The following is a 65,266-nucleotide window of genomic DNA, read 5'->3' as shown; positions in this document are numbered from 1 at the left end:
ATATATTTATATTCTATCACTTTAAATGTTTTATATCGAAATTGCTTATCTTTTATCTAGAAGAATGTATTTACTGATTTAGTGACTAATAGTTAGTAATACTTACATTCCAACCGAAACATGAAACATGGCTCTTGACTTTGGATTGGCAAGGACATTAATTTTTATAAAACATTATCCAATCTTGCAATTAATGTATATTGGGTGGTGTAGATTTGGACATTGCATGGAGTATTAGGTAAAAAAAATTATAAAAAGGAATCTGAAAAAAATTAATTGATTATAATAGAAGCAATGGGGATCGACATCAAAAACCACCAAGTGAATGAAGGGGTTGACTTGAACGTTGAAGAGGACCTTTTTCGGGTTTTATATTAGACCAAGTCTAACTTCTACTGGTACCCTAAAGTTGGGCGGCCACAAAATACATGTTTTCATTTTTCACTAATTTCTAACCACTCATCTTCTCAAACACCTGCATACAAAATACCAAATACAACTTATAAATCTATCCTCTATTATGGGTTCCACTTATAAATTACACATTATTTATTTAAATAATTAGAGTGGAGTTAAATAAGTTTAGTGTAAACTATACAACTCTCCTACATTTTTAATAAAAATATATTAAAAATAAAATATTATACCAAGCAAGTTAACTTTTTATGTAGAATAACAACAATTAAATTGGTATTAAAAAACTTCATGCAAACAATGTCATTTTTTAATACTATATCGACGGTAGTTTACTAGTTAAACTAAAGTAGTCTCTTATAAGTTAATGTATACTTTGCTATTAAAATGCATAATGGTTGAGTATACTTAGCATATGACAATAAAGGATACGTCTATTTATGTTTAAAAATATTGGAAAATAGAGAATGATTTTTTTTTTAAATAGTTCTAAGTTGCTTTTTTCTCCTACCATCAATATAGTTTCACATCATTCAAGAGTCGAGATCAAAGACAATTTATATACTTATTCATCCATCAATTCATCGACGTCTTTTAAGGACAAAATTGTGACAGAGATCAAAAATTCTAAAGCGGACAATATCTCAAATGCAATGATTAATTCTAACGATACTATCTCAATAGACTTGAGGTCGAAACATTGACGACGTCCTCCAACCCATTACGTGACGAAGCTCAAAAACTCAAAAGATAACAATATTTTTCGATGTGATAATTGATCCTATCAATCTTAATGAACTTGGGGATGAGTTTACAACCTTTCACTACAATTATTTTTAAAGATAAAATAGTTTTGAATAAAAACTTATTTTTTTCCTTCTACTTTTAGCACTTGTAGCAGGAATGAATCTTGAGTTGGACTGTGAAACAGACGTGGGACAGAGAGAAAAAAATTGTTAAAGATGGTAGCAATAGCCGTCCCATATTTTTGTTTGCAGTTGAGATTCTTCTTCTTTGTGTCTAAGTACAACATTCGAACTGTATTCATTGGTTGGGTGCCCACAAAAATCACGTTGTAATTGTCTTATCCTTGTCTTCTATTACTTACTACTACTTTAATTAACCTTTTCTTTCTTTTGGTCAAATCTCAGTCTATATTATTATATATTATTATTATTATTAAATGGAATGCATAGTTTACTCAGGTTCGCTAAGCCGGCAAAGAACACACCATTTCAGTTGAAATAAATTTTCCGGCGGCTTTTTTTTCAACCACTGTACACCACTTTTCTTTTCAAAGCTTATTAATTCTCCAATCAGGTAATAATATAATTAACCACTCACCATTTGGTTTTCAAAAATTAACCTAATCTTATAAGTCGTAATAAAGTTAGTAATTTCAAACAAATAATTTCGACACTAATAAAAGAGTATAACTCGCAGAAATTTTTTAAGATATTTTTATAAAATAGGATAATTTTATTGATTAATTATAAAAAAATTAATAAGATTGGTAAGTCTTGTAAGTGATATAATTTCTGTGTAATTAGTATTTAATTGAAGTATTGTACTGTCACGATTTTAGTATTAATTAAAATTTAATTATACTTTTAAATTATATCAAGATGACACAATTTATTGATAATTTATTGATTTTTTTTAATAATTAATATATAAATTATTTTAATTATTTAAAAAAAACAATATTCCACATGTCTCACTGCTAGATCTGTGAAGAGGGAAAATATTGCACAATTTTTTTCCTGTTATATATTTATTCTTCAAATAATTTATTAAGAATACAACTAATATCTTTTAAATTATATCTTTTTTTTTACTCGTGAATATTAGCGCTTTAGAGAAAAAAATGTCAACTATATAGAAAAATATTTTAATACAAATTATACTATCTTCAAGTCTTTTTAAAATAATTAAATTAAAAATATTACTTAAATCTTATTGTAGAAGCTAAATATGACAAAACAACATGTTGGAGACCAATTACTTCTGCTTCGCCTTCATAATAAAGGGATATAAATTTAAAATTTATATTTGTTCTTATTAAATATTAGTGAAAGGTTTTTAAGAAAATAAAATAAATAAGAATGAAATTAGATTATGTCAAGAAAGAGAAATATTTTAATCCAATATGAGAGAATAAAAAAATATTTATTATTATAATAGGCCAATATCAGTACAAATATTAACATCTTATATATTATGAATAAAGTTGATGTTAATTATTCAGCATATATTAAATTTTAAAAAATATGTTTAATTATTAGATATTTTTTATAATTTATATTTTTATAAATAAAATATTTATTAAATAATAAATTGTATCAATTACATTTAGTATAAAAAATATATAAAATAATAGATAATAAATTAAAAATCAAGATCAAGAATTATGTATGATTTTAGTTAAATGTATAACTTTATAACTTTTAAGTTTCTTATTTATTTAATTTTAATTTCAATTATTTAACTATTGAAATAATTAATTTCATTTCTAAAAGTTATAAAAAAATATTTAATATATATAGTATATATACTATTATAAGAAAAAAAAATATAAAATGTACCTAATTATAGTGATTGTTATTTTTTTTGTCAAAAGCGGTTTAGCAAGTTCGAAATTTGGTTGCTACGGTCATCGTCACCGCTATTTCGTTTTCGCACTAAACGCTATGGATAACACCGTCTTGCCATTCTTTCGTTCGCATTTTTCCTCCGAGATAGCTGTATCCATTGATAATGCTGAAAAAAATATCACATAGCTTCCGAATATAGAAATTCATAAGTCAAAAAATATACTTCTGCATGTCCACATCCGGAACATAGTTAACTATTCCAAATATGTATATCCGAAATTCAACACCCAATTCCGTATATGTACATCCGGAATACAAAACTCAATTCCAGATAATGATATCCGTAACGCATTTGTCTGTAAGGACATAATGGGATTTTAAAAATTTTGTCAGGTGCAGAAAACAATTAATTGGGTGTAGGAAGTAATTGACGCGCTCAAAAAGTTAACTAATATTGTCTAAATGCTTATTAGGACTTGTCAAATCCGACCTATTTTATCATTCCTAATTACATCTTATTAATGTACGAATAATTATGAATTTATGACAAAATTTGTTATTTCATTAAATAATAATTTTAATTCCAATGAATTAGTTAATTGAATCTTATAAAAAAAATTAAAAAGTAGTACACTTCTTCCTAATGTGTATTTAACTTTCAGGATGAATAGTGAAGACGAAAAAGAAATAATACTTAGAGGAGTTGAGAGTATATAATGAGATGTATTGTGATTCTTATATTGCCCATAATTATGATAGGTTGTCTGTATAATTTTTAGGGGTATTTATGATCTATCCATTCCATTAATTAAGTGTGTCATAAAATAAAATGTAAAATGAATTGTGAAGTGGATGCGATTATTATAAGGTAACGCGTTGACGGATAAAAGAAGGTATTTGGGTTATTTACGGCATGATACAGGTGTGTACCACTATATCATGCCTCTCTTATCTTTTACGTCAACCACTATCCCTCAAATATTACTCTTATCTTATGTTGGCTAAATCGCAACAACCCTTTGTCGGCAAAATCAATAATCCTAATTTATGCTAACTCACTTTCTTCCTATCTAAACTCACTACAAATTCTCATCATTTTTCAATTGGCTTCCAAATTATTACTACATTTTTTTATCACGTGTGAATCCAACACTTTGTTGAAAAAATGACTTCCCAAATTAAAAGAAAAAGTTAAATAAATAAGGAATAAAAGCACACGTAAAGAACCAAACAAAAGATACCTTAACAAATAAGGAGTCGATAACGAAGCATAGGAAGTAAGTGAAATGAATTTTTGGAGTGAGTATGATAACAAGTTGATTGGGCCCTTATTGGGCAAGTTTGTATTTGACTCTTATCCAAGCCACATAGTCTATACCAAAACCATCTGGTAATCGATCATTCGACTAAGCAAAATTAAACAAATTTAAATCAATTGACATCTCGGTCTAACATATTAAATTTGCGATGATGGTGATCATTAACGGTGGAGGAAGCTTAATTCTTTTTTAAAAGTGGAATTATGAGCCTATATGGATTTAGTATGATCTATGATCTTCTTTAATTCTTATAAGATAACATCTGACCTTCTTTTAAACATTATGGACTAAGCCCGATCTTAAAAGATATCTTAAAAGATATGTAGGTTTAGGGTTTATGCATAAGGGTTTAGGGTTGTGTTTAGAGATATATGGGAGTATGTTTAATGGATGGAGTTAAAGGTTGTGTTTATGTATAAGGGTTGAACCACTCCTCAAATGGTTCATATTTAATTTATTTTTTTATTGTCGATTTTAAAAAAAGATATGTAGGTTGATTGGAAATTGTGAGAGTAAATTTGGCCTTTAGCCTCATTAGCTTATACCTAAGGCTAGGGGGTTGTAGCATCATGGGCCGAGCCCAATATTGGATATGAATAGGTCATCTACCGTTATTCGTATTTAAGGACATTAATGTCATATCAATACAAATCAAGGGATCTCAATAAATTAGCTTTAATCGCCCAATTAAGACAGAATCATGACTGAAGGCGGAGAGTTACAATTCAGTCTATACATACCAAATTATGCTCTGCAGAAAAGGTCATCTAATACCAACACCAACACAGTAAGTACTCTCAACTCTTTTATACTATAATCATTATATTTTATGCTCTTACTGACTCGAGTGTCGTCAGAGTGTCATCACAGGACGAGCAACTCTATGAAGGTTGAATCACTAAAGCTTGAAGGGAGACCCCTAGGAGCTCATCCAGATTCCGACCGACCTCGAGCCAACGAGAACATTTGGCGCCCACCATGGGGTAGGTAAAACCTTTCCTACCTCCACAATATATATGTAAAATTTTCCTTATTTCACAGGGTAGCACACACACCACCCATAAAGGGACCATTCTACCATAGTTGATATAGTTTGTAACCGTTTGATCACCTTGAGCACAAAAATCAAATCGTAATGGAAAAATATGTCAATAGATTGAATAGAGTAAAACAATTATAAGTTCATCGTCACATATACTATTTATTGATTTGGTGTTCATGCTCTGCAAGATAAATTTACTTGGAAATTTTCTAGATAAAAAGATAATTAAAACTATAAAGAAATATCATTATAAATAACGTAAAATTGAATTAAATTTGTAATATGCATAGTTTGGTATGTATCAAATAAATTAAAATGGGTGCATGTACTTACAACACTCTATAATAAGTTATTATTTTTATTTTATAAATTAGTAATATTGCCTCTTTGTGTTATCATAAAATATAATAAAGTGTTTATGTGGGTAATGAAGTTAACTTTTTATAAATGTTAATATACCGGGGAACCTATCTTTTATTTATTTCTAAGATATTGTGTCCTATTGGTATGAGAATATGTTAAGGAATATATGTATGTTCTAGCCAACTCGAGGTCGATGAGCATGGACTCTTAGTGGGATGAGCATGAGTTCCTACTGGTCTCTTTCCCTTCAAGCTTTAGTGATTCAACCTTCGGAAAATGAGGGGGACTCCTCCTCACGCTCAAATCAGTAAGGTCACAAAATATAATATAATGAGTATAGGATAAAATAGGAGTTGAGACTTATTGATTGAGATCTATTGACTTGTCTTGTACTCCCTCATAACGTTAGATACACAGGTCAGAAAAACAACTCATATATATAGGAAATCGTGCCAGGCCCATAACCTTGCAATTTCTATATAGGAAATCATGTTTGAGTGATTCGGTGTCTGAATTCATTAATTATTTTAAAATATATTTGGTAAGAATTGGGTAAATAAAATTTTGGATCTCAATCAATTAGCTTTAATTGCCCAATTAAGACAAAATCATGACTAAAGGCGAAGATAATCTAATAGACGACACAAGGAGTACTCTCAACTCATATTTTATAATATACTCATTATATTTTATGCTCTTACCGACTTTTACCCCCTGTTTGCTTTTTTGGATGTATTGTTCACAGGCAAAAAAGTAGTGAGGGGATATCAACTATTTGGATCTGTGGTTGTGTGGGGAAGAGAGGGAGATGATATACCTGTGAATAGTAAATATCCTCTCCTCTCGAAATGAAGAGATGTAGAGGGAAAGCCATGTCAATATCCTTTATTTCCAAATTTACCCTCATTTAAATGTGTCACAGTGCTTTATTTGAATGCATTAGTATTTAAAAAAATTTATTGTACAATGTTTAAAATATATATATATATATATATATATATATATATGTAATATTTAAAATGAAGAAACAAATCATCATAAATTTTAAGAAAATTTTAAGTTTGTTTATTATTTTATAAAATATAAATTATGTAAATAATGATAAATCAATGTAAAAAAAATATAGTTAAATAAAATCTTTCAGTTATATATTAGTTATTAGAGTAAATCAGGTTATACCTATTTTTCAAGTTATAATAAGATATTTTATTAAATGTGGTTGAATTTAGTTTTGTTTAAAGAAAAGAATATATTATATCTAATTAACATTGAAAATATTATCTCGGTTGGATCATGGGCATCACCAATACTAAATATTTTTTATTTATTTTATACTTATTTTTTATTATAATTTTTTATGAAATCCTTTTCTATGGTTAATTAAGTTATATTTTGGTGGCAGTAGTATTTTTTAGATTGCTTGTTTTTTAATATTAAAAAATAATAATTTTCTATTTATATAAAATGTGATTTATTTTCTAATTTTATAGTATATGTTTAATATTTAAAGAAATTATTTGAAGTTATGTTTTTATTTAATTTGTTGTTGTGTTTATATTAATATATTTCTATGTATATTTATTATGTTTATGAGTTATAATTTATTTATTATAATTTTTATGATTTTTTTTCTATTGTTAATTACGTTAATTTTTTTTAGTATTTTTTATTTTTCATTACTATAAAGTTTTTAATATTAAAAAATAATATTTTTTTATATAAGATTTGATTTATTTTTCAATTTTATAGCACATGTTTAATATTTTAAAGAAATTACTTGAAGTTCTATTTTTATTTAATTTGTTAAATACATTTTTTTTCTAATTGTAATTTTTATATTATACATATTTACATTTAACATATATATTTTTTTATAATTTTTAAATCTACGGAATATGGAAAGTTGTTCATTTTTAAATAAAAAAAACTCATTTTATTATTACTTTTTTTAAAAGGCTAGGGTAAATTTGTAAAGTAACATTTCACACCTTTAAAAAAAATTATAATTTTTTCATAAAATCACATCACTCACAAATTTTCATAAACTTTATTCACACATTCATCCTAACATACCACAATCCAAACACATTCACTTTCTTCACACTTTCCTCACACATCCACTCTCTCAAATCCCCACACATCCCCTTCCTAATCCAAACAAAGTCTTAGTATTAGAATGTCGTCGTAAAAGAAGTCTCTCATTCCTAAAAAGTTGAATCACAAGAATTTTGAAATGAGATTACTAAAAATTTATTTAGATTTCGAACTAAAGTGAGTGACAGAGACACACAAACCAAAAGAATTTAAAACGTTAAAGACTTTGAAACAGATTGAAAACAGGTGTAGGGAACATCCAATCTAGTAAAAACAAAAGTCCTTAACAAAATTTGAAATATTCATTTCATTATATTTTTTCATCACATTACTCGTCTGAATTTGAAGTTTTGTCTTTCTGAACTTGTAAAGAGAAAAAGGTGAATTTAAATATTGTGTACATCGAAATACCTGACTAATCTAAAGATGTTTGGAATGGTACACGTAGCTGAAAGAGTGAGTAGAGTCAAACACAAAGTTCACCCTTAATTAAAACGCGCATCCCACACTGCTCATCAAACGTCTTATCCCCCGTAAAGTCAATTACCATTCAAAACAATTTCTCACGCCTTTCCTTTCCCATTGTTTTTTCCGCGGATTCTCAATTCCCATAGAATCATTGTTTTAAGTCTGTGCTCCAAGATCTTTATGTTTACTCATAAAAAAAAATTATTAAATAAAAATTAATTTTAAAAATAAAAAATAATTAATTATTATATTTATTAAATTAAAATTCTTAGATCTTTATTTTATTAAAAAATTATTAAATAAAATTAATTTTAAAAATAAAAAATAATTAATTATTATATTAATTATTATTTTTTTATTTTTTAAATTAATTTATATTATTGATAAATAATTTATAAATTGATATCTAATTAGTTATTAAAGTTTTTATTATCAAATTTAAAATATAAATAATTGATAATTAAAATCTTAATAATTAATTAGATATTAATTTAAAAATTACTTATCAAAATTAATTTAAAAATAATAATTTTTTTTTAATTTTTAAATAATTTTGAATTGAATCATTATAATAATTAATTATTTCTAATCTCTAAATATAATTACTATTTAGTAATCTACCTACCTGCCAAGGTGATTAAAAAGTGGCATTCCTCTGATGCGGATTTCTCACGTTGTTCATGTTCCTCTTCACTCGCATCAGACGATGTGAGTTCTTTGGCTCTGTAGACGTCACCCTTCCAGTTGGTGCCAGCCAACACAAACAACATGCTGTTCCCACAAGAGGCTTTCAAATCAGCAGCTAAATTATTTTTTAGAAAATATTTTAACTTTTTTAACACGTCTTTTAAATAAAGATAAAAGTAATTTATTTATTATTTAGATACAGGAAATTAAAATTGAAATATTATTAATATTTGAAATTCTGCTATATTTTGTTATACATGAATAAAATAACTACAAAAGTAATTGCCATGGAATAGGATGTCAAATGGATAGTTACTCCAGTTAACTGGAATTAAATAACCATTTAATTCATGCATTTGTTGGCTTTTATTTAACTTGTGTGACTACCTCCAGTGTAACCTCATATGGTTTTATATTAAATTCATGAAGTGGCAAATAGCATGAAGGGAGTTTTAGGATTTGACTCATCTGAACCCATCAGAAAAGATTGAGTTTTGATTTTTTTTTTTTACTGTTTCTTTTTGCAACTCCATATGTTTTTCTCTCATATCCATAAATTTTTGTATTTCAAAAAATATCCTTTTGTAATATTTCAGATTACATAATTCAGAAGTTTTTTTCCAAATTTGTAATTAGTTATTGATTACATAATTCAGAAGTTTTTTTTAAAAGGATGATTAGTTTCGGATTACATAATCCATACGTCTTTTTTAATATGAGATTAGCTTCCAGATTATGTAATCTATAAGCCTTTTTCAAATGCGTATCTGAATTACATATAATCTGAAAGCTACTCTCAAATCCAAATTTTTGGATTATATACCATTTTTAAAAAATATATTCAGGATTACATAATCCGTAAGTTATTTCTAAATTTAAGAGTAACTTCTATATTGTATGATCCAGAATAAGGGAGTGGTGTAAAATGGATAAAAAGATATTTTCTTATTTTGTATGGGGTGACAGAAGAACATGTGGAGGTGCAGGAAGAAAATCCTGTTTTTTCTTTGGTGTTTCTTCTTGGACCTTAACAAATTTCTCTCTACTCCCCCATCTTTTTGAAAAAGTTGTTTTAAATGACTTCCAAATTTCAGTCTGAAATGTTTTTTAAACATACTTTTCATAATACATTCTATTGAATTATCAGATTTACCATTTTAGAAGTTCTGAAAAAGACTAATTTAAATAATTAATTTTCTTTTCGGATTTTCTATTCCACGAACACATTTTACTAACATCTTATATTTTATAATCACTCAAAACTGTTAAGAGTAATTTAGATATTTTAAAAAATAAGAGTTTCAGGAAAAAAATATAAGGTGCAGAAAGAAACACCTTTGTATTTTATGGGTGTTGAACCTACCTTCAAAAAACGGACAGTTTGACTCAGATCTTAAAAGTTGAGATTTTGGGGTCTTTTATCTTTAAAACTTGTGTGAACTAAATTATGTTTATATTTGAGTAAGATATATTTTATCATAAAAAATTGAGTATGACATGTTTAAATATGCGGCATTAGATTTCTCTTCATAACCAAGTAATATTATTTTTATTTTTTACTTATAAAGAAACCATCAAGAGTACTCCAAACTTTTATTTATATTTATTGGTTAAATTACTCTATAAGTTCTTCAACCATGTATTAATTCTTAATTATATTTATGATTTTTCTAAATTACATTTTATTCTTTTGATTTTGAATTGAGTATTTGTGTATAATTGTCAAGTATGAATTTGCTATAACGTTGTTATGAGTTGTAAAATTTAGAGAAACTTCTGAAAGACTACTAGAGTTAGTGAATCTCTATAACTAAGAATATAGATAGAAGAGCCCGTTGAAAAGGTCAAATTGAAAACAATAAAAAAATAAAGAATATTGTTATCGAGATGCAAGAAAACTCGATAAAAAACAGCAAACTTAACCATACCACATTCATAAACAAATAAGATATCTGTGGTTACTTTTTTAAAATTAATTAAACAAAAAAACAGTCCAAATAAACTAATAAAAAAATAGTTTTAACAATATTAAATCTTTTAAATAATTTGAAAATGCACACACTACTTTAAACTTTTTTTTATATTTCTTTTAAAACATATTAAAAAATTATCAAAAACAGTTTTGAATATAAAACTTTTTTTAATTTTATTTTTTGAAATATATCTCTATTTCTTCCATTTTCACGGAGGATTCTAATTTAATTTTTGAAAATTTGGGATTTTATCACCGGTTTTTCTTTATTCGATCTTTCTCACTTTATCTCTTTTCTTTCTCAAATCTCTTAATTCAATAACATAACTCTCATGCTCTCTCTGTCTCTTATACATATGGATACACATAAATCTATATTTTATTTAAATAAATATAAATATACATATAATAATAGTAAAAATAAAAAATGTGAATGCATACGAGAAAGCATGTGTTTCCGCTAGTGTTAATAAGTTAAATTTATTTACTAATGAAAATATATGCGTGGAATATTATGTTAATAAATTAAATCTAATCTCTACTAGCAAAAATATATGCATTTACATATTTATATATATGATTTTATTTTATTTATAAATTATTGATTAAAAATAGAAAAAAAAACAATTTAAAAATATATGACTATAATTTTATAAAAATAGTATTATATGTAGCCGCTATTTTAAAAGAGAACTTATTTAATAGTTTTAAAATAAATTATTTGATTATTTATTTTATTAAATAAATAAATAAAATTTATTTATCAAAGAATAAATTTTTCAATTAAAATATAATATCAAAAGAACTTACCAAAATGGTGTATTTTTTATATAATGATAGAAATATTAACTTTAGTTTTATATATTTATTTAAATAATATATATTGTTTGTAATATTTAATTTATATTATTTATAATTTGAATGAAAATACGATAATAAAAAAGTATGCATTTTATCCTTACCTGAGGAAAAAGAGTGTAACTGTATTGTAAAATTAGTAAAAGGGTACAATGTTATTTTTAGTGCACAAGTAATTTATATTTTCTAAATTTTTTTCTTCAATGTTAGATGTGTAAGGTAATTATAAAACTTGAGATGTTGAAATTTGAAAGATATTATTAAGAATAAAGTATATACTTCCATAAAAAATTTAAACACAAATAAATATAGTTTGCAATGACAATTTAAAAATTGAATCTGATTTTTGATATGGTTGTTAAAAGTGAAATTATAAATTGGTAATTCCTGAGGTCATATGGAATTTGACATTGAACCTTATGGCTTGAAATGAAGTAGCAATGGAATGAATACTCTATGGTCCCTGTTCTGCAAAACTATAAAATTTAGATGAATATCATAGAGGGTATCCAAGAAATCTTACGTGGCAAATTGTGATTGGGTAGAAGAGGTATTCCATGATATGTTTGTAGATATGTGATCTGAGTTGGTGAGGAAGGAAATGAAAGAAAGAATTGGAAAGAGAAGAGTGGGGCAAGGGAAGAAGCAATTAGTGGACACAAATCATTCTCCAAATCCAAACCAATAGAAATTGAAATAGAGATCTCATGTGATATTTAGATAAGAACCCTCTTCTCAATTAACCTATATATACTTCTCCTCTAGGCTACCACTACAGCAACCACCATTCATAACCCTTCTCTCCACTTTCACTTTCAAACCTTTTCATTATTTTCCAATGGCTGCTTCAACAATGGCTCTCTCTTCATCATCATTGGCTGGCCAAGCAATCAAGCTTTCCCCCTCCACCCCTGACCTTTCCACTGGAAGGATTTCCATGAGGAAAACAGCTTCTAAGTCTGTTTCCTCTGGAAGCCCATGGTACGGCCCAGACCGTGTCAAGTATTTGGGCCCATTTTCCGGTGAGGCACCATCTTACCTCACTGGTGAATTCCCAGGTGATTATGGTTGGGACACTGCTGGGCTTTCTGCTGACCCTGAGACTTTTGCTAAAAACCGTGAACTTGAAGTCATCCACTCCAGATGGGCTATGTTGGGAGCTTTGGGCTGTGTTTTCCCCGAACTCTTGTCCCGTAACGGTGTGAAGTTTGGCGAGGCTGTGTGGTTTAAGGCTGGATCTCAGATATTCAGTGAGGGTGGACTTGACTACTTGGGCAACCCAAGCCTGGTCCATGCACAGAGCATTCTTGCTATCTGGGCCACCCAAGTTCTCTTAATGGGTGCCGTTGAGGGTTACCGTATTGCCGGTGGGCCTCTTGGTGAGGTGACTGACCCAATCTACCCAGGTGGAAGCTTCGACCCATTGGGCCTTGCTGATGACCCAGAAGCTTTTGCTGAGTTGAAGGTGAAAGAGCTCAAAAACGGTAGATTAGCCATGTTCTCCATGTTTGGTTTCTTTGTTCAAGCCATTGTCACCGGAAAGGGACCTTTGGAAAACCTTGCAGACCACCTTGCTGACCCAGTCAACAACAATGCCTGGGCATATGCCACAAACTTTGTCCCCGGAAAGTGAGAAAACTGTGAATTTCAAGTTTTTATGTAATGAAATATATGAATGAGTTATGCCTTTTTGGTACCTTTTGATCATTTTTCAGTTTTGTTTTCTCTCTGCACTTTTTTATTCTGCAAGCCAATTAATAATCACCAAATGCATACTAATCATTGAAGCGTCCCCACAACATTTACCAAATTAATAACATAGGAAACAAATAGCAAATTTTCTTAGTTCATACTAATGTTCCTATGACAATTCAGCCATGATAGTCATTGTTGTGAGAAACAATGCCAAAGGAAGACCAGATCAAAAGACTTCGAAGCAAGAAAACAAAACAATGGAATCACTAAGTTGTACCTGATCTTGTAAACATGCCCGATATGGCTACGAAAGCAGACGATAAGCAGGTTTAATTTAATCATGAAGCCTAAAAGATGCAAGGTGTATAACAATAAAACAAATTTCAACCAATAAATATTAAATATAATTTGGATCAAGCATGACAACCTTCTGTGACTAGACTTTAGAGAACATATGTTGGCCAAGAAAAACTCGCAGATTCATTAGAACTTTTCCCCAATTTCTTAGTACCAAGAAATAGTCATGTATCGGAGAATATTTGTTTCGAAGATCGTTTAGGCTCATTCTAATTCACATACTTTAAATGTAAAGAAAAAGAAAAAAAAGTTGTAGCTAATGTGACCTGTCATGCCAGTTTGTATTAGTGAAACAGAGATGGAAGAAGTTCAAGCTTAAAAGCATACAAAATTACAAACTTTCAAAAACATTAACTATTCATTAAAAATATTACAAAGTTGAAGAAACACTTTTATAACAACAATCAAGCCTAATCCCGTTACATGGAGTTTGATACATGAATAAAAGAAGAAATTTTAAAATGTCTATAGTTAATATATTTACAGCTACCGTTTTAAGCATCTTTTTTAGACAAGAAATTCATTGTGAAGATTAACTTAATAACAACAACAATAGCAATAGCAAAAGAACAAGTAGCCAGTTGAAATTAGATTTTGCCTTGCACTGTACCAAAACGATGTCACGTAATATATAAAATGACGAACGAGTCCGTACAAAGGTTATCAATTAAGGAGGTGCAAGAAGTTAGTTAAGGATGGACTCTCCACATTGAGTCCACTGGGTACTTCATACTTTTGGCCCACCAGGTAACATAGCTTAGTTTTACCAGTGATTTATAAACATCCATATAGATTTAATATGAATTAAATAAATTCGGAAAAAGTTAAATTTATTTCATAAGGATGAAAATTTATCTTAATAAATAAATAATTAAAAATAGTTTGGTGTGGCATAAATTTTTAAAAGTTGAATGTGAAAAAATCGTGTTATAATGATATAATTTTAGTTAAAAGTCTTATTATGACATTATTTTAGTGTTGGAGTGAAACAGAAATTGGGACAAAGTGATATAACTTTAGTGTTGGAGTTGTACAAAGATCATGTTAAGATGATGATTTCTCTTTCATTTAACACTAAAGTCGTATCATTTAACACTAAAGTCGTATCACATTGAGACAACTGCACTTTTTTTTTTATCAAAGTCGTGTCATCATAACATGACTTCTTTAAAACAAAATCATATCATGTTAATCAGACTTATTTATTTTATTAATTTTAAAAAGATATGTTCATTTTAATAAAATAAAAATCTTTTAAAATTATTTTATTTTGTTAAAAAAACCAAAAATATACCCTAACTAAATATGTAATTTTCTTCATATGTTCTTAACATAAAGTATAAGTGAAAAGTCTTATAATCAAACTAGTTTTAAGTGTGAAATTAAATTTAACTCATTCTCATAAAATCTATTTTGTAAAGGAAAAATGTTTTGTTAACACACTCTTACACACATTTGATGTTGCCAATATGAAAAAAAATGATGACGTGACAAAGACAGTTTTGTAACAATAATGTTTTCAGAAGCATGTCGGAGACCGCTTCTCGTAACTCTTGTCCACCACCGAGGACTCCTCCGATGACACTCTTGCCCATATATTGGCTCCATCGCCTCCTCTACGAGTTCCTATGTTGCGAGACCGAGTTGAAAGTCGTCGTTCTCATGGTTGCGACCCCTCCAGATCACCAAGCCGCTGCTCGATAAGCTCCTTCCGAAGCTCCTCGATTGCGTCCTCAAATCACTCGACGTATGCAACATCGTCGCTCTCGTCGAGATCGTCGTTGTCGCGCTCGACGTGACGACGCACCAGGAACAACTCCGCCCACTAACAGTAAGGACCGTGTGCGGTTGCTGTCGTAGACGATAGCGCGGAACTGGTCAACGTCGAAACAGATCCACACAACTCTTAAAACGCTGCCATTTGATGATTCGAGACCGTCGGAAACGTCGATGTAAGGTCCTTCGTCGCGAGGATTGAAGGCGAAACTCTCCAGTCCAACACCACTGTCAATCGGAACAACCTTCCACGTGTGAATATGAGCTATATTACATCGGTTAGATAGTTTAACCGGTGTAATATGAGTCATTTTTTGTAAAAAAAATATATTACAACGGTTGTTATTAACAACCGATGTAATATATTCTTTTTTACCCTATTTTGAAGCTCGAGTTACTCATTCACACGCAATCTTATTCTGCTACGTCATTGTCACGTCTACAACGTCAAATGTGTGTTACTGTCAAAGAGTATCAATATATCATGACTCTTTGTAAAGTGAGACTTATATCCAAATTAATTATTTTAGTTCAGTTGACCTCTAACACAATCTATCACAAAAAAAAATTATATCTTGGAAAGTAAAAAGAGCTTATTGAATATGGAAAAGAAATATGAGTAATTGGTATCATAATGAAGGGTGTACATAGGTTTGTATTTCAGCATAAATACATATATCTGAGCACATCTTTAAAGTAATAGGTGGGTTGGGTTGGGAAAAGAGAGCATGAGGGGGACGACATGTCGAAATATGTGGAACATGCCTTATAATATATGAAGGTTTTTGGAATTAAAATATTGATGACACCAAAACAAAACACATTATTGTAAATCCTGGCCTATTAATTCCACTATTTTGGACTATTCTTTCACACTTTGGACTTTCTACTGTTCCGACCTACCCCTAGCTAGATCCAACATCTCTCATTTATTTTGGTCGGTTCAGCTACTTAACTTATGTAATCAACCCAAATGTTAACTAATTAATTAATGCCTCACAAATTTTAAAATTAGTAACAACTTTTAATATACCTTCATTTTTAATACATGTATCTTAACAATTTTTTATTAATGATATATTTTATTGTTGATTCTTTTAACTGATGGATAATTGCCTAATAATATATTATTACGTTGGTTGCGGGAACGTAATTCAAAGGATATTGAAAATAGGTTTAAACCTCTTAATCAATTTGGTTTAGTACGGATTTGACTCAAAATGAGTTAGAAAAATATAGTTTTCATTTAAACGTGTCTACGAAATTGACTTAATTTGGGTTAAATGAATTTTAATTAGACTGCATATTTTTTTCATTATTATAAATGTTATTCTTTTAAGCGACTAAATAATTCACTTTTTCGTTTTGATCGGTCGGTACGTGTTTTTTCTTTTATTTATTGGACTTGTTCGACTAACTCTTCCTCAGTTCTTGTTCTTTTTTTTCAGTCAAGTTTTTCTTCTTTGTTCGGTCAGAGAATACCTGTTGTAAGATACCTGCAAAAGATGCATCAACTCTCAAATGAGTATTCGGTGTAATAAATGTATAATAATGATGTACCTTTTCTTGAAAGTTGTATTTATTTATATGTTGGTGTTGGATCAGGATTAACGTATGAATCATAATTAAATGGGTATTACATAGTTTTCCGTATGGGTTAACCTTATTAATCATCTATTAATCCTAATGTATTTTGAATATGTTAATTGATCAAAACCGGATATCGAAACTTGTGAGACTCGTTCGATTCCAATCGGTACAATTATTATTTTTATTACTTGGATTCAAACTTTAAATTATTTTAAAAAATTTGAATACTTTGATTCTAGGATTATAAATAAATGAATAAAACTATTCCATATTGACTGCACTACAATAATATATGAAATAAGTTGTAAAAATATAATATATTTAAATAAATCAATTCGCTTAACTTACCATTCTATACTGAGTTATATCAAAGTACAAAAATTTGAGGGTTGAATGAATGGCTTTATGAGGTTGTTTAATGTAATTTGCAATGTGCTTATTATACTCTACCAACATCACCCAGCTTATATTATGATGAACAGGATTAGTAGGTGAAGAAATGATAAAAGAAAGTCATGAAAAAAGAAAATAACGTTCATATGATGCATGAGTTATTACGTAGAAAAATGAAGAATGTTAGAGAAATGAAATGGGTGATGTGCACTTGGTTTGTATATATGATATTTTGATTATTTCGCAAGGAATGGAACTTTTATTCTGTCTCGGAACTTTACATATGTGAAGTGGCGGAGTGGGTCTTGTGTTTATTCTCTACAATTTACGATTCTTAACTCATGCATGACCTCATTTCTTGCTTCTTTTTTTCTTCTTTTTTTTCATTCTCAAAACATAACATTATCAAATTTATCATGGAGTGCGGAAGGGTTAATTCACACCACAAATTAATTATCATGTTGCTTCTCCCTCTTCCATAAACTAAACGTACATATTTATTTTATTATTTTGTCTTAGTGTTATTTTAAGAAGGTACTTTTTCTTAATAAAAAATTATTAAAGTATTTTGTACTACATAAGACCCAGATGTTATAGGCATGGTCAACAACATCTAGAACATGTAAAGCATAAATCAGTTAAACATGAATTTAGTAGACATTTTGTACTTTTTTATAAAAATACTTTTATGTTAAGTATTATTATGCAACTTGATATCTCAGTTAGGTTGATACTTCAAATAATAACAATCATCTGTCATCACATGAAAACAAATATTATTAAAAAAAAAAATACAAAAATATGGAAGACTAGGTCAAAACCCATATGTTAACAAAAACGATATATAGGTAGATTAAAGAAGCTTATTATACCAATGAAATGATTCTCTATGAATAAATCCTAAATTAGCTAACTTATCAAGACACACTTTCCCTTCACGAAAAATATGAGTAACCATAAATCTGATTTTTCCACAACAATTAAGACAAATATTTCATCGATTACAAAACATTCATGGAACATTAGTCCTAGCAATAAATGCAACACTAACCAAGGCAGAATTACATTCAAGTCAGACATTACTTGATGTAGAAAATAATACGAGAATTAATTGTGGTATTCGTGTTAATCTAAGCCCACCATCACAAAAATTCAATACATATCTGTAAATAGATTGATCAATCAATATTAGATTAAAATACATATTTAATAATGTTTATCATCCTCAACTATCAGAATACCAAGTACCGACTTAAACGTAAAAAAACCTTCTACAGCTATTTTTCATTTTGATAAAAACCGACAATAAAAACCTATTAGGTACCGACATAAAAAGTATGAAAGATAAAAAAAAAACTGAATAATAAAACTTTATGTTTAAAAAAAAGAAACATGTTTATTCATTTATTTAGCAAAATAATTAATTTGGGAGATATAAAATAGTCAGGAGTATAATAATGCACTGTATTCATTGATTGAAAGGTTTAACTAAATATAACATTACATTAATCGTAGATTACTCTTAATCCAAGTATGTGCTCCATTATAAGACCTAAATCTTAATTAGAACTCTTTCGTGGATAAACTGGCATATTAAATTCGCCAATTGTGAGGTTAACCATTATTAAGCAGTTTATGCAAACGTGTCCAACATGTTCTCCACAGAGCAAAAGTGCAACAATTATTTGATTCATGAATCATCAACACACTCCACTTGGACAAATGGAATTAAACATACCAATTAGCTATAAATTAAATGATCTAATTTGCTGTAGTTATTTCACTATTTAATAATATATTAACAAATATTTAAAGCCTTTCGTAATATTTAAAGAAATTTAATTTTCTACACAGCATTTACACTTTGCATTGCATATTTTAATTAACTCCCTTTCTGTCCAATTTATATCAAACAAATTATTTATATCAAACTAGAGATTCACGAGCATATTATTAACTTGATTTTAAGCTCTAAAATTCATGTTTTTTCTTCTTCTGAATATTAATTATTCACTTTATGCATGTATGCACGCGCATATGCACGTGCGATTATTTCGGTAACGGTATAAGGGGACTGCCATGTGTCTCGTGTATATTCAAATAAAACTCCAACATAAAATATTGTATTTATTTAAAATAATAATAATATATTGTATCAGCGTAATTCACATGTATCCCGCGAGTATGGTCTGTATCTTGTAATTATTAATATAATCTGGGTGTATTAATTTTTATGATAGAATAATTATATCAAAGTTATAACATTATTATTAAACAATTTTTAGGTTAAAATATGTTTTTAATCTCTATTTTTTTTTTCAAATTTAAAATTATTTTTATCTATTTTTTTTAAAAATGTTTATTTCCTAGTCAGTCAGATGTCCCATTTATTGCTGATATAATTGACATCATCTATATAAACAATTGTACATGTAACTAAAATATTATGTAAGAATTCGCTTTTTAATTTTTTTGTTAATTTTTTTTAAATAAATTTAATTTAGGTTAAATTTATTTTAGTCATTCAAATTAAAAAAGTAAATCAATATCTTTAATTCAAGACTGAGTATGCAATTTTTATTTAATTGGATTTCTTTATATAGTCATTGTGGTTATAGTATTAATTGCTTGTATCACTGTTATAGGAAAAGAGGAAAAATGAAAAGGAGAAATAGTAAAAGAGATTAAAATAAGAAAGTTTCAAACACAATTAAAATTGTCTTTTACAAATTAGACAAATGTTACTTATATCCACAAATTTTTAACAATATGAAATTTAAAAATCAAAATAAATTGTTTTAAATATGGAGGGCTAAGAAAATCACTGACATTTGAAGAACTTAAATGTCAATTTTATATTTGAGAGAAGAAAACATTTTTTAAATTTAAAGACTAAAAAAATTTAGTCAAAGAATACTTCAATACATATGTGGTTTTTTTTTATTTTTTTAGTTTCAGTTAATAGTATTTATTTATCATATTTTTTTTTATTAAAGTTGCTTGTCCTTTAATTTTATAACATTTTGACTCTTCTCGTCCTGATATATGATCCTTGTTGCTGAGATTGCTGCAACACAATCTCATTAAAGTATACATAGAGTGAGCTTAATAAAAGTGGTATATAATGTTTTAAATTTAATGTGAAGAAGTACTGTAATAATAGTACGATTATTTTTCTAATTAAACGTCAATTTTATAACATTTTCCCTCTTCTCATCTTTATATATATTCTTATCTAGATAATGTTGCAACATTATGATGCAAGTATACATAGAATGAGCTTAATAAAAGGGAGCTTTGAACCGCTTTTTAACTGTAGAATCTAATGGCTTTATCAATCAATTCACCAAAAAATGGCTTTAGCAACGAGGAGATGGAGAACACAAGGTACAATTAATTATTACCCTCATTTTGTAATAATCCCTATTCTATATACTGCACCAAAACAATTTTATTGTTGAACTCTAAGACCCTTCTGTATCTGCATAATTATAATCTGTTGATGTTACTAGGTTCCTTTTTGGCTCTGCAAAGTTAGTGTTAGTGTAATTCCATGTTTTAAGTACATGTTTGTGTGCAGTGGAACGGGGATTTTTCAATAATCGTGTGCAGTTGCAGTAGGGTAATGTGAAAGAGTACATGAAATGGTGAGTCAACTATATCTGATACATGGATACACTCAAGAAAGTGAACAACCAATGGCATGAATCGGTTGAAGATGGTTGCAAAAGATATTTTTGAAGTGGACCAACTGCATTTGGGACCCAGCTCAAGATTTTATGCCATTTGCATTGGGACAAGTAGGACCCTTTACACCATCCAGTTCCCTCAAAAACATAAGAAATGTGGAAAGTTAGCAGAAAAATAGTAGAATTTGTAGTTTATTCTTTAAAACAAAAGGGAGAGTGGAGAGAATCATAAGAAGCCTTTTTAGATGACTTCATAACCTCTTCACAGTTTCGTCACAGAACAAGTTGTGAAGTTGATAGAATTGAATAGGGTTAATTGATCTGGCATGATTTTGCTCCTCCTCAACTCAACCCTACCGTTTCAAGTTTATGTCAAACAGTTAAGCAATCTATGTCATCCTATAGCAAGACCACAATTTATTTTTTAAATGTGGAATAGGTCAAATTTTAGAAATGGATAAATTGGCACCCCTTTTGATTCCCTCGATAAATAAAAAAGGGGGAACAGGACAATGTATCAGTCACAATTATATTGGAATTTTTGAGAGTTTGTGTGTAGTTGAGTTATCCGTGATATCATACTAAACCATGTTTTGTCTTTTAGCAGATAATTATATTATAGTTTATAAAGAATAAACCACATATACAATATGATAATGTATATAGGCTGATGGTCCAGATAATACGGGTAACTGGATGTACAATTGTCGATGCGTCGGTGATCTTTAAATTTCTTTAAGTCTCATTCTTTCAATGTTGATGTTCGGTCGGTTGGGATATCTGCAATTGCACTCCAATGCTCAAATCAGCGCTATGATTAATGTATTCTAGTAGAATGTTAAAAAACGTAACTTATTCCTTCACAAATAACTCTATTTATAATATTAGCTTGTGGATCTTGACGTTGATGGGTTACGCAGTAGTTCTTTAATATCGGGAATGTGTATCTTTCAGTTAATCAGGTATTCCGCATATTTCGAGATATTCATTAACTCATTCAATATTACTTGTAACTGTTGCTATTTAGTGTATTTATTATGTTCTATGACTGGGGTGGTCGGTTTTTGGTACCGACTGACTCGATCGACAAACCATATATACAGTATGATCCAATCATAAGATATATATTATTGAGCTCTGTAAAAAGAAATATTATTGTTGAAGCACAGGGAGTTTTACTTAAGACAGAGTGTCTAAGAAAATATCTAACCATGTAAATAGCTGCTAGATGAACTTTACAGACTGCGACCTTGGAGATGCTGATAGTTCCTAACTCATAAATTATTAGAAAAACCTTTTGCCAGATATTTGGGATGGACTATAGAATTTGTACACTTGGTCCACTTACACTTCATTCCATTCATCTACACAACTTATGTAGTACTTTAATACTCACACCACACCTAATTCAAAATTAAGACTATTAAAAAGCCAAAATGCTCGGCCATTATTCACAGTGAACCTACCTATGTAGTGCTCATTGCTGCTATTTGGTCAAGTCCGTGGCTCAATGGGAAGATGGGAAGGGCTCAATGAGTAAAACTCTTCAACCAGATGAAACACTGTATCAGAAACTTTTGTTTTGAGTCTTTTGACCTAGCTAGATTAGCATATGTGAGTTTTGTGGCCAGAAATAAAACAAGACCTTAGACCGTGTACAAAGGTGGTTGGATGCATTTTCTAGAACCATCTAATGGGCAAGGGGAATCACTAATGACGTATGTCTTGAGATTTAAGGCATGGAATTTTAGTTAGGATGAGAGCATACATTTGGTTGCAGAGGAAAAAAGATCTATGGAAAGATCTTGCTACCAATAAGAAGAAAGGGAGGCGAAAATTAAAGTATGTGTGGTTCCTCTTGTGCATCAACATCAGTGAGATTGAGAATTTAGCATAGATATTGATAAGATTTGAAGTTGGACAAAAGGCTCAGAAGTTTAGTACTTGAAGCATTTAATGATGGAAGGAAGATTTCCTTGAGATGCTTAGTTTGGTCAGAGAGATTCTTTGAAACCTATAACTCATCATCAAATCTAGGCAAAATCTCCTAAAAAAGTGCCATAATTCTGCCTCGTGCTTCTTCAGTTTACAGCAATAAGGATAATGAAAAGGAAAAAAGAAAAGTTTTGGTTCAAGAGAGAAGACGTGGGGAGAGGAAGCATCCAGTTAGATTCATATCATGCAAGACCCTTGGACACATCACATATGCCGTTGACAAAACAATAAGTGGTCTATAGACAGATATAATTCCAATTATTCTAATCTATCACCAACTACTAGTACAGCTTTTTTGAACAACCAACTTCACCAAAAACTAAAGGGAGCAAAACATAATATATTATTTTCTTCAACCAGTTCTAAGAATTGGCCTGCCTATTTAAGAACATCTTCTGAGATTCTGATATGCATGCCAGCACTGTCTACTCCTTTCTGCCCATTCTTCCCTCCTTACCCGCTTTAAGCCTTTCCTTACTCCTTTTTAATTCTCTCTGTCAGCACCGTTTTCACCACTTCACTCTTTTAATCTTGTATATTATCATCTCCTCCCTTCTCAATAAAGGCCTCAATTCCTTTATATTTTTCTAAATAAAAATGTGGCCTCTTTGTCTTGCAGCATTGGTTATTATAGGCATTACACATTGGGTTTATAGATGGAGAAATCCCAGTTGCCATGGAAAACTCCCCCCAGGTTCAATGGGTTTGCCCCTTCTGGGTGAGACCCTTCAGTTTTTCTCCCCCAACACCTCTTCTGATATTCCTCCTTTCATCAAGCAGAGGATGAAAAGGTATACAAGTATTTTCATCTCAACTCAATAGGAACCATTCTCCTAAAGAAGTAAACTCTTATTTGGTCATCCTTTTGAGTCTTTCAGGTATGGACCAATCTTCAAGACCAACTTGGTTGGACGGCCAATTGTAGTATCAACAGACCCTGACCTTAATTACTTCATCTTCCAACAAGAGGGGCAGGTGTTCCAAAGCTGGTACCCAGACACATTCACAGAGATCTTTGGGCGACAAAATGTTGGTTCCTTACATGGGTTCATGTACAAGTACCTTAAGAACTTGGTTCTCAATCTGTTTGGTCCTGAAAGCCTTAAAAAGATGCTCTCAGAAGTGGAACAAACAGCCTGCAGAACATTAGAGAAGTGGTCATTTGAGGACAGTGTTGAGTTGAAGGAAGCAACAGCAAGGGTAAAATTATTACCACCTATCTATTTTCTTGTTTTCTTCATTTCTTTCTATTATGAAGTGGACTTTAAGCCTAACTCAACCTCTTAAAACCGGCTTATAAGAGAAGGTTTACACCTACTTATATACAATGAAATTTTCTAATTTTTAGTTGATGTTGAATCTCCGAGGTTAAGTTAAGCTTAAAAGTACTTCTTGATACTCTCCTTCCATTCCGTTTCTAAACCATGGTTTGCTATGTATGCTCCCATGCAGATGATATTTGATTTGACAGCCAAAAAGCTCATCAGTTATGATTCAACCAAGTCCTCCGAGAACTTAAGGGACAACTTTGTTGCATTTATACAAGGACTCATCTCCTTCCCTCTGGACGTTCCAGGAACAGCTTATCACAAATGTCTGCAGGTAAGTCCATATCATCCACCAAAACTTCTGCTAGGTTCTACAATATTACATGGATTTAAAATTTTCAACAGGTTTTTCTCTTCAACTGTGCAACCCTTAACAACTCACCACGAATCCCACAATCATCTCACTTTATTCTCACAAACTTTTAAAAAAACATTTCTTATAATGTGAATTACTTAAATGGTGTAATTGCATAACTGATTCTTAAGTTTAAGAAGCCTATCAGCATTGGAGAAGCTAACAAGAACTGAATCAGTATTCTTCGCTAATAATTAGGCCAATCCGCAAAAACAAAATAATTTCTTTTGTTGTGTCAGAGATTGAAAAACATAATTTGTTTGTGATATCTCTCAGGGTAGGAAAAAGGCAATGAAGATGCTGAAGAAGATGCTGCAGGAAAGACGGGGAATGAAAAGGAAAGAGCAAAAAGATTTCTTTGACTATGTGATTGAAGAACTTAAGAAAGAGGGAACTGTCCTCACTGAAGCGATCGCTCTTGACCTCATGTTTGTGCTCCTCTTCGCAAGCTTCGAAACTACTTCTCTCGCTCTCACTTATGCCATCAAAGTACTCTCAGACAATCCCTTAGTACTCAAGCAATTACAAGTATGTTAAAACAATATTAAAATCTTCGAACTACTTTCACGGCTTTTTCTTTCTTACGAACCTCCTTTTGACTAAACGAAAAGACCTCCGTGTTGTGGGTTTTAGGAGGAACATGAAGCCATCCTCAAGCGACGTGAAGATCCTAACTCCGGAATCACGTGGAAAGAATACAAATCAATGACATATACATTTCAGGTGGATCAGTTTTTTTCCTGTTTTTAGTGAGTGAAAGTTTTCAATGTAAATTTCTACGTACGTGTACATATCTCATTTAAAAGTCCATGACGATTTGCAGTTCATAAATGAAACCGTGAGACTCGCAAATATAGTTCCTGGAATCTTCCGGAAGGCACTGAGGGAAATTAACTTTAAGGGTACGTATAGTTTTTTCATTCATTCATTCATTCCACGTTACGAAAAGCACAGTTTTTGATGGCTTAGCTTGATCTGCAACATAACATAAGCAATTATTGGAGTAGTTAGAAATAAAATTGAATAAGGTGGAAAAACCAGAATGAATGTATACAAGTCCAGTGCAGACATAGCTAATATGTTGTATTTAAAAAAACGCTGACAACTTTACTTCATTAATGAACACATTCATGCAGGATATACCATACCAGCAGGTTGGGCAGTTATGGTGTGTCCCCCTGCTGTGCACTTGAATCCAGCCAAATATCAGGATCCTCTTACCTTCAACCCACAAAGATGGGAGGTGCGTCTAAGGCATGTTTTTTTTATTATATATATATATAAATAATAATGATAAAGTGTAATTTTTCTTTTGTCCCATTATTTTTTTTTTTAAATTTAGATATATATTTCAATAACTATTGGCGAGATAGAAAAAATGAAAACAAAAAGTGTGTTCTTATTTTATTATTTCCTTTCTAAATGCTGCTTTAGTTGCTAGCTACCAGCTGGCTATGATGACTATATCCATGTAACTTATAGCTTAGTTTTCCATATCACTTTCAAAAAAAAATTCTCAACTGTAAAATGCACTAATTTATAATTGTAATTGTAATTTGATTAATATAATTTTAAAATTGTTTCATTTCAATATATAATTTTTTTAGTTATAATTTGTTACATTGTAATTTGGTGTATGGTTGTGAATATATTATCATTTATCTCTTTTTTTTAAACATTGGTAACCCGAAAAATTGGGCTTTCAGGGAATGGAACTAACTGGTGCGACAAAAAATTTCATGGCTTTCGGTGGAGGCATGAGATTTTGTGTTGGAACAGACTTCACTAAAGTTCAGATGGCTATATTTCTTCATAGTTTAGTAACGAAATATCGGTAAGATGATGAAATGACAGAGTTATCTCCTGTGAACATAAATAGAGATACAAAGTCTATTTTAACAAATGAATAATATTTCAGGTGGCGACCCGTCAAAGGAGGAAATATCGTTCGAACTCCTGGTTTACAATTTCCAAATGGCTTCCACGTTCAGATCATGGAGAAAGATCAAAGGAAACAGGAACCAGAGTTTAACAAAACAAATTAGAAACCAAAACTCCGCGAGAGAGACTAGTATATGGTACAAATTTAGGCTTCAAACCTCCGCAGGCATTGGCATTTTTAAGAAACACAAGCCAACGCAATTGTTATCAAAGCCACAACAGTAACCATAATAACGGTCTCTCACTCAGTTTTGATTAGGTCTCTTAGAAATTGTGTTTTTATTAGAATTTCTTCTCAATATACATGAGCGGGGGTTTTTTAAGAACATGACATTCCCTACCTTGCAAAAAGGCAGTGAGGGAAGGAAAGTTGTACCTGTAACAAGTGATGTAAATGGTTCAGATTATATCCCGAGTCAATATACAATCTGCTTTTTGAAATTCTCACTTTTTACTGCTTGCAACTTGCATTCGTAATGATTTTCACCTATAAAAGTAGTCGATTGAGGAAGTTGATACTGAGGTATAGTACCTTTTATAAAAATGTCTTTGATCCTAGTTCTAGCTTTCAATAACTCTCCTTCTTAAACCCACCTTATTAGAAAATAATATAAAAATAGAAAGACTAGTAGAAGATAAAAGGATAAAGCGTAACCATGATTCTATGAAGTAGGTATAACAACTAACAAGTTGGTGTTAAACTTTGGTGTCTGAAATTAAAAAAAATGTCTACATTAAATTATAATTTCCAGCTTCAATCTACTCATCCTCTGGCTCATCTAGCTGAACTTGTTTGTGTCTGCCATAATTTTCTTGCCTGGCTTTATCATGCTTTAGCTTCGTCTCTTTAAGTTGTCCCTTTGAAGTATCCCATTTCTTTCTGTGTCTGTGGTGTGCAGGATGGTCAGCAATATGCTGCCGATTATCCGTATTCTTTTTCTTATGACCATGCTTGTGCATTTCTTTACGAACATGGTGTAAATCATCGAAATCAGAAGTCCTTTCGGAATGCTTGTGCCTTTCTTTATGAACATGTTGTAAATCATCAAAATAATCAGAGCTCCTTCCCGAATGCTTGAGTTTATGCTCATAACCGGTCTTTCGAATATAGTTAGGGCGCCTAAACTCTTGCTTATGATGCTTGTTATCATGAATATGGTGATGTCCTTTGTCAGTTGTGATTTTACGTTTATCCATGATCTGTTCATCACCGTCTAAGAGATCGTCCCACCAGTCATAAAGAGGATCAAATAGACCTTTTTCGTGCAAAAGCCATAATAGTACAAGCACTGCAATTCAAAGAATAGTACTTATTTTAAGTTGTTCTGCTGAATGTACAAATTATAGTATCTAATAGGACATTGAATAGAAGTCATACCTGTCGGAAAAATTGCCAAAAACAGACCAAACATCATTACCCAACTCAAGCAAACGTATTGTATGTGGCACTTGAAGTCAAAAAACCCAGAGCACTTTTGTCTTTTATCCCACCCAAACCGAGAGACGTGGAAGAGATTTGATCACGTAATTAGTCAAAGACAAATGAATCAAATATTAAACAAAGGTTTATGGTTAAGAAAGCAAAATGTAGCTATTGATCTTCCACTAATAGTTTATCACTAAAATCAGAAAAGATGCCGAAACTCATTATCAGTTTACTACATATCGAAGAACGTCATGAAAAAAATAGGAAAGATTTTATCCAAATGCAACTTGAGTACAATCTGGAATACGTGCACCAACTTTTGTGTAATTTTGTTACTGACTAGATTTCAGAACAACAGTTTTTTCATAAAATAATCACAGTTTTAATCCTTTATGATATTAATGACGGAATATTTCCAATGATTGTCTTCAAGGTTTTCACGTGTTCACGGAGACTCAGTGCTTCAAATCCTTGTTTGATATGTAGAATTTCTAATCAAGTGGGTGGTTTTGATGAAGAAATATATATATATATATATATATATATATATATATTATATAACTAGCAAAGCAACTCTAAATAATGCACGTGAATAAAAATGATACAAAATTTAGGAAATTCACATTTTGTATATTTTATATGATATGCTAGAATTTAAATTGTATAGTTTGCAGATGCAAAGTATAATAGAAAAAATACCTACAAGTTTTTCCAGTGATAAATTCTGTTAAGCTGGTCCAAAGTTTATTCCATAAGTTTTCAATAGAATCAAAGAAACCATTTAGACTTGTCTCTGGTGGTTGAAAAGGCATCCCCTGCAGTAATAGAGGATTTAGAGATTCACATATTTGTTGTCATAACATCCCAATAACTAGCATATAATGTGAAGCAATCAGAACACTAACTTTCTGATTAAGTTAGTACAACATCTACGGGGAACAGTTTTACTATGTCAAATTGGTGCCTTTGGGTTATTAATGACCATTTTAAACCTTTAACCCTAAAACTAGGCAAATTAAAATAAGGAGCAACAGACAATTAATTGGCAGTTACGCAACACATTTCACTCTATGTTTTCATGACCAAATTCACGATCCATTATAGCATGTGCACTTAATTGCACCGTCCTCATCCCCAACATATTTTCCTTAAAAATATTTAGAATTAAAAAGTGTTTTCTAAACAACCACCTAGCACTTCTATTAATGTCACCAACAAAGTCACTGTGTTCATAGTCATAGAAAATAAAGCGTGCTAAATTCAGGTACCAGAAAAGAACAAACCTGTGTGCCATTGTCAAGAACAGTTGCCGTCGTAGCAAATTGACATTCGGCTCTATCAACTTCATTATAATCAGAGTCCTTTAATATGGCTTTATTCAAAACGCCAAAAAAAGAAACAAAGTAAATATCAACGAATTTTTTATCCTCAGAACAAATAGCAAACGTATTCATCCCAAGCTTCTTTACCCGCACAAAAATATTTTGAAGCTTGATCATTGCTGGGGTAGAGTTTGAACGATCTGGTTGCAATCTCGTTTGGCTTCATTATTAAAAATTGCTCCTGAACCAAGTTTACAAAAAAAAAAAACATAACAGAGGACCTACGGATGTACAGAATAGGAAGGGGCAAAAAACAAATTGCTGACATATGTTTCAGCATAGTACCTCCATCAGGGTGATATCCTTGGAGCAATTAAACTGCAAGACAAAACAATCATCATAGAAAAGACACCTCTTCAATTCCTATTCATGTCATGCAGTCCATTCAACTAACTAGAGATCATTCAGTGTGAGACTTATTGGTGGTAAGCAAGGAATAATTAATGCGAAGTGTGAGACTTTTAGGTACTTAATTAAACAATCGTGTCCTCATATAATGATATGTTATAAACAATGAGTGCAGGTCAGAAGAGTTCGTAAAAAAATGATCACAACCCAGTTTCCGATCACATATTATAAACAAAGAAATAGAATAGAACTCCACTAACACTTTCAAGATTTGAAGAACTGTGCCATGGGTATAGAAATTAAAGTAATGCATGTCTGTCATTAAATAAATAAAAAATACGAAACTGTCATTAAATAAATAAAAAATACGAAACTGTCATTAAATAAATAAATAAAAAAGAAATCAACATTCGATTGTCCAAGGATAATATAGATAAGGCTGAAGCACAATATATATAGAGAAGCAGAGTACCGTCAAACTATATGATGCTTCCACCTCACCCGTATTCTTAGTTGTGATTTTAGCAACACCAAATTGGGTTAGGGCTTCAAATGTAGGGACGCTAACACTTGTAATTTTTCCTGGGCTCCTGGAGAAAATGAACTGTGTCAAGCAACTTTTTAAACGCTTTTTTTTACTATAAAACAAAAATTCTAAGTCATCCCTTAGAGTAAATAAAAACAAAATTGGTTGACTATGGAAATTTTCCTCCATGGTTTTTCAAATAAATTTATGATGAGGAACTCCGTTATGGACAGAACATGAGAAAAGAAAAATAGAGTTCAACATGAAATCATAAAACAATTTTGTCAGTGAGTGACTATAATGGCCAACTTCTCAACTATTTTGTCATTTTACAATCTCATTCAAGCTAACAAATCAATCTTGCACAAACTTTCAGAATGAACAATTACAAAAAAAACATAAGTTTTCAGTCACGTGTGAATCTTTGATTAGTAACAAATGTAAAAAAAACGACAGATCCATATCCATGACGTATAATTTTTAAAAAATGTTACTGTTCTGAAATCATATATATACACCAAGTAAATAATAATACCTTTGATAAACATACTCTACATCATTCGCACTTAATTCTAGCACAAGGTTTGTATTAAGAACCTCTGTAATTCCTATGGAGAAAGAATAACTCCCAGCACTCTGCAGTGAAATAAAATAAAAATAAAATAATTTCTAATAGAAGACACCATACTAAATAAGTATAAAACTATTGCAACGTAACTGGATGTTGGTTTATCCTTTCAAACCTTCCTTCCAAACCATAGAGTGGAACCTGATTCCTACTTATTCGATTCAGGTCAGCCTGTTATGAACCAGAAAGTTTTTTCAAATTTTCAACAATTATAAGAAAACTACACATAATAAAGTTTCAATTAAAATATTAGACGAGGAACAATGTGATTTGAAATTATTAGAAATAAGCTGAAACTAGCTCAATTCAAGAAGCTAACTCAAGCAAACCGGAAAGTCCAAATCTTATTGTGTGAGAACTTTAGAAGTTGAATTGAATCATTTCTTGAGTGAGAATTTCTCTCTAATTTCAAATAGGACTTTTGATTCTTACCTTGAATTTCTAATTCAAATTGATGAATATCTTGATTGTAGCATGTCAGACTTAACACTCAAGTTAGAATGTGATTTTTTTCATCTTTGATCTCTTCCGCATTTTCGATTTTCTCTATCCTTTGGTGGTAACTGTTGGAAACTATGCTACTTAAGATTAGTTTTATTTTTATACCATCTCCAATCCAAAATATTAAAATAATAAGTTTCTGACTCTTTCTACTTATATATATTGTTTATGTTTATTCTTACCCAATGTGTGAGGTTTCAACTTAAACTTAAATTCTTAAAACCTCCATCCCTCCTTTTTTTTTCATGTGTTGGGGTTCCCATCATTTAAACCAAAATGATCCATATCTGATTCCACCTAAGTAATTACATGAGTTTCGTTATCTAGTGTAAGACAAGAATAAAAGTTGATGAAAACAAATCATAGTTACTGTAACAACCTCCCGAAAATTCCACAATTGATTATGCAAGCAGGTCCAAAAGGGTGAAGAGCAAAAGTTTGGTTGTCGATTGAAAGCTTCATAGCTCACACCAATTTTGTTGCATTCAATAGAATCTAAGGTAAATCTCACTCTCTCGAGCAGCATCCACATTGAAATGTTTCTCCCCAAATCCTGTGGTTGACCGGGGTTGCCCTGTCACAAGAAAAAAAATGCATTTTTTTAAGCTTGTAAAAGTTGTGAATCATGCCAAAAGCATATAAAGTAGTTCAATGAGGTTATCTTCCCTAAACTAAACCAGTAATGCCAACATAAATGTATGATTTGTATTCAAAATTGGAAAAAGGTCTATCACTAAGAAGTGCCCAACCTAGGGCAAAGAGGAGACTGCCAAAACTACACAGAATATTGCCCCTACGGAGTTGCAGTTGCAATTATCTTTGTCTAACACATTTTGTGTCGCAAGCATTCTTCATTGAGTAACCTCTAGAAAGAAAGAAGGAAAAATCCTAATCCTGCAATGTTAACATTCTTAGCCAGAACACATCATGATACCTCTAAGCTTGTCAACATAAAAGCTAGAGATTGAATAGAAAAAATCTTTTTGACATAATCTACAATGATAACGAGGTGGTCTAGATTAAAATATCAGTGAATTAATACTATATCATGCTTGCACCATTGATTGGAATATGAGCTAATGCATTGTTTGGATGATGATGAGAGTGGGAAGGAAAGAAAAGGAGTAAAAAGAAAATGGAAAGTGAGGTCGTTTCGATGTAAGGTTTGAGTGGATTTGAGTGTGATAACACATTAGTAAATATCAGTCAGTTATAGTTTATTCTCATGCCTTATATATATAATCTTCTATCTTTGGTTTGTAAAGTACAATACATTTTACACATGAATAAAGTTTTGTTTGTTCTTTCTCACACGGTATCAAGAGCTTAAGCTCCCCTTCCGTGGCTTCCACTATTTTTCTCCTAATTCTGAAAACTCCTCTGTTGTTCTTTCCTTTGTTTCCCACACGTTCAATGCACCAATTCCTCTAAAATCATATGCTGGTAACTTCATCATTTGACTATTCAAGTTCTTGGAAGGTAGTGATATTCCAGAAAAGTTTCTCACCATTAAAGATCCTCTCCATGACAATAACAATCAAGATTATTTGAACTATGAGCAACAAGATCAGCTCTTGAATGCTTGGTTGCTAGCTTTAATGAATATGTCTATTCTAAGTCAACTGGTAGGTCTATCTTCTTCCTCTCAAATATGGAATAAGCTATCTGTGTATCATGCTTCACAATCAAGAGCAAAGGTCAAAATTTTAGAAATACAGCTGCACACTCCCAAGAATGCTTCATATCTTCTTGATATCAAGAAGATAGTTGACACATTGGCTGCCATTTGTTCACCTATCTCCACCGAAGAATATGTTGAAGCTATCTTGGATGACCTTTGATGATTTTATCACATATGTGGTCACAAACAGATCCTTACTCGATTTGTTAGTGTACAATTGTCCAGTTGTTTGCTTGTACATTGTAATATTCATATTAACTAACAATTCTACGCTGTAGCAATAGGTGCTAGACACAAATCTGTTGAACGATGCAAACACTGTAAATATTTGTAATATTCATTTCGTTGTATTGTTCAACAATGAATAAAATTTCACTAGTTCAATTTGTCTAAGAGGGTTGAAGATGGAGGCTTTGCTTTTATCTCAAAAAGAACAATTGGAAAAATACAAAACACAAGATCTCACCAATATTCATGCTAAACTTGCTTGTGTTCCAAATTTGTCGACAACCAACAATAAGACCAATTACAATCTTCTTATCAGAAAAATAACATATATCAATACATGAATAATCATTCAAAATGCAATCAAAAGTAAGAACAAAGGTCATCACAATAGAAAAAAGGATTTACTTTTCATTCATTTTCTTTCCTTTCCTATTATTTTAAACCAACAAATACCTCACCCCTTTATCTCGCTCATCCAGTTGGACGTCCACAAGTAGTAAATATCTTCACTAAGCCTATTTCCCTTTTTTCAATCACTTCAGAAATGAACCTAAGGTGACAACAATCCCACCATAAATTTAAATTTAAGGGAGGATGATAACACATTAGTAAAGTAAGTTATAGTTTATTCTCATATCTTATCTTTGTAAAGTACAGTACGCTTTACATAATAATAAAGTTTTGTTTCTTCTTTTATTGTCTATTTTTCTTTCTCAAAGAGTGCAAAGTTTATATTAAATGCTATTGAAACAAATTTATTTTTATTTCAATATAAAAATGTAAAATTAGAAAAAATAAATAAAGAATCAATTATGTCTTCATGAAAACATAATTGAATATGTTGTCATGAATAGTCGATTATGCATATATTTCTCCTCAAATCTACTTTTGCACACTTTCTCCATTCTTTCTCCTTTTACAGTACTTCTATTACTTTCCATCCGCATATGCAAACAAGCTGTAAATGATATTTTTGTTCCACATACACACTGTGCACGAGGAAGCTTGTATGCCTTCAAACTTAAAAAACAAACAGCAATGACAGGTTTCAAGTCTATCCTTAATTTGGTGACCTGTCAACGTATATTTAGAACTGTATGATTAGCAAATATGATAATAATTTATTCTATCAATGCATTTTACACCTTTTTTAATTTCTCTGGTAGATAGATAGTTAATGCCATTTATTTCTCATAGTAAAATTTTATTATTACCAATTAATAAAATTATGTTAGACAGTCTCTTTGCAAAAGAGCAATATCTGGAAAATGTCTAAATGAGAGTTGTAAGTAAAAAAAACAACCTAACATATAATTATTTATTTGATCTTAGTTTAACCTCAATTTTGTTAAAGTCAATAGAGGTTAATTTTAGTGAAACCCGTGAAACAAACATACCTGCCTTGGTACAACTAGATAGAAATCCTCAAAAGATGGTATATTTGTGTACCCAACGAAATCTCCAATAAGATTAACCCTCAAAAATTTATCATCAGAGATCACTGTTCTGTTTTCAGGAGCCACAACCACTTCCTGCCAGCCAAATTATGGATGGGCAAAATTACGAGTTAGATACACATAAAGGATAATTAAAGACATGACTCTCTGTCCTAAAAAAAATTACGATTGTTTTACCCAATTTGCCCCCTTGTAACATGTTATCAAACAAACACACACACACAAAATAAAATAAAATGTACAACTAATCCTTTTCACAAAATTTGGGGCAAAAAATGGTACTTAGTGTACCAGATGAACAACAGAATAAACCAGAGACTCAGAATAACTAAAACAAACAATAATTTTAGTGAAGTTGTAAACTTTAACAGATAATAATGACCTTAAAGTGACCATTAAAAAAGGAAGGCTTAGAAAATGAAAAGAAAATATAAAATCATCGCTTTATAGTTGAAATATAAATTGATACCTGGAAACAACCTACACTTACCATTTCATCCCTGAATTTATTCATATATTCAAAATAATCCTTATAAATGTTAAACCTATAACAGGTTAATTTGTCATTACGTGTCTTTATATCTTTTAAATGCCAGATATGTAATACTAAAAAGTTGATGACACCAGAAAACTAAGAAAAAGTATAAAAAATTGTTAGCCAACATTTTGCTGATTCTATTAATAGGGATGCTATGAGATGCTTCCTCCCTTCTCTACAGTTGAGGGATAGGATAGGGATTCACATGCGGAGTGACCTATCAAGTGGCGTTCAATGTTACAGTAAGACACTTAACATACCATGTCACAGGTGGGTGTTAACTTTGATGAAGGAGATTTAACAAAAGGATCATGCCATGGGTTTAAAAATTAGCAGGATTACCTTGTGTACACAAATAAATACATGGACTAAATTATGTAAATATTTTCAAGCACTAATTTTCTTTTTTTATTTATTTAATGTTTTACAACAAAATACTATTCTAAGTTTTAGCAAATGAATGGAGAAAAGAGAAAAAGAAGTACCAAGGACTCTAGCCATTGCTCATACAAGTGTAAAAGGAAAATAAATATATCAAAAACTGGAATGCCGATCCAACCAAAGGTTATAGTCTATGGAAAAGGATGCATACCACATTTAAATTTAATTGCATAAGGAAATAAACAATTACATACCGAAATTTTAGTTCCACTCTTCACCTGTATTCGGACACTAAAGCCCAATGTTCTCCGCCCAATGCCAAAAACATGAAACCTAAAATGATTGAGAGAATGAAATCTGAGTTGTAACTGATGACTAAAACAACGAGGCGGTTTTCACTTCGTTGAATCTCAGAGAGGATTACAATTAAAACTAGATGCCGTAGAGAGTATTTGTACATTATGAGTGTTAGGAGTTAAGTTTTTTTTGGAAGTTAAGAGTTGAACTTGAACTAATTTATTTCATAAACTAGATGATTAGTAAAATACAGCTGGAGGTACAATCTGTATAATACTCCATTATCCTACATCACTCTCTTTTTCCCGTCTATTTAGTCCCTAAAATTTCAACGAACTTAATGAAGTTACTTGATTAACTCACATTTTGAGAAAAAACTAGAACAAACATGAAGAAAACATCTGAAATTTTCGTTAAGATTTCAAACAAACACCTAGATATAATTATATAGAAAATGATGTTGATCTGCATATACAAACGGTTCAATGTAAACATGGTTTTCATATGCTCCTCTAAGTCCAGCAAAACACTCACTAAGACAATAGCCAGCATAGCCCACCCAAATGAATCGCAATTGGAAACAAAAGGACGGCGAGAGTGGAGGCTTACCAATCACCAGAGAAACGAACACAATGTGCAGTATTGGCCTTTCCTTTTGTTAATTTGTCAACTAGTTAAACAATTTAACCCAGAATTGTTAGTTTTGTGTTTCCTAAAAACCTACAAACTTTTGCAACACCAAAGCACTTACAGAAGTTTCCACATGATGAAGGCATCCGCCGCTGGGGCCCACATGGACAACATATTGGCTACATTAAAGACGGAAACAGAGAAATGTTTATCCTGAATCAGAAGTGAAAGATGAAATGCCAAAGCATATTTGGGGAGGATGGAACAAACATTGAATTCTTATTCTTATTCTTCTTTTTTGAATAATTTCCCTTAAAATTATCATCATGACCTTAAGCACAGATTGACTTCAAATTATATTTCAAACAGTGCAATATTAGAAAACATCATAATTGAAAGCAAACAAAATTATAATTTGCTGTATGTATATAAGCACATGATATCATCACATCGAAGGCAGGGAGGATAACTGGCCAAATGCTTAAATAAAATTAGAATAAATAACTTATGAAGAAAAGAGTGGAATAACTGTGTCAGAGATGACTATGATGACTATGATATTAAGTGTTAGAAGGCCACCTGAGTGTTCTCAATAATATGACCCTCTTCATCTCGCAGTCTGCAACATTAGTACCAGAAATCAAGCAGTGAAATCAACACGGTCACAATAAAATAAATAAAACATGGCTTGCCTCTCACATATCTTCACGACATTCGCACCAGCATCTGGCTCACATTTGCGTGTCTGAACATAATACTCTTCAGGTTTATAAGGAACATCCTGCTATCAAGTAAGTCTTACTTAATCATACAAAAGATCACTCTTAAAGCCATTTGCTAAACTAATAATAATAATAATCCAAAACCATTATAAGATGATGATAGATTTCTCAATAAGAACATTAGCATTTTTTGTGTCTATCTCTCCGTATTACATCATTTAATACATATCACATCAATCAAATAACATTTCTCTAACACTAATTATCACATATATAATCCAATAACTACAGAACAGAAGAGTATCATACTCGTATGTATGTCAACTCATACAACGCATATGCAGAAGTTTTGTTGACCGTTATCACAGGTGGAATCCTCAATGTCTGCATTTTTCTAGTAGAATTTTCCTCTACTTCCACCAATTCCGCAACAATTGACGCCTCTCCTCCACTCTGGCAATCACAAAACAACATCAACAAACAAAAATGTTTACACACTGCGTAGCTTGTTTAAAATTACCGAGCCACTGGGAACAGCCAAGTTCACTACGATTTTGGTAGTGCAATTGAGATTGTCGGAGTTGGAGTTCTTCTCGCACTTCTCGAGTTTCGATTTGGAGATTATTTGAATTCCAGTGACACGGAGCGCGAGGAAGCAAGAAAATAAGAAGATGATTAGGGCGGTAGTGATAGGAGAACGCAAAGCCATTTTTTGGAGGATTTCAATTATGGCTACTTTTCTAATTGTTGATGGATGCATAGCAAAAACAGAATGAAAGAGGTTTGGCGGTTTTTGAGAAAATGGTTAACACAGTTTATATTTTGAATATCTGTGTCATGTTTACATCATCTGTTTTATTCTCAGTATTATATATTTTAAATTTAATTTGTTGGTTCTCACGTTAACGTAAATAGAAACACAAAAATCTATTAACAAATTAAATTGAAATATTTTAATTTAACATTATTATCTTTTGGAAAAAGATACCCAACTTTTAATTTTTTTTTTTCAGTTTAGATTTTTCAAAATCTAGCTAAATTTAAAAAACAAATCCACGCAATCAAGTTAGTTATTTTAATATTTTAATAATGGGAAAATATAAAAATATTGAACTATATTATTACTCGCAAAGGTTTTTCCTTCTCTAATGGCACCCGTTACTAGAAGAACTGTTTTTTTTGAAGGTTCTCATTGAGAGGGACTCTGAATCAGAACAGAGTTCTTCCGAGGAAGAAGAAGATGATGGGGTTACGACTGCAAGTGAGAGGACTGAGAATCTGGGTGTGGGTTCGGACGCAAACAGAGAAGGGAAAGCCCCCATCACTATTAGTCTCAAAAAAGTCTGCAAGATTACTTTTTTTTTTTCTTTTAATTTTTTTGTTTGTCATAAAGTTCTGTTTTTTCTTTCTCTGTATTAAACACTTCTCTTTCTTAATTTTTTTTTTCTACGGAGTTAGACGGAATTAAAATAAGGAGATCAAGGAAAAACAGTTTAAAATAAGGAGTTATGAGGAAAAACAGTTTAAACTAAGGAGTTATGAGGAAAAACAGTTAAAGGGAATGGGAGTTAAAATATTTATTTATGAAAGAAGTTAGAAAAAAATATTAAATCTTCATATTTCAATATTTAAACTGCTTTGGTAACTCTTTTAATAATTACAAAATGATAAAATAATAAAATAAAAAATTAAGGTAAGGATAAAATGGAAAAACATTTGTATATATAAAAAATGATTTTAAAGATTTTTTTATATATAGATATAGATATTATGATATAAATAATAATTACTAAAATTAATAATAAATATATAAAATGATAATTAAAATAAAAAATATTAATAATTTATAAAATGATAATTATAATAAAATAATTATAAATAATAATGAAAAAGAATATTAGTAATAATAAATTTAAAATTATTATTTTTATTTAGTTAAAATTAATTTATAATAATATAATAAATTATTTATTATATATATTAGTTTTTTAATTTTTTTAATTTATAATATTTATTAAATTAATCACAATTTTTTATAAATTTTTCTTCCTTTTTTAATTTATTTTAATATAAATAATCTCATTTTGTTCGCACTTAAAAGCTTCAAATTCTGTGTGTATGATACAAACACAAACATAAATAGTAACAGTGGTCAAAGTTATCTAATGTATTAAAGCTACTGTAGTCATAAAAAAATTTCCCACATACCTAAGATTCACTAAATTTAACATCTTATTTAAAAATATTTTTCACCAAATTATCCATTATTAATTAGATAATGACATGTGATGCGGAATTTTTTGAAATAAAATTGATGAAATATTTTAATGGTTCAAATTAAACTAAAATTGAGTGAGAATTGAATGGTAAATTAAAATTAAAATTTGTCTTGAATAAACATTTTTATAAAAAAATATAAACAAAATTAAGAAAACAATAAAAAAAATGTATGTTCAAATCTTATAAGAGTAGTAATATGTTTATCAAGATTAAGATTAAGAATTAAAAAATTTGGAACAGATGTGAAAATATAATGCAGAAAATGTGATTTATATTGATGTTGTGAAACATCTTGGAAAAATTTAAGATAGATGTTTTTGAAAGATATTTTCGTTTATATGATCTTCTACAAGAAATCCATTCTATTAAAGAAAGTGAAGGGAATAAGGGAATGCTACTTAGTTTTATACAAATTTAAAAGTTATTTAGGAAGAACTTGAATCCTCATATCTTCAACCTTTAATATACTTCAACCTTTAATAAACCATTTGCTTCAACCCATATAATATCGTTTAACACCCACTTACCTTCTACCATTCCAATACATTGTAAGTCATGAAAAGATATTATAATTACTATTTTGTTTTATTTACAGGACTTTGTTTAGAGTTTAATTATAGGAAATTAAAACACAATGATAATTTATTAGTTGATAATTATTAACAAATATCATATTTATATTTATTTACGTATTTATGTGATGATGCAAGAAGTTTAATATCATTTAGTATTTTTCAAAAATTAGTTAAAGTCACGATAAAAAAAGTAATTTATATTAAGAAAACATATTTCAAAAGCTTCAAAATATATTTCTTCTAATTCCGGCAATTTAAATTAACAGAGGAAACTATTGTTAAATATATATTATATTAAATATATATTTTATAATTATTATATTGATTAATTCATTTTATACGAATTGCACATATGAAACTGAGCACAATTTTATATTATAATATAAATAATAATAATTACTAAAATAATAAATTAATAATAAATATATAAAATGATAATTAAAATAAAAATATTAATAATAATTTATAAAATAATAATATAATTATAATAAATAAAATAAATAAATAATATTAATAATAATATAATTAAAATTATTATATAATTAATTAAAATTAATTAATTTATATATATATATTAATTATTATTATATATACTAGCGGGAACACAGGCTGTGTATCCGCATTTTTTATTTCTGTTTCTTTAGTATTTTTTTATTTTTCAAAAACAATTTATCTATTAATAACATTAAAATGAAAAGTAAAAGAATATACAGTTAAATAGTAGGTTAATAAAACAGTAGAGAACGGTAATTAAAAGTTACATATGATAAAGAGAATTAATGAATTTTCAAAATTTAAAATTCAAAATTACTATTTGGACTAAAAATCGTCTCTCAAAGATAGAAAATAATTAAATAGAATTTGAGTTTCATATTTTTTTTATAATTTTTAATATTTTATTAATTATGGATAAAAATATATGTATTTGGTAATAGTTAAAATTTATTTAAAACTACAAACTCAACCAAAAAAATAATTGAATAGAATTTGAGTTTCATATTTTTTTTTTAATAATTTTTAATATTTTATCAATGATAGGAATTAAACCAATATTTTTCATTAGGTCTATAAACAACCAATAATATATGACAATCATTACAATACATATGACACGATTAAACAATAAACCAAAAATTCATCCTCAATTGTTTGAAAAATATTATATACAAAAGAAGAAAATGCAATGAAATCTGCTTCTCTCTTCTTCACCTTGGACCCTTGGACCTGTATAGAGACTCGTTTAAATTGTTCCCATCTTTCGCACCCAAATCTAATGTTCCTTCGTGTTAGAACCTTATGATTGGGGGAGTGAGCGCGACAACGAAACTCAGTTTTTCCTTCTCTGATTCCTCTATTTTGCTATGAATATTAACTCTCTACAATTAACAAATACAAAACAAACAAAATATCAGTATAACATGTAAAACATAGATTTAAGAACATGATGACATACCTTCTCTACATAATGCTCTCTGGTGAGAGAACCTATTTTGAAGGTGGTCTCTAAAATCATAACTTTATGAAAAGTTAAGATGATTTCAAAAATCAAAACCTAAAAGAAGAAAATATAGAGGAAGAGCAAAGATAAAGAAATGGTGATGACAGAAAACTTAAAAATCAAATTGGAAGTAACTTTTCCGTGAGGAAATGAGAATATAGTTTAGTTAATGTTCTGTATGATTTCATTTAAATCCATAAAATTGTTACAAAAAAGGGTCTTATGATGACTTTCATCATGTACCTCTGTCTCCTCTTGTTGAGTCTTTCTTATCTCTCTAGTCACATGTTTCAATCACAATTTCAGAAGACAAATTAGTGTTTTACAAATTGAAATGCATATAAAGATTACCTATTGTTGTGATGAAGCGCGCAACTTTTTTGAGTCTTTTCGTTTCCTCTAGTCACAAACTTCAATTACAATTTCATGAAACAAATGTCAAATTAGGGTTTCAGAAAGATTAATCAAAGAAATGAAAGTATGATTTTACATGAAAGTGAAAAGGAAAGAAAAAAGAAAATGAGAAGTATGGTAAAAAAAAAGAATGTGTTATGTGTAGTGGAGAGAGAGTGAGAAGTAGGTACCTATAGGAGAGAGAAAGTGAGAAGTAGGATACGTTACTTATGTGTAGTGAAAAATCATAAAATCTGTTTCTTAAATCAATTTTAAAATTCTACAATTTTAATAAAAAAGAATATCAGTTTAAATTAATACAATAAATTATTAAATAAAGATAAAATAAAAAAAATACAATAATAAAATTAAATATTAATATAAGGATAAAATAGTAAAAAAAATTAAGAGCAGTTAAGCCCCTTTATACATAGGTATATAAAATTATTTTATTTTATTTTTTATAAAATCTATCAAATCACATTCATAAATTTTGCCTTCACTTTTTTTTTTACTTATCATAATCCAAATAATCTAATTTACTTGGCTTCACTGTCTAATTCAAACACAACACAAATTGTAACAGTGGCCATGATGGAAAGGGCACTTCAGTGTTCCCTATTGGGCTTAAACAGTAGTAGCATGTGGCCCTCACTCGCGTCGACATGCCACCAGGAGAGCACGTGCTCCATGTGAATGAAAACCCTAATCAATTTCCATCCAACGTTTTCAGTTGAAAGTGAGTTTCTCATTCGATCCAACGGATCCAATTGACGCATTTATTTTTGAGAAATGATTTATTTTTTCGGTTTTTCATCTGGACTGTGCTTCATACTGTCGAATTTTCTGTTCCAGCTTCTGCATAACCGTTAATTACCGCAAAAGCCCTATTTCCCCAAATCGATGATGAAAGGTTCAAAGCGTTTGGATGTGTCAGAACCCAACCAAGTCGATACTAACGAAGCTCCGGTAAGTATGTGACCGTTGTCTCAGTTTAATTAATTTTGTTTATGTGCTGTGCTTTAGCTTCTACTGTTTCCCCCATTTTTGAATAGAACAAAAATTGTGTGAGCTCGTTCTCAACTATGAGAAGTCTATTTATTTATTGTCTTTTGTTTTAGCGTTGTATGTCCACATAATGGGTTATGAAGATGCTTGCAATTAGCATTCTAAGAGTGTCTCCCTATTTTACAATTCAGTAATCGTTGCCAACATAAGACGAGCTATAACAATTGGAAGTGAGCGAATGGTTGCTAGCTGCTTAGAAAATTGGTTATTTCAAACGTACTTTTCATTATTAACCATCTTTGACTGTGAGCCTCTGAAGTCATTAGGTAACCAGTTGCAGTACTGAGGGAGATGGGTAGGAATTAGAACTGGATCGTTTCTGTTTAATATTTTTCACTCTCCTTACTGGTTTAGTTTAAGCTTTATGTTCATCATACTTAAATTTTGAGTATTGGTTTTGTAAGTGTTTGACTTTTGCTTAGTGAGGACTGTGATGCACGTTCCCAATTCATTTCTAAAGGAATGAAGTAGGGAGAGGAAAGACACAGAAGACAACAATTTGAAAAAAAGCAGTGGGCGCGGTTCCATTTCTTTCAGCGCAGCCGAAGGCCATGAGCTCCAAAGAGAGTTGCAGAAGTGAACTTCGCGTCGCGATTCGCCAACTAAGCGATCGATGTCTCTACTCTGCTTCCAAATGGTATCCGAACAAAAATCCTATAATTCAAAGAAAATTTGGAGTTTTCAACCAGACATTTAAGTTTGAATTTTGAAGTTTCCATTTGCTTTTCTATGTCATTTCCGCGAGTTGGTGGTTTTTTCTGATGAAAATGTGGTTTCAGGGCAGCAGAACAGTTGGTGGGTATTGAGCATGACCCTGTGAAGTTCACTCCTTCGAACACCAGATTTCAGCGTGGGAGTTCAAGCATTCGCCGGAAGTACAAGACTCATGATGTCACTGTGACCCCAATTGCGGGTGTTTCGTATGTTTCCACACCTGTGATGGAGGAAGATGAGCTTGTAGATGATGATTTTTACCTTCAGGCAAAGGCTTATTTTGATTGCCGCGAGTATAAGCGAGCTGCTCATGTTCTTCGTAATCAAAATGGAAGAAAGTCGGTATTCTTACGTTGTTATGCTCTCTATCTGGTCAGTTTTTTGTTCTTTCTTTTGATTTGTATTGAATTGCATAATTACTAGTAGGATTTTATATGTTTGTGTGTAGTGAAACTTCTGATGCATTTTGGATTTGAATGTTCCTTTCCCCATAATTTGTTTGTAGTATTGAAGAGAATTTGATAGTTCATTCATTTCATATGTTTTTGGTGAACAAATCGTCTTTGATGAATGTAACTCCATAAGTGCACACTAGTAGAGACAAAAGGTTTATGAGAAGTTAGGGAAAGTATACAAACATGGCACAGTACATGCATTTCAGTTCAATTTCATGGCAAAATCCATTTCGATTGGAGATATGTGTTATCCTCTAAATAGATTGCAATTAATATGCAATTGATTAGTTTGTTTTTTGGATAGGGTCATTATCCTATTTTTATCTTTTTACATTTTTTTTATCTTTTTACAACACTGGTATGATACGACAAAGATACAGGGGCGTAAGAAACTATTGAAATTTCAAAATATGATATGATATGCTAATATAAGCTTTTAAATAATTAATTTAGATAAATGGAAAGTATTTACAGACATTGATCAGTGGATGATGATCACAATTTACAAAAAAATAGTTATCTTAACAAAAACCGTTGTTATATTATATATCATTCCATTGCCCATATCAGAATCATGGTGGTAGTAAGTATCATATACCATACAATTCTCTACTGCCACTATACCAATCGTTGCAACACTCGTTTTGGCTATGGAATTGGTCCTGTATTGTTTGAATAGCTTTCAGAATCGCATGAATCACGATTATTGTTTGATTCAGTGCACTGAATCGTGGGTGGAATTGTGCATGGGTCACACTAAAAAAGGGGCCATGTTGCGTCACCTGGTTTGACAAATAGAGTACAAGTAAAATGTTAAAGCTATACAACTATCTAGCAATTATTGTTATCATTTTTTGAGAATTTATGTGCATATACATTATATAAACTATACAAAAATTAAAAGTAAAAGCTACCTTGGCATATGCTACCTCACTATAGTATCTTTGGCCATTATTGGGAACTTAAAACATTGTGATGAACTATGTTGTAATTTCACCTTAATGAATGATTTCTTTGCAAAGTGTGTTTTCTTCAATAAGGATAAGCTAAATAACATTAAATATATATTTTTAACCTGCAAGCCATAAACACCGCAGAACCTTTCGGTTATGCTTAATGTAATATTGATCCCACTTTGTACGTAATGTGTTATTCAACTTTCTATTCAATTATTGTTGGAGGATTTTCTTAAAATTAGACATTTTATATTTTTTTTCTGAGAACAAGATCTTATATTTTTCAGCCCAATCAATCCTTATATATATAATAGATAGATAATAAATAGATAGAGAAGATTGTTGATCGTAATATATGTTCTGCATCATTTGTTACTTTTCTGTTTAGAGAAACTAAATTAAAATAACCAAGTCTACATTGTTACATATTCATATTTTTTTACATTATACAGGCTGGAGAAAAGCGAAAAGAGGAAGAAATGGTAGAACTTGAGGGGCCTCTGGGTAAGAGCGATGCTGTCAATCGTGAATTAGTATCTTTGGAGAGGGAATTGTCAACACTCCGCAATAACGGTAAAATTGATCCTTTTGGTTTGTACTTATATGGTCTTGTGCTCAAACAGAAAGGCAGTGAGAACCTTGCCCGAACAGTTCTCGTGGAATCTGTGAATAGCTACCCTTGGAACTGGAATGTCTGGACTGAGCTGCAATCCTTATGCAAAACAGTTGATATATTGAATAGTCTTAATCTCAATAGCCATTGGATGAAGGACTTTTTCCTTGCCAGTGTTTACCAAGAATTAAGGATGCACACTGAATCTCTGTCACAATATGAATACCTACTGGGAACCTTTGGTAATAGTAATTACATACAGGCACAAATTGCAAAAGCGCAGTACAGTTTGAGAGAATTTGATCAAGTTGAAGCAATATTTGAAGAACTGCTTAGTAATGATCCATACAGAGTAGAAGACATGGACATGTACTCCAACGTGCTTTATGCAAAGGAATGTTTTTCTGCTTTGAGTTATCTTGCCCATAGAGTATTCTTGACTGATAAATACAGACCTGAATCTTGTTGTATTATTGGAAATTATTACAGTTTAAAGGGGCAGCATGAAAAGGCAGTTGTGTATTTTAGGAGAGCTCTTAAATTGAACAAAAATTTCTTATCTGCTTGGACACTTATGGGACATGAGTTTGTTGAGATGAAAAACACTCCTGCTGCTGTAGATGCCTATCGTCGGGCAGTAGACATTGACCCACGTGATTATCGTGCTTGGTATGGACTAGGACAGGCTTATGAGATGATGGGCATGCCTCTCTATGCGCTTCATTACTTCAAAAAATCTGTATTCTTGCAGCCAAATGATTCTCGGTTGTGGATTGCAATGGCACAGTGCTATGAAACTGATCAACTACGCATGCTTGAAGAAGCAGTAAAGTGTTACAGAAGAGCAGCAAATTGTAATGACAGGGAAGCAATTGCACTGCACAACTTAGCAAGACTTCTTTCGGAGCTGGGGCGCCCTGAAGAGGCTGCATTTTTCTACAAAAAGGACTTAGAGAGGATGGAATCTGAAGAGAGGGAAGGGCCTAAAATGGTTGAGGCTTTGCTCTATCTTGCAAAATATTACAGAGCACAGAAAAAGTTTGAAGAAGCTGAGGTATACTGCACACGTCTTCTGGATTATACTGGCCCGGTGAGTCTAAATATTCTACTCAACTTTCAATTTGAAGCTGGTTAGTCTTCTAAAATCATTAAATGTTTTAATTAATTTTTGCAGGAAAGAGAAACAGCAAAGAGTATACTTAGAGGAATGCGAACCGTACAGTCTGGTCTCCCTTCCATGGATGTTGAGCATTTTCCTCCTACTTCCTTTTGACCAACCACATGTGTTTTACAGTTATGAGTTTTTTGTATAGACGAATCAAACTCAATGGAAATCAAGAAAATTACAATTCAATCTTAATTCACGTCTTCTATTCTGTTTTCTCTTGTTTCATTTTTTGTGCAGGCTCATTACATTCACACTTTCCCATTATTTGTGTTAATATGAATGAGTATTTGTGAATTTAAAAATCATTTTAAATAATCAACATCGCATAATAATATAATCATGTCACTTTGTTTATTTGCTGAAAATATCCTTAAAAAAAATAAAGAATAAGTTTTATTATATCTTAAAATGATGTTAATACAAACGCATATGTAGTATTTAATAGAATGGAAAGATTGTCGTGAATGTCTGCATCTAGAAATTCAGTCTTAACATGCTATGTATCTAAAACGAAAGTCATGTCTAATTACTCAAAACTTTCATTAACAGTCACAATTGGGTTTACTTTAACAGTTTGTTTTTGGACCATCAAAATCTTGTATAAAAGGAAGGTCCTTGTAGACCGTCTAGACCAGAGAACTTCCTATACAAGATATAAATGGTTTGAAAGATAACCATCTATATAAAAAAAAAAATCGAGACGGTCTAACAAAGGGTTGTGTAAACAAAAAAAATACGGAAAATATATTTTATGATATTCATTAAATCTACATAATTTACTTATCTAAAATTTATGTGTTAATTAATTGTTTGATTCGTCAAGAGAGAGTAAAATATATATTTTTTCAAATAATTTACTTTTTTAAATAATCAATTTTTCTTACAAATTTTTACAATTTCAAATATTTTAATTTTAATAAAACCTTTATATAAGTAAGTTGTTCAAAAATTCATCCAAATCTATAAACATTTGATATTTGATAATCCTTTCACAAAAGTAATTTGTTAACAGTTGACATTTGATACGCAAACACAACATTTTATTTATATTCATATTTGATATAAAACATTTATATACAAGCATACGATTTTTATTTTCTTTTTCTTGTTATTTCCTTTTTTTTACCAAAAATAAATTAAAAAAATAGTACAATAAATTTGTTGTTTTGAAAAAAAAAATACTTATAAGGTTTGGAGAAGGGGGCGTAGGGCGGCGAGAGGAAAGAGAGAGATGGCGTGGAAATGGATCGTGAGGAGGACCCGCGAATCCAAACCCTTCTTCCTTGCATTCGCTACCATATGCGGCGTCGTTCCGGGCGTCATAGGCTATGGCGTTATGCAACTCACTAACACGCGCAACGAGCAGCTTGAGACCCATCTTCGCAGAAGTGCTCGTCCCGAATCATTGGTAACTCTCTCCTTCGCCCTTCCAAACCTTATTCCAATCCTTTTCTATTTTTTTTGTTTATGCATAAAGTTTAATCCTTGTAGGATTAGGATTAGGATTATTGTGCTTTTTTATTCACTATTTCAAATTTAGTATATACTTTTGCGGCTGCTGGCTGAGAATTGATCCACTGTACCGCTGTAGCGGTTTTATTGTGTTGATGTGATATATGTCATTCGTTACTTTGATCGTGGGAGAAGCTCCTTAACCTAACTATATGAGCCATAATTGTGGATAACAATTTAAAACTATATAAAGTGTGGAATTGAAGGAGCAAGGGGAAATTAAAATCATCTGGGAGGGTTATGGCAAATGAACTGGCAGTTATTTAGTAGAAGAAGTGGAGAGAATGAAGAAGGGATGCAGATTGCATTTACCCTAGGGAGTGGAGTGAAGGGATTAAATAGGGCAATGGAGAGAGGAGAAGCCACAATCAGTCATTTGGATTTTGGGAGAATTCCCTTCTGTTTTACATTTTCTTTATTTCTTCTTTTCCTAAGCTAATAGAGTCACTGTGAAGAGAAGCCTAGATATTTAATAGACATTATTATGACTGATACAGTACAGATATTGGAATACAAGAAACTCTTAAAAAATATAAATTTAAAAAACATTTTTGATAAATGCACAATATTTATGGAGACATTGGTCATTTCTTTTTATTCTGTAACTGTAATGCACAATTATAATTTATATCAGTGGTGACGGTGATCACTTACAAAAACAATACTTGTGATGAGAACAAAGGGCATTATTACATATTTGAATTTGTTATTTTCATATTTGTTTCAAAATTACATGCCTTTCCCCAATACCTTTCAGGATGTCTAAAAAACATCATTGGTCCTACTCAGCTAGTTATTTCCTACTATTTACTATAGCATTAACGATACAGGGGAAACATAGAGCCATGTGTAATTTTAGTTCTACACAAAATGTTGGAGCCTTATCTCCAACGCATCAGTCAATAAAATTGGACTTTAATTCTCCTTGGATACATTTCTAAAACTATCCCATGTCTATCAGGATCAGATACAGGTATAACTCCAATACTTTAGCCATCTGATCTTCATTTATGGGATACCTCAATCTCTGTTATTGGTTTCTAGTGCTGTCAGGTGGTGCTTACCATCATTCTGTGTTCTGTGATTTTTAATCTGGACCTGTATCCTCCAACTGACTACCATTATGATAAACAATTGTGAAACTTCCTGGTGTACTGTTTGGCTCAAAAACAAGTCTTCAGATCCCATGGGCGATGTCTGCCAAAGTCCAATAATATATACTCAATCGACTTCGTTTTGACTACTTTTCTACTCCAAAACGAATTAACTGTTATAGTGGTATATTTATGCATGTTTGTTTACGAAAGGGTTTGTTTCCTTCAATATTAAACGTATATGGAGCCTGCAGGTGTGAGGCCGTAAACTGTTCAGAACCATTGGGTGAATGGTCAATGTATATTGGATCCCACATTTTGCATAATCTAGAATTCATTTTGATATTTCTGCATGATCATTTTAAACCTACATCTGTGACCAACAAGATTTGTCTTGGATTGTGATAGAAATTCAGTTTATCTTAGAACTTATTAGGTTGAATTAAATAGTTAAGTTCGCACTTGTTTCATTGAGGCAATTTCCTTTCTTTGGTGAAAGTTCTAACAATGTAGTTGATTTAATTATGTATCAGATGATGGGGCAAGTCAATAAAGAGAGACTGGCAGAGTACCTTGGAGAACTACAGCGGAAGGAGGATACTAATGACCGCTATATTGCTGCTCTTAGAGGAGAGACTTTAACCAGGAAACCTTATGTCAGAATACAACCAATTCCAGAGCAAACAGACACCAAGGTTGACAAGGAGCCGAAGAAGTGATTAAGTTGCATATCTCCACCATTGTGAATATAGATTTTTAAAACTCACTATGAACTTGGTAATGTTTTGTCTGCATTTAATCGTGTTTTGTTGCTGGATGTGTTTGCATTAGCACTGAACTCTATTTATAAGTGGGGTTGGTTAGGCGGAAATTTAAGTCCGTCGTTCATTCCAGACAAGAGTGACCAGCCATTTTACTTTGTTATTCAATTTAGTCAAATTCTTCAGAGGATATCTAATATTCTCTTTGTTGATATGAACATCTCTTTCAGCCTAGACTATTTGTATTTGAGGATCACACCCTTTTGTCTCGGATAACATTTAATAATCACACTGTAATTCTTCCACTTGCATTGACCTAAGAAAATTGTATATTAATAAGTTATAGTGACAGTAGGTTTATTGAATGAACTAGCGTCCAGGCCAACCCTTTTGGAATTTCACCAAGAGAGTTTTGTCCAAGGGTAAGTTAGATGCCATGAGCCTGTGAATTGGATACTATTATAGTTCCCTTTTTTCCCTTTTTTTCTCTTTATTTTTGTATGTGTTTTCTTTTTCAATTTTTAAATCACTGTCATGCCATACGTGTATGATCTGAAATTGATTCAAATGATATACAGTATTGTATTGGATCCAATTCCCAATGAAGAACTACTTTCGTAAATTGTTTTATGATATTAAATAATGATTAACATAAATATTATTTTGTAAGATAAGCTAGTAGAACAGTTTAAGTCATGCTCAGTCCATCATCTCAATGTAGAGGAATCAGATACAAATATTTCACATTAAGAACTAATTAAATATTCTAATAGTAAATGTTCTTAATGATTTCATAATTAGATTGGTTCACTATGTAAACATTTTTTGCTGATATATATAATGCCATCGTATGATTTTCCATGGCACTTGAGAACAAAGTTGGAAAACATATTAAAGTATTAGATTCAGTTGTCAATGAAACAAACGACAATTGGACCTAGAATACCAAAAATGTTTGGATAGTAGTGAAACGTGTGGTAATAGAATCAGACAAATAGTTCTACAGTAGCTGAAAGTTTACCTAATATAATATATTTATATTTTTGTAATTATATAGATATATATTAAATTTTCTTTGAGAGTGTGTTAAATTGTAAAAACTATTCAATAAATTAAATATCTAATTTTCATAAATTTATAAAATATTTAATATTTAAATAAATAAATCATTTTACTATAAATTTAAATTTAAAATACAGATAGAAATTAATACAGTATTGTATATATATGATAAGTAATTTAATATGTAAGAAATAACAATAATGAATAAATACGTGTGAATATCATTGTTCCCCACGTTTATAGTGCATTTGGGAAAAGATGAACAATTCATTTTCTCTTCTTGTTGAAAATGCAGGAAAGAGAAAGGCATCTGCTTCAATAAAGTATGTGTGTGTCTGTATATATATAATTTTATTTTCTTTTTCTTTTTCGCTTTCTTCCTCTAGATATCAAATATTATTTATACACACTCTACGCATTATTTTCTAAACGCGGACACCCATTAATCCAAGAGAATCACTAATAAAATTTAAATTATAAATTCGCCAACAAAAATATTTTTTTAATTTTTACAAAATAAAAACACTACATATGTTGACGAAAAGGCTCATCACATGACTAATTTATAATAAAATAAAATAAAAAAAAGTTGTCTTAAGTTGCACTCACTGTGTTGAATTAACCCTGAAATTTCATATTGAATAATGATATACGTTACTTTGAAATTGTACAAAAGAAGAGAAAGATTAAAAAAAACAGTACAAGTGTATCTTACTATTCCACTAAACTCGATTGAGTGGGAAAAATTGTTAGTTATTGAGATTATCATAATTTTAGTTAATTTACATATAATTCATAACAAAGTAATTATTTCGATCTCAAATTTCGTTTGATGATATCAATAGTTTTAATCAACTCATATGATGTATATTATGTATGGTCTTCTCTTCTAAGTTGAAATTTTATCACGACTTTATTTTTTAGAATACATCTCAATAAAATAAATAGTTTAAGAAAAAAATAATATATATATATATAAATTATCATTTGATTTTAATTTCTAAATTATGTGTCATTATATTAAACTTTCATAATAATGAATTTGTATGAATTAAATTTTTTTACCATGTCATGTAAAAATAGTCTACGACAATTTAATAACATTTCATACGGGAGGAATTTGTATGCCAAAAAAATAAAATTATACATATGATAAGAATTTTAAAAAATAAAGGGTTAAAGAAAATGAGATAAAAAAGTATATACTTATTTTTATTAGGAATGGTGTTAACATATTTTTTAAATGTTACTTTTTTTAAGTCTTTATCTTAAAAATCAATTTTTTAATTAAAACATAAATAGACTAATAGAATTAGCTAATGTGTTTGGGTGTTGTTATATATGGAAGTTATGATGTCCCTCCAAACATCACCACTTACCAATAAACAGCATTAAATATATAAGGAACAGCACCGCCATGAGGCACCCACTCTACCGCGGAATCCGTTCCCGGGGAAGAAAATGGGTCTCCGAAATCCGCGAGCCACGCAAGGCCTCCCGCATATGGCTCGGCACCTTCCCCACGCCGGAAATGGCCGCCGCCGCCTACGACGTCGCAGCATTGGCCTTGAAAGGCGACGCCGCCGTTCTCAACCTCCCTCACTCCGTTACCAAGTATCAAATCCCTGCAACCAACTCTCCTGCGGATATCCGCACCGCTGCCTCCGCTGCAGCCGCAATGATGAAGTCTGAAACTGAAGCTTCCCACAACATTGCATCGCAAACTGAAGCTACCCACACTAATTATGCGTCGACTTGGTGGTTTGAAAATAATTTCTTGGACGAGGAAGCCATTTTCGGCATGCCAAGTCTGCTGGTGGACATGGCCGGCGGAATGCTTCTGTCGCCTCCCAGAATGAGCCCGCCACCGTCTGATAACTCGCCGGAGAAACAAGCTGCAGAAACTTTGTGGAGTTATTTTTGACATATGAACTTCAAAAAGCTTATGTGAATTCACAACAAGGGCTATGCTACTCTTTTCAATGTATCATGTTGTATGAAGTGTTCACGATGGCTAATATTTTTAAATAGAAAATCTAATTAATTATTTTTAGTTGATATTTTTTAATTTCATTTTCTTTATCAATAATATTCAAATTGGAAACTTATCTAAGAGATTGATTCTAAGTATCATTTAACAACTTTTTAAAACTTGGTTACTTCTCTTTTTACAACTATATAGCATCATGCATCAAATCAATGTTAAGAGATATTTAGGCTAATTGGAGATTGTTAGAGTAAATTTGGATTTTAGCTTCATTAACTTATGTTTAAAACTAGGGGACTGTACCATCATGGACTGAACTCGATATTGCGTATAAACAGATTGGTTATCGGTATTTATATTTAAGGACATTAATACCGTATCAGCGAAAATCAAGGTCTCGAATAATCAACATTAAATAGGAGACAATATTTATTTATTTTGAATAGGTGAATAGAAGACAACATTTATCAGCGAAAGGTATATTAACTTGCAAATAGACCAAGCTATATAGATTTAAGATAATATAAGGGTATTGAATATTAACTAAAATTTTGTATTTATATATGGTCCTAATATTTTCTTCCTTTTTTTTTTATCTGTTTTGACCTTTTGTTTTTTTATAGTATAAAAAGGTCAAATATGTTTTTGATCTCTCAAGTAAGGCGACGTGTAAGGCTTTGAAATAAAAATTTTAGGAGTAACATTTTTCTTTTGAGTATGTTGTTTCAGAAGTCTCTTTTTAACTAATATTAATTATCAAAAGCATAAAACAAGAGGGGACACAGAAGTGAAAGAAGACAAACGTATAACCGACTTTGGAAGTTATTTAATCAATAGTTTAGGACATATATTTAGATGGAATTTTTTACTTTTCAAACCTAATTTTTGTTCTACACTTACAAATATTTGACGTTTAAAATGAGAAGAATTGTGAACAAATCCTATAGTGTATAATAAGTGGTAAGTTAAAACTCTTAAGTGAATCTCAGTATTCTTCTACGTTTTGTTTAATGGATTTTAGTGTGTGTTTGTTTTTTGGGGTGAGAGAGGTTGAGGGTGAAGATGAATGGGTGTCATCTTTGTTTGCTTTTATGAGAGGGGGAGATTGAGAGTGAGAGTGAATGAAAAGTTAAGGATATTTAAAATCTTCCCATAATTGAAGAGAAAGGAGAGTAGAATGAGATTAAAAGACCATGGTGCCCTTACTTTTTCATACAATAATATTAATAATGGAAATTATTAATAATAATAATTTTGTGTATATATATATACATATATAACATAACATAATTTAAAGAATCATAAATAATATTAAAATTATCTAAAAAAATTAACTTAAGTAAAAAAAATTAATTTAAATTAATAAAATGAAAAATAATAAAATTATACTTACATTTAAAATTATATTTAATTATTTCTTTGAATTTTTCATTTTTTTTCTTTTATTTATAAATGAAACTTTAAATTATTTTAATTAACTAAAATATGCCCAAAATTAATAATTATTTATTCTTTTTTTATATATAATGTTAAATTTATAATCTTAAAATTTACACTATTCTAAATAATTTAAAATACTCTTACAACCATCACATCACTCACGTATCTCAATAAACTTTCTTCACACATTCATTCTAACATACCCTAATCCAAACACACTCACTTTTTTTACACTTTCTACTCATACTCTCACTCTCCTGCATTCTTTATTTTTATCATTTATATATATATATCTATGTTTAATATTAAAATTCAAATAAATAATGTTATTATTCGTACACTTATATTAATAATATAAATTTATAATATATTATGAATAAAAAATTTCATTATCATCATCATTATGTAAAATCATTGTTCCTCTCTCCAGTTTTCTCTTTTTTTCTTATTAATTTTTTTATAATATATCAGTTTTTCACAAAATGTGGGAAGTATGATAAAAAAAGAATATGGAAAGTAGGTAGAGAGAAAGTGGAAAGTAGGGTAAGTGGTTTATGTGTATTGGAGAATCATAAAAATTGTTTCTTAAATAAATTTTAAAACTGCTACAATAGTGGAGAGTAATTAGGAATAATAAATGTAATGGACCTCTCAAACATTTCTTTCAAATATAATATTAACTATTTTTTTAAGTTATAAATTTAAGTAATTATAAAATGACGAAATAACCAAAATAAAATAATAAAATATTGATATAAAGATAAAATAGAAAAATAAATTAAAAAAAACAGTTATAATGAAGAATTTTCTCTGTATATAGGTATAGAGTATAGATAACTAAAATAAATTAATAAAATAAAATATTTGTTAAAATATTTATTGCTAGATAACTAAATAATTTATTTTGTAAATAAAGTTATATAATATTTTAATACTATTTTTTAATAAAATTACAGTAAAAATAATTAAGTTAATTAATAATAAAATAAACTATATTTATATATTAATTTCAAGTGGGAAACATAATGTGTTAAAATATAAATAACTAAAATTAAAAATACTGAGATTGAATAATAAATTGTTACAAATTTAAAGTACTTAATTTTATAATAATTGCTTTAAAAAATATATTAAAATTGTAAAACTATTAACTAATTTTAGGATTTTTCTTTTCTTTTCTTATATATTTTTCATCTTTCATTGTTAAGATTTTGAATGTTTATACCACATTAATATTTTAAAAATTTTAAAAAATTGAATGTAAAATAAATTAACTAGGATTAGTTATATAATTTTTCTTTAAATTATTATATATGTCACAATTGTTATCATTCCATTTTTTTTTCACATTTTGCAATCATAAATACACTCTTTAATAATTATATAAATATTAGTGTTTGCTTAACTAAAGACAATTTAAAAATTATAAAAATAAAATATTTATATTTACTTTTAATTAAAAAATTAAAAAATTGTAAATAACTTTTTAAAATAATATTATATAACTTTTTAATACTATTTTCCATAAAAGTAGTTAAAGTAAAGAAAAGTAAGTTAATAAATAATAAGATAAACATAGAAGAGTATTGATATATTAATTTCAAGTAAATTTCATATTTGTTAACAATATTAATTTATTTCATATGTGATATTTCTTTATTATAAAATTTAAGAAAAAAAAGATCCAAAATATGAAATTGATCAATTTTAAATACAAATGATTACATTATAAAATACTTTTTTTTAACTAATTTCATAAGATTGTTATTTTTTTAAAAAAACTCACATATTACAACACAATAAAAATTAAAAATTTATAATTATTAATAAAACATGAAAAACATAGTATCAATTTATTTCTAATCTTTATTTATTTCTCTAGTTTTCTCTTTTTTCTTATTAATTTTATTATTTTTTTATAATATATCAGTTTTTCACAAAATGTGAGAAGTATGGTAAAAAAAGAATGTGGAAAGTAGGTACTTGGAAGGAAAGAGGGAGAAAGTGGGAAGTAGGGTAAGTGGTTTATGTGTAGTGGATAATCATAAAAATTGTTTTTTAAATAAATTTTAAAACTGCTACGATAGTGGAGAATAATTAGGAATAATAAATGTAGTGGACCTCTCAAACATTTCTTTCAAATATAATATTAACTATTTTTTTAAGTTATAAATTTAAGTAATTATAAAATGACGAAAAGAATATCATTATTGTGGAATACTTTTATACTATATTTAATCCTCTACACTCATCACCCTAAAAAATCAGACCAAACATTCCACGAATATGAAAATACATTAGTCAACAGTGGTTAGTGGTGCCTCATTGTCAAAATGGTCAATCACCGGTTCTTCAGATGCTTCATCATTAGTAGCCAATGTTTTAGAAGTAGGATGTTTTAGATTTTTTAGACTCTGCTAGATCATTGTTGGGCTGAGCATCAAAACCAACAACTCAATCAACTTTAATATGAGGAGATCAACTATAATATGAGTAGTCACCACCTGATCTCCTTCGAATATATCAACCATCATGCCTAACACCTGGAAGACAAAAGATACTAATTAGGAACCAAGGTCCAATTGCCTTCTCTTCCATGAAATTTGCTAACTATCATAATTGAGAAGCAGTAATATACTAAATATAAATTAAGATAATAATAATGATTTAATATGACAACAAAAGTGATTACAGATCTAACAGAGACATTCTATCTAAACTCATCCAAAAAAAATGCTAAATATCGAAATATTGTTTTACCTTGCATACACTGGAAAAAAAATAACTTCCTGCCAAAACTCTAACAAAACACGTGAATAAGCAAACAAAGTTAATAATCACTTTTCCCAAATTAATGGGGGTGAAGATGAAGGAATATAGTGTTAGAATGGATGACTTTAAACTAGAGGGGGGGGGGGGGGGGGTGAATGGTTTAAAGAGGGATTTAAAAAACTTTTAAGTCAAGAATGAAATTATCTCAAGAAACAGTTGATAAGGAATCCAGTTTGCCAAAACACAAAGCTAAAAGCACAACACCAGAAAAACAATCGGTTATTTTGCAGAAACAATTGGTTTTTATACCAATAAACAAATATCAGAACTGAATTTAAAGAGTTAAGGGAGAGAAAGAAAGCACACAGAGATTTATACTGGTTCACTCTAAACCCAGAGCTACATCCAGTCTTCTCAGAAACCATTGAGGAATTCCACTAAGCAATCAAACCTAGATCACTTACAACACAACCAAGAAAGTGACCTTGATCCCCTCAAGACACACACTTCTCTTGGCCAACACACAAACACTAAGAATGTTGATCTTGATCCCCTCAACAACACACAACACTTCTCAGCAAACACACAAAAGAAACTTGTTCAACAGATACAAGGATTACACTTGTTACAGAAGCAAATCTGAAATCAATACAAGCAGAAATCATATCACACACTCTTTGATCAATCTCAATCTCTAAGCAATCTCAACTCTTTAAAAAACTCATAATATTTTCTTGTTAAAACTTCAAAACTGTTTTTTCTGTTTTATATCAAAGATTGTTGTTTGTTATCAAATCTTCACAAACTATTAATTGCCTTTAAAGATTGGTCAAAGCATTAAAGACTGGAGCGTAATCAGTTAGAATCATTTAAAGCTTAGTCAAAAAAAAAACCATTTTTCTGTTATGGTACCAAAACAAACAATCGATTGTTTCTTTGAATCAATCGGTTGTTTTGGTTTTAACAGCTCAACCATTTGAAAAACAATTTTCAATCTTTTCTCAAAACACCTAAGTATAAAACGATCGATTGTTTCGACAAAACAATCGGTTGTTTTTCACTTAGTTTGAAAAACACTTTTCTTTTAAAAAGGATTGAGAATGCCTATGCTTTGGATTCAATCAAGAGTGGATTACAAAACAATCTACCCCAGATCCTATCTAAGATAGCTCAGCAACAGCAAGCACAACCTAGCCTTCAACATCCTTCAAAGGGTTTGGATTCTTCAAAGCTTGAACACCACTTGGTTCAACATATAGTAGAATGATAAAAAGAAGAATAAAAGTGAAACCTGCTCCTGGAGGGTTCAAGCAAGCGAGGTCAGAATCGACCTGGTTGAGATTAGTGAAAGGGGTCGCGAAAGGTTGGGAAGAACAATTGATTCTCCTTCACCTAGATCAGCTTCTCCATTTTCTACTTCTTCCGCCTCCACTTGCTCTTCCAACAATTAAATAATCGAAATTATATACGCTTCTTTTGTGCTTCTTTTATACTCTCATGAGAGAGCATTGTGAAAGAGTGGAGGCTGAAGAAAAGGCGGAATGGATGTAGTGTGGACGTGGGACGGTTACTTTAGATATTTTATAATAGTTGGTTATTGTAATGGTTGTGTTTGGCCAGTACTACTTACTCACGTTTCCTTTTTTTTTCTCTCTCATAATTTGAACAAACACTCTCTCTCTTTAAGCAATTGATTTCCAAAATAAACCATCTCTTTTAATTCAAAACCGCTCCTCCATTTATTCCAAATATTTTTAAAAAGAAGAAAATGACGCAATACCCAAAATAATGAAATAAAACTAAATATTAATCTAAGGATAAAATTGGAAAAAATTTGAGAGCAATTAAAGAGGGGAATCCCCTTTATATATAGGTATAGATACACACTTAAGCATTCTACTAGTCGGTCTTTTCACATTTTGCAAATTAATTAGCAATGTTATTAGTGATTATTATTTTTTAGATTTTAATAAATTATATAACAAAATGGAAAATATAAGTGATAATATATGTAGAAACTAATTGAAGGAAATAACATAAGGCAAAAGGTTGTAGAAAGTGATTGAACGTAATTGCACGAAATTGCAAAATTGTAGAACTGATTCATTCATTTTGATTTACTTCAATAATATATATAATAAAATTACAATTACTGGAAGCTATAAAATAGGAATACTAACTTAAACTGACCATTAATGCAATAATAACGATAAATAATTTAAGGGTAATAAAATCTGAATTAATAACCAACATCCTCCCTTAATTCTGATTTGGAAAAATCTTCATGCCCAACAAATTTCTTAACTTGATGAAAGCTTCGATTTTCAATGGCTTAGTAAGAATATCTGCAATCTGATCTTCTGATCTACAGTATTCCAATTTGATCATGTTCTTCCCAACTGGTCTCGCAGGAAGTGATATCTAATATCAATGTGTTTACTTCTTTGATGAAAAACCGAATTCTTTGTAAGACTAATTGCAGAGACATTGTCAACATAAATCTTGATTGGAACAACTAGATTAAAACCAATTTGAGTCATGATATTGTTGAGCCAAACTAATTGACAAGCACTTGTTGCTGCTACATACTCAACTTCACAAGTAGATAATGCAACAATTGACTATTTCTTTGATGACCACAAGCAAACAGTCTTTCTGATCATAAAACAATGACCACTTGTGCTTTTTCTCTCGTCTGAATCTCCACCCCAATCACTGTCTGAGTATCCGACGATCTCAATCTTCTTAGATGAAGAGTAAAATAGACCAAAAGTTGTAGTACCTTTGATATAACGCATAATTATCTTCACAACTTGTAAATGAACCTGTCGAGGTGACTCCATGTATCGACTGACCAAACCCACAACATAATATATGTCGGGTCTAGTACGCATGAGATATCTAAGGCTTCCAACAATCTGCTTAAAGTATGTTGCATCTAGAGTTCGCCTATCACCTTCCTTCGTAAGCTTAATTCCAATTTCAATTAGAGTCTTAATTGATTTTGAATCCTCCATCTTAAACTTCTTTAAAAACTCAACAGCAAATTTCCTCCAATGAATGAAGATTACATCGTCTCCTTGGATGACTTCAATGCCCAAAAAGTAGGACATAAGACCGAGATCAGTCATCTCAAATTCCTTCATCATGATATGCTTGAAGTCACCAATCATTTTGAGATTACTTCCTGTAAAAATCACATCATCAACACAAAGACATAAAATTAGAAAATCACATCACCAATCATTAGTCTTTTGTTCCAAGCTCTTTGTGCCTATTTAAGACCATATAAAGCCTTAGTTAGTTTGTACACCTTCTCCTCTTTTCCAGATTGTATGAAACCTGGAGGTTGCTTTACATAAACCTCTTCATCAAGTGGGTCGTTTAGAAATGCAGACTTGACGTCCATTTGGTGAATTTTCCATTGCCTTTATGCAGCTAAAGCAATGATTAATCTCATTGTTTCCATTCGAGCTACAGGAGAAAATATTTCTTTGTAATCATAGTCTTCTCTTTGCTCGAATCCCTTTTGCCACCAACCTTGCCTTGTATCTATCAATCTCACCATTTGCTTTCACTTTTGTATCGGTAGGGACCGGACTATCCCCTATCGGCCTGCGTGGCCGACCGAATCCAACCATCATAAATGTTAATAAATGAGCCATTATACGTAGAGTTGAAAGATTCCGAAGAATCTGGGAAACATATCCAAATGTGATAGACGCCCCCTGATATTGCGGTACACGTTGTGCACATCTCAGTAACTGATCCTAGGCCCATAGGATCGAAGCCCATAAAGTAATCCTATAAATACAATGCTTAGGCCAGAAAGAAGGTATGTTTTTTCAATCTCTAGACCAAGGGGGACAACGAATATCAACTGGAAGAGAAGATCGAGACTGACACGTCAACAATTGTACGCGCAGACGCAAGTAGTGCCTATGCCCCTTCTCTCATACAGGTACAATTGGCGCCCACCGTGGGGCTGAGACAATACAACTTCCAACAAGAAACAACATGAATGACAACACGGCAGAATAACAAATGGCGATGATCCAAACCCTCTAGGCTCAAATGGAGGAACTACGACAAAAAGGAGAGGAAGATAAACGTCAAGAAAATGAACAAATATCTTTACTGAAAAAACAAAATGTCAAGTTGATGAAGCAACTGGAACAGCCCGAGCGAGGGGTTGAATCTCATACACCTACATCGACCGCCTCTCGAACACCTCATACCATCCACCAAACACATTATACCCATCAAATTTCCAGGAACGAAACTGTGCAAATAAAGGACAAGGAGATTCGAGGTCACCCTTTCACTGATGAGATCATTAACGCTCCACTCCCTGATAAATGGAGAGGTCTTGCCATCAAGCTTTACGATGGTTCTACCGATCCGGACGAGCATTTGAATGTTTTCAAAATACAAATGATGTTGTATACAACTGAAAAAGCAGTCTGGTGTAAGGTTTTTCCTACTTCACTCCAGGAAGGACCTCTCAGCTGGTTCACAGAACTTCCTCCCAGTTCTATTGATGATTTTGATGTTTTGTCAACAAAATTCACCATGCAGTACGCTACTAGTCGACCACATCACATGTCCTTCATGTCTCTTCCCACCGTAAAGCAAGAAAAAGGTGAATCCCTAAGAGCCTTTCTAGACAGATTCAATAAACAATGCATGGGAATCAAAAAGATAAACCCAGAGATAGCACTCCACCATTTGGTCTCGGCCATTCGACCAAGTCGATTCACAGAAAGTCTTATCAAAAGACCTCCGCAGAATATGGTAGAGCTCAGAACTGGGACTACCAAATTCATGCAGATAGAAGAGCACATCGACTACCCCTCGCGATGATGACTGAACATATCGAAGAGATTTCCAACGACACAGTGATCATCGTCCAACAACCAGAAGGCAGAGCGAGAGTCTAGTTCGTCACACTCGCCCTCAAAGCGAAAGCTCCGACCGAGGCAACAAAACAAAGCAAAGAGTCCGCGAAGTCATCAACATCATAGCTGGACCCATTTTCCTTGGCATGCCAACTGAAGATGTTAATTAGATTGCAGACGGTTTTGCAGGAGGTGGATGCTCAACTTCAGTCAGGAAGAAATATCTTTGAGTTATTCAGTCAGTTCATTCTGCTTCCTCACGTAAACGCCCGCACATACCTCCAATTACTACGCAATTGACCTGGCTCAAGATGATCCTATGGTATCACTGTGACAATAGACAGATTTGCAATCACTAAAGTCTTAATAGACCAGGTCAGTTCGGTTGATATTTTATATTGGGAAACTTTCAAGAAGATGTGAATTCCAGAAACGAACATACAACCTTACAATGAGTAGATAGTTGGATTCTCGGGAGAACGAGTAGACACCAAAGTATATATTGACCTTTATACAACCTTCGTTGAGGAAGACAGTCTACATAAAACCATCAATGTCCGATATCTGTTGGTTAATGTTAGCACGTCTTACAATATCCTCCTAGGTTGTCCATCCATCAATCGATTGAAGGCCATTGTCTCTACTCCTCACTTAGCCATGAAATTTCCTTCCGCCACGGGAGACATTGCAACAATGCACGTTGACCAGAGAACTGCACGAGAAGGCTATGTCGCCAGTTTGAAGTTTGAACCAACCAGGCGATTATACATTGAAGAACCGAACGACCGGTCCCTTAGCAGAAGAGGACGGTCACAGGAATGACACTCTCGGGATCGACATCCTAAGAGACATATGATTGCATTGTGGATTTGGACCCGCGCATGGATGACCCTCGAATGGAGGCAGGTGAAGACCTTCAACCTATTTCCCTTCGTGACAGCCGTCACGTCACTTATATGGGCACTTCATTGAAATCGGACGCCCGAGAGGCAGTAAGCACCACACTGGTGAAAAATGCCGATCTTTTTGCTTGGACCGCCGCAAATATGCTTGGTGTGAGTCCTAGTGTCATTACCTATCGCTTATCTCTCTAGAAAGAAGCCAAACTTGTAGCCCATAAGAAAAGAAAGCTCGGGGAAGAACGACGTAAAGCCGCATGGGAGGAGACTAACAAATTGTTGCAAGCTGGATTTATACAAAAAGCTTACTATACGACATGGTTGGCCAATGTTGTAATGGTCAAAAAATCAAATGGTAAATGGCGAATGTGTATCGACTATACCGGTCTCAATAAGGCATGCTCGAAGGACTCGTATCCTTTGCCCATGATCGACCGATTGGTTGATGGAGTAGCAGGTCATCATATACTCAGTTTTCTTGACGCCTATTCAGGTTACAACCAAATTCAAATGCACTCGTGTGACAAGGAGAAAACAGCCTTCATGACTGACTCTATTAATTTCTACTGTGAAGTCATGTCATTCGGCCTAAAAAATGCAGGGGCCACTTATCAGAGGTTAATGGATCATGTTTTCCATGACATGATCGGATAGAACGTAGAAGTTTATGTAGATGATATAGTTGTTAAATCTGAGTCAGACAAACAACATCTCTCTAACCTAAAAGAAGTATTCCAAGCTCTCCGTAAGCACCGTATGCGACTAAATCCGGACAAATGTGTGTTCAACATCGAAGGCGGAAAATTCTTAGGTTTCATGCTCACTCATCGAGGCATAGAAGCCAATCCAGAGAAGTGTAAAGTTATCGTCGACATGCGTAGTCCGAACACTATTAAGGAGATGCAGAGATTGATCGGGCGACTTACTGCCTTATCCAAGTTTGTTCCCAAACTTGCAGAAAAGACAAGGCCCATCATACAGATGTTAAAAAAGGCATCTCAATTCGTATGGTCTACTGAATGTGAGGAAATATTCCTTCAGCTAAAAACTTTCTTTTCATCTCAGCCGATCATTCAGAAGTCGGACGCCCGTGAACCTATTATCGTTTATCTTGCCGTTTCGGACGAAGCAGTGAGTTCTGTTCTAGTACAAAAGTTGAAGTCTGAAGAACGGTCGGTTTACTTTGTTAGTCGAGCACTTCATGGCGCGGAAATTAGATATCAGGTGACTGAAAAGGTTGTGACGCTTGAGTTGTTTTGGAAGGCCCTGGTGAAATCGTCATTGAACAGGCCTTGAAGTTTGATTTCAAATCTTCGAACAATCAGGCTGAATACGAAGCTATTATCGTCGGTCTACACTTACCTAGGAGTTAGAAGTCACTCAGTTAATCTGTAAAAGTGATTCACGGTTGGTAGTTGGTCAACTTAATGAAGAATACGAAGTTCG

General features: G+C 31.0%; 6 protein-coding genes across 13 annotated transcripts; 5 read left to right on the top strand and 1 right to left on the bottom strand.

Moving 5' to 3' along the window:
- Positions 1 to 12,527: 12,527 nt before the first annotated feature.
- Positions 12,528 to 13,518, top strand: LOC137811402 (chlorophyll a-b binding protein, chloroplastic). Its single transcript, XM_068613133.1, has one exon. It carries the CDS (start codon positions 12,650 to 12,652, stop codon positions 13,442 to 13,444), a length of 795 nt encoding a protein of 264 aa, XP_068469234.1. The 5' UTR covers positions 12,528 to 12,649; the 3' UTR covers positions 13,445 to 13,518.
- A 10,183-nt stretch (positions 13,519 to 23,701) lies between these two features.
- On the top strand, positions 23,702 to 27,371 carry LOC137811388 (cytochrome P450 87A3). Its single transcript, XM_068613109.2, has 9 exons — positions 23,702 to 24,097; positions 24,185 to 24,506; positions 24,759 to 24,908; positions 25,266 to 25,517; positions 25,623 to 25,712; positions 25,813 to 25,891; positions 26,126 to 26,232; positions 26,696 to 26,823; positions 26,908 to 27,371. Exons 1-9 carry the CDS (start codon positions 23,904 to 23,906, stop codon positions 27,032 to 27,034), a joined length of 1,449 nt encoding a protein of 482 aa, XP_068469210.1. The 5' UTR covers positions 23,702 to 23,903; the 3' UTR covers positions 27,035 to 27,371.
- Positions 27,372 to 27,569: 198 nt separating this feature from the next.
- On the bottom strand, positions 27,570 to 38,494 carry HAP2 (hapless 2). 2 transcript variants are annotated; one of them, XM_068613110.2, is made up of 18 exons: positions 38,196 to 38,494; positions 37,985 to 38,128; positions 37,646 to 37,734; positions 37,533 to 37,572; positions 37,075 to 37,132; positions 36,933 to 36,993; positions 36,281 to 36,359; positions 35,048 to 35,182; positions 32,121 to 32,315; positions 31,331 to 31,411; positions 31,148 to 31,248; positions 30,559 to 30,676; positions 30,024 to 30,056; positions 29,826 to 29,919; positions 29,640 to 29,728; positions 29,056 to 29,171; positions 28,309 to 28,409; positions 27,570 to 28,219 (listed from the first exon to the last, which is right to left on the bottom strand). In XM_068613110.2, the coding sequence occupies exons 1-18, from the start codon at positions 38,433 to 38,435 to the stop codon at positions 27,690 to 27,692; spliced, it is 2,304 nt and encodes a 767-aa protein (XP_068469211.2). In that variant the 5' UTR covers positions 38,436 to 38,494; the 3' UTR covers positions 27,570 to 27,689. The 2 variants fall into 2 exon arrangements, with proteins under 2 accessions (XP_068469211.2, XP_090154698.1); XM_090298572.1 differs by lacking the exons at positions 37,646 to 37,734; positions 37,985 to 38,128; positions 38,196 to 38,494 and having other exon boundaries at positions 28,087 to 28,219; positions 29,060 to 29,171; positions 37,533 to 37,568.
- A 4,472-nt stretch (positions 38,495 to 42,966) lies between these two features.
- Positions 42,967 to 47,587, top strand: LOC137811387 (anaphase-promoting complex subunit 8). Of its 7 annotated transcripts, none has more exons than XM_068613100.1 (6): positions 42,967 to 43,160; positions 43,277 to 43,390; positions 43,912 to 44,126; positions 44,269 to 44,575; positions 46,067 to 47,317; positions 47,402 to 47,587. In XM_068613100.1, the coding sequence occupies exons 3-6, from the start codon at positions 44,041 to 44,043 to the stop codon at positions 47,498 to 47,500; spliced, it is 1,743 nt and encodes a 580-aa protein (XP_068469201.1). In that variant the 5' UTR covers positions 42,967 to 43,160; positions 43,277 to 43,390; positions 43,912 to 44,040; the 3' UTR covers positions 47,501 to 47,587. The 7 variants fall into 7 exon arrangements, with proteins under 7 accessions (XP_068469201.1, XP_068469208.1, XP_068469209.1 ...); XM_068613107.1 differs by having other exon boundaries at positions 42,985 to 43,160; positions 43,950 to 44,126; XM_068613108.1 differs by having other exon boundaries at positions 42,985 to 43,160; positions 44,274 to 44,575.
- A 981-nt stretch (positions 47,588 to 48,568) lies between these two features.
- Positions 48,569 to 50,974, top strand: LOC137811385 (centrosomal protein). The gene is made up of 2 exons (XM_068613098.2): positions 48,569 to 48,803; positions 50,535 to 50,974. The coding sequence occupies exons 1-2, from the start codon at positions 48,627 to 48,629 to the stop codon at positions 50,718 to 50,720; spliced, it is 363 nt and encodes a 120-aa protein (XP_068469199.1). The 5' UTR covers positions 48,569 to 48,626; the 3' UTR covers positions 50,721 to 50,974.
- A 2,216-nt stretch (positions 50,975 to 53,190) lies between these two features.
- LOC137809359 (ethylene-responsive transcription factor ERF026) lies at positions 53,191 to 53,810 on the top strand. The gene has a single exon (XM_068610482.2). It carries the CDS (start codon positions 53,242 to 53,244, stop codon positions 53,746 to 53,748), a length of 507 nt encoding a protein of 168 aa, XP_068466583.2. The 5' UTR covers positions 53,191 to 53,241; the 3' UTR covers positions 53,749 to 53,810.
- The last annotated feature ends 11,456 nt before the right edge of the window (positions 53,811 to 65,266 follow it).

The sequence above is a fragment of the Phaseolus vulgaris genome, chromosome 2 (assembly GCF_051622355.1).
Source record: "Phaseolus vulgaris cultivar YP4 chromosome 2, ASM5162235v1, whole genome shotgun sequence".
In the NCBI taxonomy this organism is placed as follows: domain Eukaryota; kingdom Viridiplantae; phylum Streptophyta; class Magnoliopsida; order Fabales; family Fabaceae; genus Phaseolus; species Phaseolus vulgaris.
This window is presented reverse-complemented; position numbering and strand designations above follow the sequence as displayed.

Bases quoted from the DNA above. Each gene is read 5' to 3' on its own strand.
- LOC137811402 (XM_068613133.1), top strand. From the start codon at position 12,650: ATGGCTGCTTCAACAATGGCTCTCTCTTCATCATCATTGGCTGGCCAA.
- LOC137811388 (XM_068613109.2), top strand. From the start codon at position 23,904: ATGTGGCCTCTTTGTCTTGCAGCATTGGTTATTATAGGCATTACACAT. The intron at 24,909-25,265 runs GTAAGTCCATAT...GATATCTCTCAG, and splicing joins CTTATCACAAATGTCTGCAG to GGTAGGAAAAAGGCAATGAA. The intron at 26,233-26,695 runs GTGCGTCTAAGG...TTGGGCTTTCAG, and splicing joins TCAACCCACAAAGATGGGAG to GGAATGGAACTAACTGGTGC.
- HAP2 (XM_068613110.2), bottom strand. From the start codon at position 38,435: ATGCATCCATCAACAATTAGAAAAGTAGCCATAATTGAAATCCTCCAA. The intron at 32,316-35,047 runs GTATGTTTGTTT...TTCTTGTGACAG, and splicing joins ATCTAGTTGTACCAAGGCAG to GGCAACCCCGGTCAACCACA. The intron at 28,220-28,308 runs GTATGACTTCTA...TTTGAATTGCAG, and splicing joins TTTGGCAATTTTTCCGACAG to TGCTTGTACTATTATGGCTT.
- LOC137811387 (XM_068613100.1), top strand. From the start codon at position 44,041: ATGAGCTCCAAAGAGAGTTGCAGAAGTGAACTTCGCGTCGCGATTCGC. The intron at 44,127-44,268 runs GTATCCGAACAA...ATGTGGTTTCAG, and splicing joins CTCTACTCTGCTTCCAAATG to GGCAGCAGAACAGTTGGTGG. The intron at 44,576-46,066 runs GTCAGTTTTTTG...TACATTATACAG, and splicing joins GTTGTTATGCTCTCTATCTG to GCTGGAGAAAAGCGAAAAGA.
- LOC137811385 (XM_068613098.2), top strand. From the start codon at position 48,627: ATGGCGTGGAAATGGATCGTGAGGAGGACCCGCGAATCCAAACCCTTC. The intron at 48,804-50,534 runs GTAACTCTCTCC...ATTATGTATCAG, and splicing joins GTGCTCGTCCCGAATCATTG to ATGATGGGGCAAGTCAATAA.
- LOC137809359 (XM_068610482.2), top strand. From the start codon at position 53,242: ATGAGGCACCCACTCTACCGCGGAATCCGTTCCCGGGGAAGAAAATGG.